This window comes from Solanum pennellii, chromosome 8 (genome assembly GCF_001406875.1).
Source record: "Solanum pennellii chromosome 8, SPENNV200".
NCBI classification, from domain to species: domain Eukaryota; kingdom Viridiplantae; phylum Streptophyta; class Magnoliopsida; order Solanales; family Solanaceae; genus Solanum; species Solanum pennellii.
Window position 1 is genome coordinate 19812212 of NC_028644.1, and position 72089 is coordinate 19884300.

At 33.7% G+C, this 72089-nt stretch overlaps 1 protein-coding gene and 1 long non-coding RNA gene across 2 annotated transcripts; one reads left to right on the top strand and one right to left on the bottom strand.

Moving 5' to 3' along the window:
* Window positions 1-7940: 7940 nt before the first annotated feature.
* Window positions 7941-8401, top strand: LOC114078251. Its single transcript, XR_003579743.1, has 2 exons — window positions 7941-8029; window positions 8097-8401. It is a non-coding gene; the product is annotated as an uncharacterized LOC114078251 (long non-coding RNA).
* Window positions 8402-31488: 23087 nt separating this feature from the next.
* LOC107028294 (F-box/FBD/LRR-repeat protein At1g13570-like) lies at window positions 31489-32901 on the bottom strand. Its single transcript, XM_015229322.2, has 3 exons — window positions 32122-32901; window positions 31867-32028; window positions 31489-31781 (listed from the first exon to the last, which is right to left on the bottom strand). The coding sequence occupies exons 1-3, from the start codon at window positions 32899-32901 to the stop codon at window positions 31500-31502; spliced, it is 1224 nt and encodes a 407-aa protein (XP_015084808.1). The 3' UTR covers window positions 31489-31499.
* Window positions 32902-72089: the final 39188 nt, after the last annotated feature.

Sequence of the window (72089 nt, forward strand, 5' to 3'; positions counted from 1 at the left end):
CTTTGTCTACCTGTTCCTCAGTGGTGTATACTTTGCCCAAGGATATTAACTCATTTACAACAGTGGTAAATCTGGTGATCATATCTTGAAGTGATTCTCCGGGTTTCATCTTGAAGGCTTCATATTCAGAACAAAGTCTGGCAATTCTGAATTTACGAACTTGAGTTGTACCTTCGTGAGTGTTTTTTAAAGTGTCCCATATTTGTTTTGCAGAGGTACAACTAGAGATGCGGTTAAACTCATCAGGTCCTAATCCACATACCAGAATGCACTTAGCTTTTGCATACTTTCCTAACATCTTGTAATCGGCTTCTCCATACTTTTCTATAGGTTTAGGTACCTTATTCCCTTCACTATCAGTAATAGTAGGAATTAATGGTCCATTAGTAATTCTAACCCATAGTTCGTAATCTTCAACTTGAATGAAATCTTCCATTCTTGTCTTCCACCAAGAGTAGTATTCTCCATTAAATAATGGTGGTCTGTTGATGTGTTGCCCTTGACCATGCCCAAGAGGAGGTGCAGAATTCATTATGATCTTATCTTGAGTTGTTAGACTCTTCAAAGATAACCTGCTTTGATACCAATTGTTGGAATTCTGACCCCCAAATCGCCTTAGGAACAGGTTTATTCTATATGTTCCTTTGAGAAATTACAGCAGTTACGTTTTGTGAAGTAAATAAAATAATGACACCATATTTTATCGCGGAAAACCCCAACTCAGAAGGGTAAAAACCACGACCTACACCTCTGTAGGATTTAACTCCACTTTATTAAATTTCACGTCTCAACAAAAGATTACAAAGCTATGTAACCTAAGGAATTATAAACTCTAATTCCTAGAGGAATTATAAACTCTAATTCCTAGCTAAGAAATTATAAACTCTAATTTCTAGCTACCCAAAGACACAAAACCCCCCTGTTTTATATCTTCCAATGTTCTTCAAGTTCTACAACTTGTCGAACAACTCCTACTCACAAAACTCAGATTGTAAACAAGACTCTTGAATACAATTTTACAATTTTTCCTCACAAATTGCTACACTCTCAATAAATCTCAAAACTCTTTCAAACTTCTTGATCGTGTTTTGATCTTCTCTCTATGTAAGTGCACAATTTTTTTTGATGCAAATAGCTCCCTATTTATAGATCAAAACTTCAACAAATCCTTGTATAATTCAACTTGTATTTGCCTTCTACAAATCCTTGTTGACTTCTACTTGGACTTCTTTTCTACAGAATTTCCTTAAATAAATAAGAAGGCACAATTTCCTTAAATAGATTTCCTTAAATAGGAATTAGTTTTCCTTCTTTCACTTGGCTTTGAACTCCTTTATAAAAGGAAACTTTTTGTACTTGTTGCTACTTGAAAAAAATAATAATTCTACAGCTTTATAACTTCTAATTCACGTTGTTGACGTTCTCCTTATCAAAGTCGGATTCGTTTTGTAAGGAACACGTCTGTACAACCTGTTTCTTTCATCTGTTTCTGTATTTGTCAATTATCAAAATCTTTATCATTCTAACAACATTGTTGTCTTCTTACTGTTGTTGCTACGTGAAATTTGTTTGCCTACCAGCTAGACGTCCACAGTTATTCCTTCACGACGACTTGAATGAAGAAGTGCATATGGAACCTCCACATGAAATTCACCGACATGGGGAGAACATTGTATGTTGTCTACACATATCCCTTTGTGGTCTCAAACAAGCATCAACAAATTAGTTTCTCACCTTTTTAGAAATGATTCAAAAGGCTGATTATGAACAATCAAAAGCTTACTATTCTTTTTTTACCAAAGGCCAAGGTACTTCATTTACTTGAAATATTAATTTATGTTGATGATGTACTTCTCATAGGAAATAATGTTAAAGAAATAGAGCATCTCAAAAGGTTCCTTCTGATATGGTTCTGCATTTAAGGTTTTGGAGGTTTAAAATGTTCTTTGGGTATTGAGTTTTCCAGATCTCATAAAAGTATTTCATGTCTCAAAGGTAATATGCATTATACATCTTAAAAGACTAAGGACTTCTAGGGGCATGCCTAGACAAATTTCTAATGGAACAAAATTTTAAACTTACTCCTACATATGGTGAATTATTTAATGATCCAACTAAGTATAGAAGATTAATTGGCAGGTTGGTTTATCTTATCGTTACTAGAACTGACATAGTCTATTCTGTACATATACTAAGTCATACATGCAACCTGAATGAGATGTCACTATACGGGTCCCTAAATATATCAAGGCTAATTATTACATTCTACCAATGGGATCTTACATTGAAGGTGTTTTCTGATTCAGATAGGTGAAGTTGGAGTGCCATAAGGAGATCACTTACAAGAAATTGTATTTTTCTTGGAAATTCTCTTGTCTCATGGAAGTCCAGGAAAAAATCAATTGTTTCAAGATTGTCAGCAAAATCACACATTCTTAGAGCTCACATGGTTACAGTATATTCTACAAGATCTGAAAGTCCCACAAGTAACTCCAACAAAATTATTTTTTGACAATGTATGTTTTGGATGATGGGTCGCCTATGTGGACAGACCCAACCCGACCTGATCTGTTTTATACCTTATCAAATTAATTAATTTTGGATAAATCTTTTTAAAAGGATCCTAGTGGGAGTATTTTTTGAATGTACATGAAACGTGAAATAGAGAAGAAATTGTGTGAAATAGAAAACCAAGAATAAGCGATCAGTCAAGAAATGAAGAAGTGAGTTTCTCATAAAAATTAATCAACATAAAACCAGACTTGTAATTTGTGAACACAAATCTTTGTTTCCTACTGATTTAAAGATGGACTTGAGAACCAACCTGTCAAAGAAGCAGATCGACGACTTCTGTTGTGAATTATAAGGAACACGTCTCATTGTTGATTTACCTTATTAATTCATCAATGGTATCAGAGCTATTGTTATTAATCTCATAATGTGTGGCAGTCTTGGATATTCACTTTATATTTTTATAAGAAATTAAATTGAGACTATTTCTTTTTAAAATTAGTGAATAGAAAGAATTTTTTTTTGGAAAAAGTTAATTTTTTTAACGTTTAATTATGGATTACTAATAATCAAATAGGATTCAGAATCCTATTTGATTGTGACTCATTAAATAGAACGGATTACTTGTCCTTCTAAGAAAATAATTCTACATTTTTAAAAGAAAAAACTGCTTCTGTATAATAGCAATTTGAAAATTGGTTGAAGGATATTTTTTGTCAAAACTTATTTTTTTGTATTTTTCTTGTGCATAGCTTTCCAAATATATATTATAATAGAATAACGAAATTAAAACGAGTAAGATATGAATTGTTGAAAATTTTGACTTTTTTTAGAGTTTTTCGAAAAACTACATCTGTTTGGATAAATCTAAAAATTTGATGTGCAGTTATTGGATCCCCTTGGTTGTTTAATAGGATTCCTCCAGATCTTTGTCGTAAAATTTGAAAAGCTTAATGAAAGTGACATTCAAGTTACAGAGAGGGAAGGGTACGATGTTTTGCATCATTCCTTCCCAGAATACTAGAAGAATAGGAGTTAAGTGGGTAAAAATTCACCTACAGTGTATCCACATATGCCCTTTTTTATCAAAATAATTTATTGTTTTTTATTTTATTTTTATTAAACTTTGAAGTGAAAATCTTTAATTGTGCTTTGATATGAATATTTGAGCTTTATTCTCTTTTATTTTTTTGATTAGTGAATTATTATTCTATTGCACAATATCATATGGTGTTTAATAATTAGACATTTAAATCTGTGTGATTATAGTCTGAAATAAATTAGTGTACACATTAAGAAGTTAATTTCAAATTTCGGTTAAATATTTAATTAGTAGATGATGAATGGATGCTTGTGTGTCTTTACGATTTTACTTTTAAATATGAAACCTTTATGAAAATTGATTTGCTTGAACGTGTATGTCACATGCATAATTATTAAAATTCTTACCTAATTATATGTCAATAACAAATATGACATGCTAAAATAGGTCACATATGATAAGATTAAATCAACAAGTTAGCAAAAGTAGGACATTTAGGTTCTTTCACCGAAATTAAAATGTCAACTTATGAAAATTGTCTTGCTGGAAAGATTACATGTAAACCATTTGGGAGGCTAAGAGAGTTGAATTCCCACTTCAATTAATTCATTATTGATATTTATGGTCCAAGGAGTGTAAAGACATGGTCTGGTGCTACATATTTCATTATATTTATTGATGATTTCACACGCTTTGATTATGTCTATTTGATTTTTAATGAATCTAAAGCACTTGAGTGCTTTAAAAAATATGAATGAAGTTGAAAAGCAATTAATAAAAGAATAAAAGCTTTAAGAACCAATCAAGGAAATGAATATTTGTCAAAAAATTTGAAGAATTATGTACTGAAAATGATATGATCACATAATTGACTACTCCTAATACACATCAACAAAATGGTATAGCTGAAAGAAGGAATAAGACATTATTAGACATGACAAGATCAATGATGACGCAAATAATTTTTTCTCTCTCTTTCTGGAGAAATGCATTATTGATTGCGGCTTATGTATTGAACAAAGCGCCTTCTAAATCATCGTCTTCCGTGCCTTATGAACTTTGGACTGGTCATAAAACAAACTTGAATGATCAACGACCATGGGGTTGTGCAACATACATTAAAGATCATTTTGGTGAGTTTGGTAAACTAAGTACAAAAGGAAAGAAATGTATCTTTATAAGGTATTCTGAACGCTCCAGAAGATATGTGTTTGTCAATGAATTGGCGGATGAAAGTATAACTGAAATTGTATCACGATATGTCAGATTTTTTGGAAGATGATTTTCCAAAAAAAGGTGAAATAGATGAAGCAGAACCTTTGTACGAAATGTTGAATTCAGAAGATTAGATGATGTTGTCAAACATGCTTGATAATTCAATGAATCAAGAAATGATTCCTGGTCCAACTGGGAGTTATGAATCCCGAAATCCTATAAAGGAATATGAAGTCCAAATTTGTAAGAGTACAAGAAAAGGTGATCCAAAATGATCTTATGAGATTAAGGATTATGTTTATTTGGTATCTCCTACAGAATAGGATGAACCTAATTTTATGATAGAGACCTTATCGAGCCCTGAAAGGGATGAATGGTTAAAACCAATGAGAGAAGAGTTAAAGTCTATGAAAATCAACAAAGTCTGGGATCTAGTTGACCTTCCTAAGTAACGTTAAGCCATTGGGAATAAATGAATCTTTAAAGTTAAATGTAAATTGAATGGGTTAATAGAAAGACATAAAGCACGATTTGTTGCAAAATGTTTTACTCAAGAATAGTTGGAATAGACTATGAGGAAAAATTTTCACCAGTTGTGAAGTTTACAACCTTATGATTACTGTTAACTATTATTGCATATTTAGATCAAGAATTACACCAACTGGATGTAAATAATATTTTTCTCAATGTAAAATTAAACAATGAAATCTACATGGAACAATCAGTAGGTTTCATTGTTAAAGGCCAAGAAAAAAAATAAAAATTGATAAGATCAATTTATGGCCTAAAGAAATCTTCAAAGACAGTGGTATCTAATATTTCATAAGGAGGTGATATCATTTTATTTGACCATGATCGATGAAGACCATTGTATCTATGTGAAAATGTCCAATGGAAATTTTGTAATTCTTTCTCTTTACGTAGATGATATTTTATTAGCTCGAAATAACTTGGAGTATATTAAAACTGTCAAGTCATGGCTAAATAAATCATTTGATATGAAAGATTTAGGTGAAATAGACTACATATTGGGTGTTAATATCCAAAGAAATCGCTCTAAGAAATTTTGGAGTTTATCTCAAGGAACTGATACAAAGAAAATATTGAAACGTTTTCGAATGTATTATTACAAACCCATGGATAATCCTGTAGCAAGGGGTGAAATTTTAAGCCTTGAAATATGTCCATAGACTGGAAAAGAAAAGAAAGACATGTCTCGAGTTCCTTATTCTAATTCGGTCGGGAGTTTGATGTATGTTATGATATGTACTCGCCCAGACATTTGTAATGCCATGAGTATAGTTAGCAGGTATCAATCCAATATTAGAAAAAATTACTTGAGAGCAGTAACGAGAATATTTTGATATTTGAAGAGAAATGCAGATCATACACTGTTATAGTGAATCTTATTTATTCATAAAAGGTTATACTACTGTTGATTGGGCTAGTGACCCGGATGATAGAAAATCAAATTCCAATTTTGCTTTCTTACTATATGGTGGTAATATTTTGTGAAAAAGTAAGAAGCAAACTTGAACAACTCTTTTAACCATGGAATCTGAATTTATGGCATGTGTGTCTGCATTACAAAAAGTTGTTTGGACAAAGAGATTCTTTGAACGTTTGAATATTCCAAAGAATTGTAAGGGTCTAATGATTCTATATTATGATAGTCAAGCAAATATACCGCATACATAAAAAATCCTAAATATCACAGCAAAACCAAACTCATTGACATCAACTACAACTTTGTGAGAGACGTAGTGACAAGTCGAGAATAACATTACAATACATTCATACATGTGAATGAAAGTTGATTATTTTTAGAAGGTAATCTCTAGACTTGTTCAAAAAACATGTTAAGACTCTAGGTTTGCATAGAGTATGATGATATTTCAATATTTTAAACTGGCTTGATTGATATGATATTCTCTTCAATATAAAACTATTGAATTTATATTCAAATATGGTAGGCATGTGATAACATGTAAGATATAAAATGTGTCGAATAAGTCGCGAGATTATCTCTCTCACACAAACAATCGCCTCCTACGTCAGGGAACGCAAAAGAGATAAATTTCACCATCATTTTATGACTTTCTTTATGATCCTAACAAAAGTTTCTACAAGAAATGAGCTTAAGGATCACTGAAGAGAGAAACTAGGGTTAAACATATGGAGATGTTTAGACCTTTACAATGCTGAATGATCAATAGAATGAGACACATACACCAATTTAAGGTGTAAATACCGTAGCACGTGTTTCATACCATGTGTGTCTAGAGATCAATGGGTCAATGAAAGAATATTCCCTGCTTCTCATTGTGTGAGACCAAGAGAAGTTAAATTAACCTTTCAATGAAATATCCTTTGACCTTTTGTTATTTCTTGAATTTTCAATCGGTGTTGCTACTTTAGCATGTTACTAATAGCCATGAGCGATTCAGCAACGCTATACATGTCTAGGGAAAAAGTTCATATGGAACAAATTGATTCGAGTAGAAATGGAAGATGATTAAATGAACAATACAACTTGTATACATAAGGCGACTACTACACTCAAGTGTGATTGTGTGTATAAAGTTAAACATGAACTCGAGTTCACCTCTTTAAGAAGTTGAGTGATCGAATAAGTAACTACTGAAGTATTGAATGACGTGTGGGGTATTGTGAGTAATATTATCCTTTAATAGTAGTGAATTCTTTTCACATGTGATTAAATTTTATATGTAGGGCTTGTAGAACCTTAAAGATAAACTCTTCATGCTCACATGTCGCACGAACTATTTGTCGTACGAATTGTGTCTCATTGATATAATGATTACTTGGGTCTTGTCCACCATGTACAAAGTGGGAGATGTAAGTTTTGGGTCGTGGGTCACCCATCTGGATTGACTCGATCTGTTTTATGTCTTATCCAATTAATTAATTAATTAATTAATTAATTTTGGATAAATCTTTTTAAAAGGATAAGGCAGAACAATTTGTAAACGTTCAACCTTTCTTTAAAAGACTCCTAGTGGGAGTATTTTTCGGATGTATGTGAAACGTGAAGTGGAGAGGAAATTGTGTGAAACAGAAAACCAAAAACAAGCGATTAGTCAAGAAACAAAAAAGTGAATTTCTCAGAAAAATTAATCAACACACAAAACAGACTTCTAGTTTGTGAACACAAATCTTTGTTTGCTAGTGATCCAAAGATGGACTTGAGCACCAACCTATCAAAGAAGCAGATCGACGATTTGTGCTGTGAATTACAAGGTACACACCTCGTTGTTGATTTATCTAAATAATCCATCAGATTATTAAGCTATTTTGCACATTGCAGTGAATCCTCTGTTCCATGAGTGTACATAACATATTGAAATAGCTTGTCACATAGTTCGATAAGCGTTGCAAGCTGGAATTATTAGTCCATCATATGTACCTACACACTTCCAGTTGACATGTTTATTTACAAAGGCATTGACAAGGGATCAGTTTGTGACACTATGGAACATGTTGGGACTTCATGACATTCACAGTCCATCTGGAGGGGGAGCTAGTGTTTACAATTATCATATTATCATATATTCACTTTCCTAATTAGTGTAAATTAAATCCCATATAATATGGATCTTAGATTTAGTGCCTTAGAGCTAAGTCTTAATTGATATTTTACATGCATTTATATATTGGTATTCAGTAAATGTAAATACACAACTTCAACCATTCATTTTCTCCTCTAGAATTCCTTATTCAAAAGATGCATAATGAATATAAAGAATATAGTCATATCAATGGTCCTGATCAATGTTAGACAATATTAATTTGATAGATCTAATTAGTCCTAACTGCTTTAAATTTAAAGTTTAATATATTTATATAAATTATGTTAACTACTTCCAAATCTAGAAAATAAGAAACAATGATTTTCATTCAAGTTGCAATCAAAAGACGAATATCAAAGTATAATTATGTTGAATAGCTCAAAACTCTTCGTCCACATTGTAATAAACAAAGTATGAAAGTAACGTAAACCATCATTTTTTAGAAGAAAAATAGGGAGAGGGAAATATTCTATCATAGAGACAATTTTTATTATTAAATTCTTATTAATGTCAGTATTTTTTATGATGTTGTGATCGAAAAATGTATAAAATATCAAAATGCATTAATAATAAAGATCGTATATACATCTTAAATATTTCAAACTAAAAGATTCAACTAGTAAACTAAAAATGTAATGAATAATAATAAAATATATGCTGGGAGTTGGGACAGAGCAACCAAAAAAGAATCAACACATTATAAACGAACAATTATTAGAATATATAGGAAAAATGCACAAATACCCCATAGACTATGATCGAAATCTTAGAGACACACCTTAATTAAATTAAGGTCGTATTACCCCCTAACTTTTTTATTTATAATTTTATGCACCTTTTTAGCGTACGTGGAATCCAAATATCTCCACGCGCCTCAATTGCATGGAGTCACGGAGTGTGCCACATAAAACAAAAGGTGTACAAAAAAAAATCAGGAAGTAATAACACCTTAATTTAGTTAAAGTGTCTATAAAATATTTTTACTATTCAAAATTAACTTATTAATATCAATGTAAGTTGTAAGTTATTAATATGCATTTTTAACTTATTGTTTCACTATTATCATTATTTTAAACATAAAAATATAAAGTTAAAAAATAAAATAATAAGCATCCGACGAACTCACTTATACAATCCAAAACTTTATTTTCAATGGTATTTAGCTTCCCTTTTGCACTAAAATTCAATTTTATTGCATCCTTTTATGCAACTAAATTCTCATAAAATAGTCTAAAATTTACTCTCTTTTTTTTTTTAAAAAATAATCATACTAAATTGCATCTTTACTATTGAAAATAATATAAAATACACAGTAGACTTTGAATATAGAATTCAACAAACTTAATAAAATATTTAAGAAAAGGTTGTAAATAATTAAAATTATTTCAAACTTCTCTAACTCTATTCAAACATATTTTTTTGAATAGAATACTTTCAAACTTTTCATAAGTTTCCTCTTCTAGTGAACTGTCATTTAGTAGAAAAATACACAACAATTAAGAACTTTACATATGAAGTATACATAGACTTCTCGTTTATCAACATAGTCAAATTCATCAACCTAGTCTATTATTGTCTCACACATAACCATCTATACAAGTACAAGATTTGAGATATAGCCTTCACACTATTAAAATATGTCTCATATAGACTTTAGAACAAAGCCTCAAAAGATTAGAAATGAATATTGTCTAAGACATAGTCAATAGCTTGTGCTAGTATAATGGGTTTCATCCTCGGACTTGAGGACTAACCAACTTGGAGATCTTATCCAAGCTTCTTGAAAGTGGACTTGAATCTCTTCTTAACATTAGACTATATCATAGTCTTTAGGAGACTAACCCCTTGTATAACATGATCATAGCACTTATGTTCTAAGATTAGAACTCCTTTCATCACAACCCAATCAATAAGTGAGAACATTACATCATAATCACATTAATAAGATGCACAAGAGAATTACTTTTAATCCTCCATAACCTTACCTTATCCTAATCTCACATTCATCATAATCATATACTAGTCATATATGCATAGCATCATCATTTACACTTCAATTGAATAACAACATCAATTATAGGCCAATATCAACATAATCGAGTAGTCATGATCTTTGAAATCTTACCTATGGCTTCCAAGAATTTCATCAAGGATATCACCATCAATTCCATCATATTTATCCCTTAAATCAAACATTATCATCACATAATGGTAAATTGACAAGAAAACATTCAATTCTAACCCTCCTCAATCATAATCAACCTAATTCATAAACTAGGGTTAGGGGAAGACAGATGTTTATGAACCTTTGTAGAGATTTAGCGAAAAGCTTTAAGAGATAATTCAATACACGCATAAACATATGAAGATCATCAAGAATAATCAAATTTAAACAATACAATTCAACATTAAAAGTAAATCCACTAAATTGGATGAAAACATGGAAATTGAAGACCATTGAAAACAAACTTTGAAGAGCCTCTTGCTGAAAAGAGTCCCAAGAGTGAATATCCTCCATAACATGACAGTTCTTGAAGAATGATGGAGGGAAAATTGAGCCTTGATTCCCTAGGATGAACTTTTCTTCTTCTTCAATGGTGTCTTAGAGTAGTGTGAGAAACTAGAGAGATATGAGAGCTGATTGGGTTTAGGGAACTATGAGGTGTTTAGGTTAGTTTAATGACTGATGGGGCTCATATAGTCCTAAAATAACTAATTAAAACCGTCCATAACCATTAATTAATTGACTAACTAATTATTTATCACCCCTAACTTAACCAAAATTGGGCAGTTAGTTGGGGTATCAAATGATGAGGCCCCGTCGACGAGCCGTTGATCCAACCACGGACCGTCCTGGTCAATCGTGGTTTGGATTAAAGTCTTGATTTTGGGAGCATTATGTGAGGTTTCTTAGTGTGGACCAACGAGGACCAACGAAAGAGCTTTGTTTTCCCTGGTGGTTACACTGTTTTTTCACAGCTTTTAGGGTCAATTGTTTGTGTCCTCCTCAAGTACCCTTAGGGTGGTCCTTGGGGAGTCTTACCCAGATGTTTCGTACCTAAACACACTCTAAGGTATATACCATTCTACCAAATTTGACCTTTATACCACTCCTAAAACCCTTTGATACACACAAAGGCACACTAGTTCACTTTCACTAGTCTCTGGACGTTTTGATTCTAACACTTCTTAATTAAGTTATTTATCTTTTTTTAAGATTAGAAACACTTTTATGGCATATTTCATCAAGTGAAGCCTAGACTAGGTCATTGAACTTTCCAGGTGTAACTACATTCCCCCTTGTGGAACATTCATCCTCGAAAGACACTTTAACATCCTTTTGGAATTATGACTCAAGACTGCAGCATAACCAACACATGATGCATAATAATGACTAGAAAATCAAAGGAGGAAACATTCACTCCATTCTCAACACAACAAAAACATCATAAGGAGGTAAGAACTTCATCAACTATCAAAATGCACATATTTGATGATTTCATGTTATGCAAGAAGGGATGTCATTCTCCATTTCATATAGTTCAATTCTTTCAACAAGAAGCACTACATGATTTCTGTCAAATCCCAAAACCACACCCTAAAATCTAGGGTCAATGTCAGATTGCAACCGGTGTACTTGACTTCTCAAAGGCCTTGTACAAGCCCTGACATATAATTCATCACTTATACATAATGAAAAGTAGTGCAGAATTAAAACTTTTCACAAAACATTTCACAGTCTTTAAAAACTCTTTCATATAAAGTCATAGAAAATACTAAGTCTTAATCTCATAAAACTTAAGATATGAGAATACCTGGGACACGACCCATACTTCAAAATATAAAAATACGTAGTCGATCACAATACTTCAAATGGAAACAGAAAAGACATCTATGCCCTCGAATCAAATGAGGACATACTTTGACTTCACTTGAATGATGCTACGTACAAAGTCTTGCTTCCCAAATGCTCCTCACCTACCAACAACTCTAGAGATAGATAAAAACATGGATTAGTACAACCACATGTACTAAGTATGGCATAATGCATGAAAATCATGAAAACAGACATTTATTAGAAATATGCATATTTTCATTTAAAGTCACATTATAATCATAAGAATAACATTTAACAACTTAGAAACACATAAGATAACATTTAAACGATTAATCACATTTTGTATCTAACATTACAGTAAGCTCAACTAACTGTACAGTGAAGAAATTCACTGTTACGGTGAAGTTGTCTACTTCTTCCTTAGGCACTTCTTAACGTGTAGTCTTCTCACTAAAAGCTATCCTCAGACCCACTTAAGCAACACAAAGAGAGACCACCCATACAACTCCCTAAGAATAACTAAATTACTCTCAAGAATACTTATAATAAGACAGATACACAATTACAAGACATCAAACACATAAATATGAGACTGACATTCCCTTACCAAAGGCTATTAAAAGACTTGCTTAAGTAAATCAAGAAGATAACGTCCATGATTGACCTCTTCAAGAATATCTAAATAATCCTTAAGACTATCTAAGTTTAGATCATGTCCACATAATCAATATCTTCCCTAACTAGAGTCATTCTTAAGACTCATCTAAGTAAAATACGAAGTGACCATTCATATGCCCCTTCACACCTTAACTAAACAATCCTTAACTACTGTAGATAAGTACTTATTAATTTAACATACTTTCTTAACTTAACTCATTACTTTCACTAGTTCATTTAGGACATTCAAGTAATGGTCTTGGAAAAGACCTAGGAACTCCAAGTAACACCTTCAAAGCCTATTGTGCAATGTCTAGATAGTGTCTCATACCACCACCTAAACCTCATAGAACTTATATAATGCTAATAGGTATTCCATATGATGAGAATAGGCAATAACCGACATAGACCATGATAGCAAAGCATGGAATCCGAAGTTCTAACCTACTCCGATGAGGGTGTTCTACTTGCCAATGGTAGAACTTAGACACATCCCATTTAGGCACATGGTTAAGGAATATGAAGGGCATGTTTTGTAATCTAGTCTCATTCTTTAACTAGAAATACTTCCCTTACCATACTTACTCGGTGCTAGCCTTCGTTCTTATAGAGTAATTCACACTTAAGGTTCACATAAAAGGGTTCCAAATCAAGTTCATGACCCAAACACATTTACGCTATAAAAGAAAGGTCCACTAGGGCTACCTCCAATGGCGACAAGAAGATCATGATGACTTTCGTAAGGATTAATATGACGCCGTTCCAGCCAATTAACCTTAAGTCTATCATCCCTTTACTTTGAAGGATACCATTAAGGCTTACGACTTCAACATTCATAACCTTACCACTAGGTTCAAGGTTTCACATAAAAGACTCTCTTAACTTCATTTAAGGTCACATATCATTCATAAATTCAAGACTAAGAGACTTTAGAATCCTATGTCAAGACATCACATATTCACATTCATACATACATCAAGCAAGGGACACAAGTCAACCAAGACAAAACACCACATAGTTAACTTTAATTCATAATACATTTCATTTTAGAAGCATATAGAAATAACCCTTATCATCTTCAATTCATCCAGCATAATATCATATCAACATAATTATGACCATCATAGACTCATATATTCAAGTAGGAATAATATACATCAACCTTAAGACTATACCCACAAAGCTACATTCATATTCTAACATGATCACCTACATAAAATTAATAGAACACATATACTTTCATATTGCTTAACATGTAGATAGATATCATCATACTTCACATAATCAACTATACAATTAGCCACATTAGTTCAAGTAGTTTTCCGACAAGGCCATGATCATTGCATTACTTAAAATAACGTCGATAAGGCCACATCAATTACAAGTAAAGCACATAACACCGCCACCATAAGTGGACCATACCAATGCCAATATAATTGAAGTCTAATAATCATAAAAATAAAGGAATTAGGGAATATTACCACCACATCATCCATAAAACCTCAATCCCATTCTAAATCACCACATTCGATATCACAAGGCCCTTACCCATGGCCATAACCAACAATTCAACATAATTATAACAATATTCATGAAAATAGGTCAAATTACTACATATTCATCAATCTGATGCAACCTAGATACAAATTTAATAAAATTATTACATCAACCAATAGCCTACATAAAACTACATTAGAATTCATCAACATTAGATCAATATCAAGTAACACATAACTTAGTCAAAACCTAGGGTTCATCCAATTCATGGGTTCATAGGTTATTTTAGTTTGAAATCATCAATACAATATTAATTCAATGATTGTTCAATGTTTAGAAATCATTAATTCAAGAACCCATGGAATAGATCATAAAATTGAACTATTCAACTTGAAAACTTTAGAATACATCTTTGAAAGTTGGGCTCCTTCATGAAGAGAGTTTCAATGATCAAAATCCATACCTGAATCTAATTCTTCAATTTGATTAAGAATCTTTACTCAATTTGTTGATCGAATCCCTTCATTGAGTTTTGACTCCAATGGGGTTCTAGAGAGAATTCAAAGGGATTTGGGTTTTTGATTTGGAAAAATGAAATATTCTTACTGTTTTAGACTTATAAACACATTTAAAATACCAAAAAGACCCTTAAGGAACCGCCAATAATCTTATTTTGAAGTGGGGTGAAATTACACTTTAACCCCTCACTTAACAGTAGCCTGCACAGGAACATAGACCCCAAATGACGGTTGCCCATTGACAGGGCATAAGTCCACACACGGACCGTCCTGTCCTCCATCGATGGATTCAGAGAGTGGAAACTGGAAGCTTATCTCCCCAGTCTAAATACAAGACGATGACCTCCACCAACGGGGTGTCGACCAGGCCACTGGCCGTCGTTTGCCATCCGTAGTTGGCACTGCTTTGGGCAGTTTTGGCCGTCAACATGGGTCCTTCCTCAAGGAACTTTGGTTGGTCCTTGCGGATGTTTGCCCGGACGTTTCCAACCCAAACATGATCGTATATGATTTTTGCACCTATCACATGAGTTTCATCCAAAAAGAACACGTAAAACTCAACAAAACATGCTTAGACACACAAGGTCATTTCAAGGCAACACGTTCGAACGTCATGGACGTTCTTAGATGTTTAACCTCCAAACTCCACGAAACTTGACGCACTGTCTATATATGATATAATAAATCAGTTAAGGACCTTATGACCTCATGAATCACACATAAACACATAAAACCACATAGGAGGCACATAGGTGACTTAGTCGTCGAACGTCTTAGTCTTTCCTTGACATTTACTTTCCAATGCACCTAAACTCTTAGACACTGCCTCTATCCCATATTTTAGACCTATTTAGGACCTTAAACCATCATGAACAACATTTTAGGATCTAGTTCACCTAAGTCATTTTTTGAGGTCTTACAATTTCATAATTTCACACTTGAACAATTTCACAAGAAATATCACATACCTCAATATAACAAAACATGTAATCAAGTTTCCTTTCAAGTATGAAGACACATAATTCAAAGCACATTGAAACATGGATCTTCACAAGAATATGCACATTAAAGAAAATCATAGAAGTTTATATACACTCAAGACCCTTCATAAACAAAAATTAGGAAAAGGTACTAATTTCGACCTTGACTAGAAGAGGAAGGAAAAAAAGGTGGGTATCGGGACATCATATCGTCCTTAGTCTCCCAAGTAGAATTCTTCATAAGTTTGTTTTTCTAAAGAACCTTTACAGCTAATTCTTTGTTCCTAAACTTCTTCACTTTCCGGTCTAGAATCTCAATCGGGACCTCTTCATAAGAAAGGTTAGTGTCAACCATTAAGCTTTCTACAGATAGGATAGACACCGGATCACTTATACACTTCTTGATCATGGACACATGAAATAACGGATGGACCGTAGCCAACTCAAAAGGGAGTTTCAACTCATAGGCAACACTTCTGATGTGTTTCACAACCTCATATGGTCCCACATACTGGGGACTAAGGTTCCCTTTCTTCCCAAACCTAATCACCGCTTTCATGGGTGATATCATCAAATAAACCATATTACCTCCCATAAACTCAAGGTCCCTTTTCCTATTGTCGGCATAATATTTTGTCGACTTTGATCCGTCTTCAAACGATCCCTTATAAGTCGGAGTTTCTCCAAGGCTTCATAGATTACTTCAGGACACAATAGAGAAAACTCACCTACCTCAAACCACCCAATTGGAGATCTACATCTCCTCCCATAAAGGGCTTTAATGGGTGCCATGGCAATACACAAATGGTAGCTATTATTGTAGTCGAATCCCATCAATCATAGATGGTCATCCCAATTACCCTTCAAGTCAATAACACATGCTCTCAACATGTCCTCCAAGGTTTGAATGGTTTGTTCCGCCAAACCATCCATTTTTGGATGCAATGCGGAACTAAGTTTTACCTTGGTACCTGATCCACTTTGGAATACTTTCCAAAACCTAGAAGTAAATTGAAGACCCCCTATACGAGATGATAGTTAATGGAACCCCATGACAACTCACAATTTCATCAAGATACTATTTAGCATAATCCTCCGCCGTATAAGTTGTTATGACGGGGATAAAATTGGCAGATTTTGTCAATCTATCCATAATAACCCATATTGAGTCATTTTGCTTCCGAGTTCGAGGCAACCCAACTACAAAATCTATATTGACATATTCCCACTTCCAAGTACGAATATCTATTGGTTGAGTTAACCCTCCCGGTCTTAAATGTTCGGCCTTGAATTTTTGATAATTAGGACATTTAGCCATAAAATCTGCTATAGCTTTCTTCAAATCGTTCCATCAATAGACATCTTGTAGATCACGATACATTTTGGTTGCACCCGGATGAATAGAATATCTAGAACCATGAGCTTTTCCCAAAATTTGTTTTCTTAAGTCATCAACATCCGGTACATACAAACTACCTTGGTACCTAAGTAGACCGTCCATACTTAGGAGAATGACTCATTGAGCTTGCTACGTATTGATTCTCTCAACTTCATCAATAGAGGATCAAGATGTTGCTTAGACTTCACCTCAACCACTAAAGATGACTCGGAGTTATGATGAACCATGAACTCCATGTTGGAGAATCTTCTAATCGAACACCTGATACGCTGAAATTACACTTCCATAAAGAAGTGTAAGCGGTCGTGATCAAGTCAAGAACCCAACCAGCAGGTTGAAGTCGATCCCACGAGGAAAATGATTTAGACTTAACTTCAATGTACAATTACGTCTATTTAGCCAAGGTTTTTCGGAAAACAAGTAATTAAAGGAGGCTTTTTGTGAAACAAGTTTCATTAATACTTCTAAGTTAACAAGTAAGCAAAAAATTACTTTTTATCAAGTTACGAGACTAACTAGGATATATGTGTTCCCCATAGGTTCATAGCGCTGTATCCCTAGAATATGCAATTCTTCCTAGTGGTTTGCATGTAAAGTGGTAAGTTATGTATCTCTAAATCCTTGGTCCGGCATCTGATACTTTCAACCCATACCTTGATGTGGCTACATGTGTATAATTTACTAACCCTTACCGTTACCTCATATTATACATTATAATCGATGTATGGCTTAGTTATTACTTCGCACCAATCGACACTAGCCTATTAGATAGTATTCCACTAATTCTATGTTGACAATTCTTTTCCTATGACTAACTCCTTGGTCTGGTAAGTAGCAACAAGGCTTGTTCTAATGCTGAACTTGTTAAAAAGACTTGTAACCAAAACAATTACCAATACATGCAAAAACCTAATTAAAAATTGCTTATTTGCTAGGTATATTTTGTTAATCACCCATGATTTCCACAACCCTAGTTATGGATTTAGTTTCCCATGCAATAAAAAATACAATTAATATTTTGTAAGTAAGAAATCATAAACTTACTTTATCAATAAGAAGAGTCCCAGAATATCAACTTGAAATTGCAAAAGAAACTTCAAACCAAATCCGAAAATTGATTGATTGCTAAAGTATTCAAAACCAATCTCCAAACAAAAGTAGAATAATACTAAGAGTTTCTAACCCCAAAAATCGAGGTTTTAATCCTCTATTTGTAGAAAATATTGTCCTAAATTAAAGGAATTGAAATAAGGAAATTTTGCTCAGTCACGCGGCTTCAATCTACTAACCAACTGACGGGCCGTCGATCAATCGATGGTCTATATACTCCTTCTGTCGTTCAGGACTTAGACTCATTTTCTCTCTCCTCCCATGGAACCCTCTCCGAATCAATTGATGAACCAACAGTACGGTTTGTTGATGTATTTATGGTCCGTCGATGCACTCCTTCGGTCCATCCTTAGAATTATTTCAACTTTAGATAGTGGAACCTTCTCTGATCAAAATAATGGTTTTGCAGTACGGACTTTTGACCAATCAACGAACCGTCGTTCCCTTTCGTGGTTTCACACTTAGTCTGATTTCTCTGAGTGGTCTCCAGTGTCCTTAATTGCTCATCTACGGTTCCCAACTACGGTCCTGTTCTTCATTTATTTCTTCAGTTGTTTCCTGATCTTGCAACCTGAACATCTTTCCTGTAAAACAAATACAAAATCATGTTAAAACAACTACAAAAAGGTTTTAGGCACACACAAATCTTAAGAAAAATGCACTGAAAGCACCGTGAAACCACGGTACGTCAACACCCAACGGGATAATCTATGGACATCTTTCACTAGCTCTTTCTCACCCTCTTCAACATGAGCCACACTACCCATAGTCATTCGACTCAAAACATCCGCAACAACATTTGTTTTTTTGGGGGTGGTAAAGGACACTCATGTCATAGTTCTTCAAAATCTCTAAGGACCTTGTTGTTGGATATTCAATTCCTTTTGAGTGAACACATATTGGAAACTCTTATGGTCGGTGAATACGTGTTCATGCACACCATATAGATAATGTCTCCATATTTTCAAAGCAATCACTACGACCTCTAATTCAAGATAATGATTTGGATAGTTCTTCTCATGCACCTTGAGTTGTCCAGAGGCATAAGTTATTACCTTAACATGTTGCATGAAGGCACAACCCAAACCTACTTGAGAAGAGTCACAATACACAACAAACCCTTTGGTATACTCCGGTAAGGTCAATACCAGAGCGGAGGTAAGCCTATCTTTCAACTTTTAGAAGCCTCTTAACAAGCTTCCAACCACTAAAACTTAACCTTCTTTTGAGTTAGTGTTGTCAAAGGAGAAGAAATAGATGCAAAAACATCAACAAAACTTCTATAGTACCCAGTTAGACCCAAGAAACTTCTTATGTCAGTGGGAGTTAGAGGTCTAGGCCAATTCTTGGCCGCTTCCTTTTTCTTCGGATCGACCTCAATACCTTTACTTGACACAATATGCCAAGAAATGCAACTGATCTCAACCAAAATTCATGCATACTAAATTTAGCAAAGAGCTGATGTTCCTTGCGAACTTGCAATACTAGTCTTAAATGACCCATATCTTCATCCTCACCCTCTTGGAATATATCAATATATCATCAATGAAGACAATTACAAAAGAATCATAATAATTCTGGAACACCCTATTCATAAGGTCCACAAAAGTCGTCGGGGCATTAGTAAACCCAAAAGACATAACTAGGAACTCATAATGACCATACCTTGTTCGAAAAACCATTTTAGGAATGTCAACACGTCTCACCCTAAGTTGATGATAACCCGACCTCCAATCAATTTTTGAAAAGTAACTTGCACCTTGGAGTTGATCAAATAAATCATTAATTCTAGGAAGAGAATACTTATTCTTTATATTGGCCTTGTTCAATTGTTGGTAATTGATACACATTCTAAGAGACCTATCTTTCTTTTCACAAATAATACCGGAGCTCCCTATGGAGATATGCTTTGTTGTATAAAACCCTTGTCAAGAAAATCCTTGACTTGAGCCTTAAATTCTTTCAACTCGTCCAGCACCATACGATAAGGAGGAATTGAAATGGGTTGAGTATCCTGCAAAAAATCTATGCCAAAATAATTTCGCGTTAGGCAGGAATTCCAGGTAAGTCATCGGGAATGACTTTCGAAAAATCCTCACTACGGGGACCGACTCTAAAGGAGTAATCTTAGAGTCTAGGTATTTTACCCTCACAACATGATAGATACATCACTTGCGTATTCATCTTACAAGCTCTTAGACACGAAATGATTTGACCTCTAGGGATTGAGTTTCCTCCCCCCCCCCCTTCAACTCCAAAATGGGTTCATTAGGAAATTGGAACTTAAATACCCTTGTTCTAAAATCAATTGAAGCAAAACAAGCATGCAACTAATCCATTCCTAAAATAACATCAAAGTCAAACATGTCAACTTCTACCAAATCCACCAAGGTAACTCTATTGGACAACAATATAGTACATTTCCTATAGACTCTTTTTCAACCATGGAGTCACCTACCAAGGTATAAACTAAAAAAGGTTCAACTAAGACATCGGGAAGCACATCAAACTTCATAGCCACCAAAGGAGTTACAAAAGATAATGTTTAACCGGGATCAAGAAATGCGTAAACATTAATTGAAAAGACTTGCAACATACCGGTAACAACATTGGGTGAACCCTCTTGATCACCTCTAGATTTAAGAGCATAGAAGCGGTTCCTCTTAGAAGCATCAGAACTTGGACCGCTTTCTTGTGCTTGATTATTCTCCCTACCTTGACTCTAGGTCATGGGACAATATCTAACAATATGACCATTCTTTCCACAACCAAAACAAGTATCCGCACCCACTAGACATTTACCCCCATGATTCTTGCCACATTTGGCACAAGTAGTTTTCTCACATGGTGATCCACCTCCTTTTCCTCCTTGAGGATTAGGGTTAGGCACCCTATTATCACTAGCCTTAGAAAAGTTAGAAGGAACTTTGTTAGAGAATCTCTTCTTAAACCTTGGCTTATCTTGGATTTCCAACCTACCCTTAGAGTTACATCCATTATAGGACCTTGCCCTCTTGGCCTTACTATTCTTCCTCTTAAGCCTACTCTCCTCAACTTGTTGAGAATGCACCAACAAACGAGAAATGTCCATGTTGTCAGAAGCATCATCGCACAAGGTTCTTCCACTAGATCATCGAACACTTCCGTCACAAAACGATTCATTTCATCCCTCGGATTTGACACCAAGGAAGAGGCATACTTAGAAAACTTAGTGAGTTTCAAAGAGTACTCTTTAACACTCATACCTCCTTGAAGAAGGTTGATGAACTCTCCTAAATTTTCCGTATTTTTATCCCTTGGGAAGAACCAATCAAAAAAGGCCCTCCCATGATGGGACCCGCTCTTAAAGACTTATTATTCTTCCATTTGGTGTACTATGTTTGAGCCATATCCTTGAGTTTATAAGTGTCTAGCTCGACCTTCTAATTTGAATTCACCCCCATAGCATGCAAGATCTTTTAGACCTCATCAAGAATGTATTGGGGGTCTTCATCAACCTTATACCCAAAGAACATGGGAGGATTCATCCTTGTGAAGTCCCCCAAGCGAGAAGCCATGGTACTACAATTTTTGTTCATACGGGGTGCAACTTCTCGGTTTTCTTGAACCGTCAGAGCTTAAACTTGATTATTTATGGCCTGATCTTGAGTATTCATGTCTTGAACCAAACTTATCTCTTTATCCATCATAGCCAGAGGATTGACCGGAGCTTGGTAACCCAAAGGAACTTGTTCTTGCGGAGGATCTTGATATCCTTATGGAGGAGCCTGGTTGTCTTGGGGATGAGCTCCAACATTAGTAATCTCCTCTTCAACTCTTCTTGCGGCTGCCCTTCTAGTAGTAATCGCCTATAACCACAAGAAAAGGATTAGATGAAAAAGGACACATAGAGTGAAAACTTTTGAGGAACGACCTAGGAATACCAAGAAAGTGAGAATTTCTTAAGCATCACGTAGCCTCTTATTCATAAGTGTGGCGCGCTTCACAGTTATGAACAAGACTCTACATAGACGTGGTTTAGTGAGACATCAATCCTAAAATTATTCAAGGTCATACTCTGATACGAAGTTTTTCACGACCGGAGAACACTCCCTAGTCGTAATCGGCGTCTTCGTCCTCTTAGAGGCCTTAAACAATCCCTTAGCATACATCATCACATTTCACAGGTAGAAAAATATAGAAAATTAAAAACTTTACGTATGAAGTATACATAGACTTCTCGTTTATCAACATAGTCTATTATTGTCACACATAACCTTCTATGATAGAAGTACAAGATTTGGGACATAGCCTTACACTATTACAATATGTCTCATATAGACTTAAAACAAAGTCTCAAAAGATTAGAAATGAACATTGTCTTAGACATAAATAGCTAGCACTAGAGTAATGGGCTTCATCCTCGACTTGAGGATTCATCAACTTGGAGATCTTATCCAAGCTTCTTGAAAGTAGTCTTGAATCTCTTCAATGGCCCGATCCTACATTTTTATAGAAATAGATAGAATATAGGCTATCCAAACCATTTGTTCTAATAATGAAGACATATGCAATCAAAACATTTAGAAACATACTAAAAATGACATTTTGTTCAAAACATGATAAGTCAATTTGAAAAGCCTTTATGCATATTCCTATCATACATATAAGTCCAACAACACATTAAAATGAAGTTATAATCATGAATTCATACTTAGAACATATTTCATCAACATATCATAATATCTTACTCACAATCCCAATCCAATCCAACTAGTGCAGTGCCTACGTAAAGCACCATAACCCCACATAGACTTAGTCAACTAGAAAAGAAACCATATGCATTATCCTTACATCATATAACTTCATGTCAAGTACCTACATTATCATGCATGGCAACCAAAACAAACAACATCTATATCAAGTGTATGTACATCACATGACACCAATATAATATAGAATCATCGTTAGTCATTTCAACCATAACATAAGTATATATAAATATCACCCTAGGAATTGAATTCCGTCAAGGTCTACATGTGCAATGTATAGGTAAAGTCTCATACTCTTACCTAGACTAGTATACCTATCAAGTAAACTTAGTTATTATGCATCATTAACTTTCATATATTCATCATTTTACTTTCGCAAAACTTACCCATAATCGACAATAGCCATGTGAGCTAAATATGGTATCTGGTGCAAACCCCTCACACCGAAGAAGGGGATCTTACTTGTCAAGGTAATACATAAACATAATAATAGTGTCTACATGGATCCAGTAGCTAGGTTTCCTATGGGGTACATAGTTAAGGAACTAGGAGGTTCTTGCAAGAAACCCTCTTTATGCATATGAGCATTGTAGTTTCCCTCTCATGAGACTTTATGTGAACCTACCTTTCTCATTAAAAGGGACACCTCTCACTATCTAGTTCACTTGGGGATAAGATATATTTTCCCTTTTTTGAAGTTATTTAGAGTCTTCCTTAACATTAGGTTATATTATAGATCATAGGAGACTAACCCCTTGCATAAAATAATCATAGATCTTAGGTTCTAAGATGAGAACTTCCTTTAACCACAACCCAATCAATAAGTGAGAACATTACATCATAATTACATCAATAAGATGCACAAGAGAATTCTTTTTAATCCTCCATAACCTAAGATTATTAAAATATCACATTCATCATAATCATGCACTAATCATAAATGCATAGAATCATCATTTACACTTTAATAGAATAGCAACATCAATTATAGGCCAACATCAACATAATGGAGTAGTCATGATCTTAGAAGTCTTACCTATGGCTTCCATGAATTTCATCAAGGATCTCACCCTCAACTCCATCATATTCATCCCTTGACTCAAACATTATCATCACATAATGGTAAATTAACAAGAACACATTCAATTCCATCCCCACCCCCCAATCATAATCAACCTAATTCATAAACTAGGCTTATGGGAAGATAGGTGTTCATGAACCTCTATAGAGATTTAGGGAAAATCTTTAAGAAATACTTCAATAGACACATAAACATATTTATATCATCAACAATAATCGAATTTTAACAATACAATTCAACATTTAAAGTAAACCCACGAATTTTGATGAGAACATGGAAATCGAAGATATTTGAAAACCAATTTTGAAGAGTCTCTTGGGGAAAAGAGTCCCAAGAGTGAATATCCTCCATACCTTGAGAGTTCTTTAAGAATTGTGGAGGAAAACATGATTCGTTATGGCCTAGTATGAACTTGTTGTTCTTTTTCAATGGTGTCTTAGAGTAGTGAGAGAAACTAGAGAGATATGAGAGCTAATTGGGTTTGGGAAACTATGAGGTGTTAGGTTAGTTTAATGACTTAGTGGGGATGATATAGTCCCACAATAACTAATTAAAACTTTCTATAACCATTAATAATTAACTAACTTATTAGATAACAACCCTAACTTAACAAAAATTGGGTAGTAAGTTGGGGTCTCAAACGACGAGACCCCGTCAACGGGCCATTAATCCGACAACGGACCATCCTGGTCAATAGTGGTTTGGATGAGAGGCTGGATTTTGGGAGAATTTTATGAGGTTTCTAAGTTTGGACTAACGAGACCCAACTGCAGAGCACCGCTTAAATGACGGCTCATCATTTCCCCCTCGTGATTGTACATTGTTTTTGATAGCTTTTAGGGTCAGTTGTTTGAGTCCTCCTCAAGGACCCTTAGGGTGGTCCTTGGGGAGTCGTACCCGGATGTTTCGACCCTAAACATAATCTAGGTATATTCTAAACCTTTACACCAAATTTGAACTTTAGACGACTCCTAAAACCCTTTGAAACACACAAAGGCACACTAGTTCACTTTCACTAGTCTTCGGACGTCGTGGTCGTTTCTTGAATTCTAACACTTGATAATTAGTTTCATTACTTTTTTTAAGCTTAGAAACATTGATTTAAGGCATATTTCATCGGATGAGGCTCTAGACTAGGTCATTGAACTTCCAGGTGTAACAACTAACCAAAATTATAAATCCATGCCTTGGTTGAGAGATTTTATTCCTAATGAATTCATCAATTATCATCTTACTCTGTACCCCTTAACAATGAGTCGTAGATTGCTCCTAATGAGTATTTCCCATTTTGTTGATAGGACATACATGCCTCGTGCATATCACTCCACTATTTCTTTCTTGAAGGCATTCAACTTTAATTTCTCTAGTACCAACTAGTATCTTGTGGATGTCTATGCTCCTAGATGTCCTAGTTCTCTTTCTTATACACCGATGTACCCATCTAACCCTTAATAAATCTTTTTTAACTTTTAATTGCCACAACAACTTACCCACTGATGCCACATTCCACAATCTTGCTTCCTTTGATATTTAGACCACCAAACTTCATATGGACACATATATACTTTGTCCCACACTACTAGCTTAATGTTCTTTTTATCCTCAAAGCTACCCCACAAGTACGCCTTGCATGCTTTGTCAATTTCTTTTTTCACGCTATGGGGTAGTATGAAAACAGATCCCCCAAACTATGAATAGAGAACATCACTGAGTTAATCACCTGCAAAAGATTTGCTCGACTCTAAATTTGTAAATTCAAGAATTACTTCAAAAACGTTCTATCCATTATCATATTAAAATACAAAAGATTTGTTCAAGATAAATTCATCGATAAGTGACCAAGGAAAACCTAATCAATTAATTGGATGGGCTTACTTAATGGATTTTCTCATAAAAGTATATTTTTTGAAGATTACAATTTAGTAAATCACATGAATTTAGTAAGCTTTAAAGGCTCATATTTTGTAAAAAGAAATGTAATAGTTAAATGATTTCTTATATTAAAAAAGCGACTTTGATAGATTATTTTCATTATTTAGATGATCATATAAGAAATTAACTTCATCGATTGATTTGGAAAGGAGAACTGATATCGAAGACAGACAAATCTACCTCAAATTCTATTGGTAGAAACGGGTTGGAATTTGGAATTGGATAAGGTCATTTCGCAAGCTCAAAAAGAAATTTAAACTACTAAATGAAGAGGAAAATATCAATCATAGGTAAATGTGTTTAAAATGGTGCCTCAAAACCTGGAGATTAGTTCGACCTTCTATTGAATCAATATAGAACTTAAAAGTAGGATTAAGTTCATATAAGTAATGCTGCAGTGTTGGAAAGAAACTGATTAGTTAGTTGCTATAATTTACGCTTTAGTTATTAGAAATAATGTTACCTTATTTTACTCCTTTTCTTTAAATTTTTAAGTTATGAATTTATGTATTTACATTTCTGTCATTATTTCAATATTGTAATGCAACTTAACCTTGTTATATTTTACGTTTCTTTCTCTTTCAATATATTATAATCTTGTACAAATTTGTATCAGAGCATTGACATCTTTAGGGACTTGTGATAAGAGAGTTAACCATATTATAAGTCATTCTTTGAACTATTATCTCAAGTAGTTTATAGAAAATGAATTTTGCAACAAGCTTCTTAATCCACTAGTCTGCAATGGTAACAATTATTAAGCTTGGGCAGTAAGAATAACGGTTCATCTGAAAGCATTGGATCTCTCAAGAGCAGTAGAAGAGGATTATCAAGTAAATCCTCTGTTTGATAATCCAACAATGAACTTGATGAAAAATAACAAGGAAAATAAGACAAGGAAAACCTTAGCCAAAGTTTGCCTTTACTTTGCAGTATCCCCTTTAATTCTTACAAGAATTATGTAAATGAAGTCTAATACAGAAATTTGGGAGTATCACAAAAAATAACACAAAGGAATTGAAAGAGTGTAGAATATGCAAGTGATGAATCTTATTCGAGAATTTGAAATGAAGAGAATGAAAGAATCATAAACTATAAAAGATTATGCAAACCAACGACTCTACTTGGCCAACAAGATAAGAATGTTTGGTAAGGATTTCAGTGATGAAAGAAATGTTCAAAATATTTTTTACTACACTTCCTGAGAAATATAAATCCATAGTTTCTTCTTTAGAGATTTCTAAACATATGTCAAGTGTTACTTTCGAAGAACTTGCTAGAGCTTTGCGGACATTAAAGCAAAGTAGAATAATGAGGAAAGAAGGTTTTGTTGAAGGTGATTTTCAAGATAATTCAAAGAACAATGAGCCAAACAAAGGAAGAAAAAAGATCAACAAGCAAAGGCATATAAATAATTACAAGAATCAGGGAGGAAGTCAACCTCCTTTCCCTTATTGCAAAAAGACAAACCACTCTCAACAAAAGTGTTAGTGAAGACCAGATGTCAAGTGAAAAAATGTGGTCAACTAATCCATGTGTAGAGGGTATGCAAGTCACAACCACAATAAGAAGAAGTTGAGGCTTCTGTAGATCAACATCAAGAAGAGAAACTATTGATCTTGATCAAAACCTCCCAAGTATTGGACAACTACTTAAAAATGGTTTGCAAGTATTTCTTGAAAAAAGCATGTGTCATCAAGGATGCTGATAATAAGGATATGTTCAAGGTCAAAACGACAGGAAAAACTTTTGCCTTAATCCTCTTGGACGAGGAGCAATCAACACCTATCCAGTTGGAAAATAACTCATAATTATGGCACAAAATTTTTATCATGATTCTATACTCTTCATGAAAGAAAATCAACTTGCAAAATGTCTTTCAAGACATGAAAAGGACCTTCCTGCTTGTAAAGCTTGTTAGTATGGAAAGAAAACAAGGTTGCATTTTTAGAATCCATCGTGGAGGGTAAAGCAGAGGTCTTCCAAGCCTTGAAAAGAACCTTCCTGCTTGTGAATCTTGTTAGTATGTGAAGAAAATAAGGATGCATTTTCAAGATCCACCGTGGAGGGCAAAGCAGAAGCTACAACCTATTCACACGGATGAAGGCAGACCTTATGAAACACCATCTTTAAAATGTAGTAAGTAAAATATTTTCTTTATTGATGATTGCATCAAATATTTTTAAATTTATTTTTTGAACTGTAAATCTATGGTCGGTGATGTGTTCAAGAAATGCAAGGATTTTGTGTAAAATCAGAGTGGTTGCATAATTCAGGTGATAAGAATAGATAATGGAACCTCAGACACGTGGAGATATGCAATGCAGGAGCATTTATGGAGGCTACTAAATATGAGAAATGGAGATATGCAATGCAGGAGGAGCTCAAGCTGATCCAAAAGAACAACACAGACCATTGCACAAGAAGGCTATTGGAGTTAAGTGGCTATATAGAACCAAGCTCAACAGTGGTTCCACAAACAAGTTGAAGGCTAGGATGGCTGAAAAAGGGTATGCAAAAATGTTTGGAGTAAATTTTTCAGATAGTTTTTCTCCCGCCTGTTTGGACAGATAACTATGTTGTTAGCTTTAGCAGGTCAATGGGGATGGAAGAGACACCACCTTGACGTGAAATGAGCTTTCTTGAATGTCTACCTCGAAGAAGAAATTTTTATAGAACAACTTGAAGGTTTTTCTATCGAAGACAAAGAAGGCAAAGTGTACCTTCTAAAGAAGGCATTGTATGGCTTAAATCAAGCTCCTCGATCTTTGTAATGTAGAACTGATGCTCATCTTCTGAGCTTCGGCTTCCAAAATGTTTCAGTGAGTGTACACTCTATATTAGAAAAGAAGATTCTGATTTAACCATTGTTCTTTCATATGTATATGACTTACTAGTTATTGGTTGGAATTTGGACTTGATCAAGTTGTTCAAGAATCAAATGATGGAAGTTTTTGAGATGACAGACCTTGGTATAATATTCTATTTTCTTGGGACAGAAATTCAGTAAAAAGGACACGAGATGTTCATATGCCAGCAGAATTAAGCTTAAGAAATTCCCATAGTGTTCAAAATGGAAGAATGCAAGTCTACAACAACTCATATGAATCAAAAGGAGAAGTTTTGCAAAGAAGATGGAGCTGAAAAAGTTGATGAAGGAATTTAAAGGATCCTAATAGGTTTGCTGATGTACTTGACTGCAACAAGAACAAATTTTCTTTATGTTGCGAGTTTACTTTCAAGATATATGCATTGCAGCTATTTGTGTGATTATATATGTTAAAGGTACTGCCAATGTTGGAATAATGTTCAAAAAAGCATCAGACTTTAAGTTTCTTGGATATTCTGATAGAGATAGGGCTTGGGCTGGTAGATCAGATGATATGAGAAACACTTCAGGTTACTATTTTTAGTTTTCGTTCTGCAATGTTCTGTTGATGTTAAAAGAAGCACTGTATTGTGTCTCAATCTACATATGAGGCACAGTACATTGCAGTTGCATCAGTTTTGAACAAGCCCTTTGGATTCAAGAGCTACTGACAGATTTGTACATGGAGCAAAAGGAGTATTGAAATCTTTGTTGATAATCAAGCTGAAATTTAAATTGAAAATAATCCCGTTTAAGGGAGGTGCAAAAGAATAGAGACATACACTTAGTGCACTGCAAAATAGATTTTCATTTGATATTTTAACTAAGGCCTTACCTAGAGTTTCTCATGAGTCAAGGAGGAGTGTTACAAGTGGTGCCCAAAAGCTGCAGATTAGTTCTACCTTCTATTGTATCAATATACAACTTATAAAAGTAGGGTTGAGTTTAGATAAATAAGGTTGTAGTGTTGGGCGGAATCTGATTAGTTAGTTGTAGTGCAGGCAAAATGAGCCCATATTTTGGTGAATCGCCAAACCCGCCCATATTTTAATGGATTGGGTGAGTGATCTTTCACATAGGTAATATATGGGCTGATATTCATATTTGGCCCATAAAAGGGTAAAATATGGGCAAATATGAATTAGCCAAATGAGTTAAGCTTCTAATTTTACTCACTCAATATTTTATTTATTTTATTTTATATTGGATAATCAATAATAGTGCAAAATAAGCAAATCATGTATTAGTATTGACATTGCTTAAAGTACATTAAGCATATTTTAGTCCTAAAATGCAAATATTTATTCACTTTAAAATTAAAAATATTTTCATCTTTTTATTACATAAATTTATTTTATATTGAAAAGTTATGAGATTTTTTTTTATTTTTATGATACAATAAAACTAAATGAAGCATGTTCAACATTTTTCATCTAAAAAAAGAATAAAACATCTTCTCCATATTGAATTCTTATGTAAAGTACTATTTATTCATGAAAATATGGGTAAAATATGGTAAACTAGTATTTTACCCAACCTGTTTATTAGCCATATCAAATATGGGCGGGTTGAATTATTATCTATTTTCAACCCGCCCACATTTGATCCAATCCACCCATTTTCCACCACTAGTTTGTTGCTATATTTTAGACATTAGTTGTTTGAGATAATATTATCTTATTTTACTCCTTTTCTTTAGTTTTTCAAGTTATGAATTCATGTATTTATATTGCAGTCATTATTTCAATAAAGTAATACAACTTAACCTTGTTATCTTTCTCTTTTCTATCTTTGTCGATATTTGTTAATTCCCTACAAAATGTGTTTCAAGAAAAGAGATGAGCTATGTTTGCTTTGATTGTTTTAGTCATGCAGAAGTTCTGCAGATACAACAGAATTTAGCAGCAACCAGGAGTTGCCAGGGAAGGCCAAAGCCCTCTTAAGAATGGATGAATTACATATCCGTAATCTCAGGTTCACATCTTTGTTTCATTAGAGGTAAGCAATAGAGATTCTTATGATATGAAGGATAAAGGAGTAAAGAAGCAGAAACCTAAACTCCGAGCTCTGCCGGCAAAGATGAGGAAGAAGATGGTCAAGCGGACTCTGTAACTTTCCTAAATGGAGACTTAGTGCCATTAATGTGGATCCTAAGTCTACATCTCTGTTTTTGTCTTTATTTTTCTAGTTATTTCAATAAGACCACTTCATTTTGTATCTTTTTCTCAATAAAGGGCTTGTTTGACACCTTTAAACCCCCCAAAATAATAGCAAACTGGAGGATGGAGAAAGCATACACAGACAGCTCCAAAGAGAGTATATAAAATAATCAAGTTTACCAACGCAATATATTGAGCACAATTTCTTTGAAGTCAACATTGAAATTTGTAGGATGAGCTACATATATAGGTTCAACCAACAAACAAAAATAAATAGTATTAATAATAATTGAGTGTGGCTATGGACCACCTAAAACCAATAAGCAAAGGCATGGCAGTTCCAGATCCGTTCACATTTCTTCGAATTTGAATCTAACGTTGGGTGATTTTCGATGGAATTGTTTCATCTCATCCATCATCTGTGTACCCCGATGAAATTGCCCACTACTCCAAATGAAAATTTCCTCAAGTCCTGGTGCAGATGCCAATATAAACTTCACGAATTCTATTTCCATCTCAAAACCAATAAAATAACGCATTTCCACACTTTTAAGCAGCTTCATAGCATTACAAGAGATTGCTTTGGTTCGTAAGAATTGTATAACAGGCTCCATTATAATTCCTACTGCTTCCTGCAAAAAAGTTGGTAACAGTTTGACGAATTCAGATGAAGAAACCATATCAATAAGTTTTATGAGAAAGTAGGAGGGTGCTTACACATTCAATTGCAAGTTCTTGTAATTTAGGGCAGCTTGTAATCAAGTAAACTGCACTTGAAACCTCCTCAACATTTCCGAAAGACATGTCTGATAGACATAGAGATTTGACATTGTTGAGAGCAGCAGGGGGATTCTCTGGTATACCTCCCATGGTCAAGTACTAGAAGCAAGTTAAAAAATTGGTTAAAGATACATCATATGGTTATGATAAGTAACAACTATCATAAGTAACACTATCACAAATGTACATTACCTCTAATGATAAACCACCTAGTTCAAGTTCCTCCAGGGAAGGCACGAAATGGAAGAACTTTGTAAGATTAGAAGAAAAAGTTGACGTATCCATAAAAATCCGATTGAGACATACAACAACGGTTCTAAGCATAGGGACATTCTTTAAGCAAATGGACTTCGATGTTCCAAGAAAGTCGAAGCATTTGAGATTAGGGGCATCAATTTCAAGAATGTCAAATGTGGTGCACCTAGTTAACATCAAACTTTCAAGCAATGGGCATTTGGTTATCAGATTCCTGAATATTGATGGATCAAAGATGACATGTTGAAGATTAATACTAATAAGGTTTGAAAACCCTTTAAAATTAGGTGGAGGTTGGAAGAAGCACATTTCAAGTCTAAGATGTCTTAGTTGTTTAAATGTGAAAAGATAAGAAGGTAAATGATATTCGCTGCCTGTGAATATTTGAAGGGTGAGTTCCTGGACATTTTTCTTTGACAAGAAGAGCATCCAATTATCAATATCACGATCGCATATCAAATCAGGACGTTCGAGAGCAAACTTTAGTATTGGTCCTTGATGCAGTCTTAGGACTTGGTAAATGATTTTCATGGCTTCTTGGTTTTCGTTGAAATATGTGTAAAACTCACTACGAAAATCAAGTTCTGCACGTGTTACCCATTTGTACCTCCAATCTTTTGACAAGATACTAGTCTTCACTGCATCTTTCAAAGGCAAACTCCCAAGAATTTTATCCAGGACATTACAGGGCAAATTGCTAATTGTAGTACTCGTCATAGTTATATACACATGATTGTAGACAACTCCAGAAAATCAGATCTGAAATAAGGGAAATATTCAAATTCTCATAAATACACATTTCAATAATGTATACATAGTCTTATATAACTACTAGTTCAACATTTTCAATCTCATAGAAATTTATCATTTTTCAAAGATCGAAGAGAAAAAATAAAGATGAATGAAGAGAATATGAGGAAAATGTTGATTGGATACAACAATGGTAGAAGCATGAATTTAAAAGGATATTTCACCCAAATACACCGTACAATTTTTTTGCAAGGGGGGGAATAAGGAAGCTACTACTGGTTATAGAAAAAAATCTTGTAAAAATTTGTTCTTGATATTAGAGCATTGGCTCATGATCTATCTTTGGTAAGTCAGACCAATTACTATATGAATTATGCATAAATCGTAATTAAGCAGTAATAGGCTCTAAAAAGTCTTTGGGAGTTCCGCCCCTAAGGCTTTTGTTTAATGGGAAGTGTGCTGCTTGTGTTGAGTGGACAAGGCGTACGTCTCGGGTTTGGGTTTACAACAAACAAAACCTACCATTTAAGTTAAGAAGAAAATGCATCAAGATTAGTTATTTATTGAATTGTGAGATTTTTTCTACCTTGGATATTTTTGTTACACATACGAAAAGAGAGTTACATAAGCAAAGTTGAGTTCAGAGGATACCTGTAGTAGAGCATCCTCTACTTCTCCGTCTCTCCGTTTCAGTTTTCTCTGGATGCTCGGTGTTTCATTCTTCTCTCTTATCAAACTTTAGAATTTGAAATCAATGATTTAATGTTATACATTCTGAAATAATAAATGATTAATGAAGGGTTGGAGTAAAAATCACTTGCCCAAAAGTATACTTTCAATAAGTCTCATGGAAATCATAAACCAAGTTCTTGGAGTTCATAAATAGAGGGATGAGGAAAGAAATAACAATTTTTGGATATAAGAATCTGTCAAGTTCAGTTACTTCACATGATTGCGAGTCAATTCATGTGACCGTAAAGTGAATAATAAGACAGCTCATTTTAACTTGTGCGACTACACCACGCTCTTCACATTTCAATGCCTAGTATGCTTATACCTGTACAATCCATGCACGCCTGACGTGAATGCAATGCACAACAAATAAAACTTACGCAATCATGGAAGAAGATCCCATGACTGCGATGAACAATTCACCAGACATCAGAAACAATACAAACAATAACACACTAAGGCAGAAAATTCTCTGAATGGATCCTCGAGATTCATTTGGGATCCCGTGTAAACAAACAAAATATACTACCCCACTAGATTCAATGTTCCATAATCAATGGAACAATCAAAATAGAGATTCGAGGTTTCCTTGACTCAAGACCCGTTAAACCCACAACTAACTAACTTTCATAACAAAGATTAAAATATCCTCAAAACCCTCAGAAATTCAACCAAGGCCTTACCTAGGCATAAAATTACCTCCTGAATCCAACGAAATTGATAAAAGACCAATTCGAGTGTTCGAACTCTGATGTTGACCAAATTCAAACCTTGGTTTAAATTCGTTCAATAACTCAACTCATGGATGTGAGTCGACATAAAGACCTAGGAACTAGAAAAGAAAACTCCCCTAGAGAAAATTCTTCATTCTAGAGCCAACTAGCATGAAAAAATTTCATTCATAGAATTGTACGCTAGATGTTAACTAAATCCCATGTATGAACTCCAAAACTTTCAAAGCTCCAAAATACTGAAAAATGTCAACTTTTTTATCCTGTGACAAACTCACCTCATAAACTAATAAAACTGGACTCGGGGTAACTACAAGGAGGGGTAGAACAATAATATTTTCTAAAATTTTAAAAAATGACCATTAGGGTTATTACATATACACCAATGAAAACCATGTTCTCCTTGAACATAAAATAAAGGAAAGTAACTGAAGCTTTGAACAATTATGGATATTTGACACACATATCAAACTCCATTTTTAAAGTATCCTCCTCGAGCGGGTGCTGCTTCGATTTAACTTTCATAGAAGAAATTTCCTTAGTCCTTATCTTTCAAACTTACCTATCAACAATAGATATAGGCTCCTCATGAATGTTAAGTCTGGATCTAAAATCGCCAAATCAAGTGAAATCACACAGGACTCATCTGGTACATACTTACAAAGCATAGAGACATGAAACAAGATAAACAACAAACAAGCTATGTGGAAAGGTCAGTTGATTGGGCAAGTCTCCTATCCACTCTAATATCTCAAACAGGCCAATGAACTTAGGATTAAGCTTCCCCTTCTTTCCAAACCTCATCACACCCTTCAAAAGTGATAACTTAAGCCATACATGATCACTATCTATAAACTCTTACGCTCAAACTCTCCTATTAGCATAAATCTTTTACCTACTCTAGGTTGTCAAAAGCTACTTTGAATTAGACAAACTTGATCCATAGCATCTGTAAGAAAATCAGTATCCAAGGTACTAACCTAAATGACATCGAACCGACTAATAGGAGATCTGCATACCTTACCATACAATGTCTGAAAAGGAGCCATTTGGATGCTAGAATTATACCTATTCATGTCAGCAGACTTTGCTTAGGGTAGATACTGATCCTAATGGTCACCAACGTCAATCACACTTTCTTGAAGCATGTGCTTTGTTACTTGAATCAGCTGCTTGGACTGTCCACGTGTCTGAAGGTGAAAAATTTTACTCATATCAAACAGAGTACCCTTCTCATGTTGTAATGCCCTCCAAAAGTATGTGAAGAGAGAACCTCAATCGAAAATAGTAGAAATAGGTACCCCATGTAAATAAACTATGTGATTAAGGTAGACTTCAGCCAATTCGTCGACTCTATACTTCACCTGGACCAGAATAATGTGTGAATCTATAGTCCATCTGTCAACAATCACACAAATGGAGTCATAATCACCCATGGTGGTAAACAAGCCCACCACGGAATCTAAATTGATACTCTCCCACTTCCATGTAGAAATGATCCTCTAAGACATACCACCAGGTCACTAATTCTAATTCTTGACCTGTTGGCAGGTGAAACACTTGGCCAAAAACTCAACTACGCCCTTCTTCATACCACACCACCAATAATGCTGACTCAAGACATTGTACATTTTCGATTCTCCAACATTAATGTAATTAAATCACCCACCTTAGGCACACAAATATTTCCTCATATTCTCAATGCACCCTCATAGTCAAGTATTGGTTCATTATCTTCCCCTGTCATCTACTTGTCTCAAATGATACACTTCTTTTCATTCTCAACTTCCCTCTCTCTAATTTTCTCAATAATAAGACCATGTCCAACTTAGCTCTATTTTACTCTCCATTTTCTATATTTGTAGAGTAAAATAAAGAATGTCCTCTCCAACCCCACCTCCAAATCACCCTCAATTCTTTATTTATAGAGAGGTGAATAGTAGATATCCTAATTTGGAGAACTACTATTCACAATCTCTATTTCACTTTTTTATTATTTTATTATTATTTATATTACTTTCTAATTAATATATTATTTTACATATAATTTAATTAATTAAATATCTAATATTCATAATTCTTTTATAAATATAATATAATATTTTAATCTTTTTTTTGGTAAGTGTAATCTTTATTTACCAGATAATCAATATGTAAAAAATGTTTTGGACTTCTATATATGGACATAGTCCCAAATCTCAGATTCCATTCTACTATCCTTACCACTCGACTACTAATCTATGGATAATGATTGAATCTACTAATGAAAACAGCCAGCTTCGGTTGCATATTACTTTTACAATGTATTTCTTTAATAATGTTCCTGGTGATTTCCTCAGTAGTTCTTTCTCTCTTTTGAATATTCTGTAATTCCTCTCTTGCCATACATAGTATATTGCTGCTAAAAGAGTCATTCTATATACTTCATCTTGCATTGCTTTTCCTGTAGCATGTGCAATAGCCCAGTCCAATTCTTCATTCAACCCTTGAGTGCTTCTGTTAATATAGCCATGGTAGGAGTTTACTCCATAACCTAGCAGCCAAAACACACGAAAAGAAAAGATGTTGGTGTGTTTCTAGCTCTTGCTTACACAATGAACATACTTTATCTGTTTGTATCCCTCACTTTTCCAACCTATCCTTGGTATATAGTTTCCTATGATTGGTCAGGTACAGTATGAATATCCATTTTTGATCCCTTTGTTATTACATGTCAATCTTCTCCAAGGCACCTTTGTGATCTCCCCCCTTAGCTTCTTATACATATCATTTATGGTGAACTCTTCTACATCCATAATCTATGTAAGTCGCATTCCAGCCTCAGATATCCAGTGGCCTTTTTGCATAATCTTCCTCACCATCCAAGAAGCTTGTTGCTCAGTTACTTCCCATGGTCACCTACCTTTAATATAGAACATATGGAACCAAACAATCCATAACTTATCCTTCTTTTTTGCAAGATTCCATAGCTGTTAAGTATGGATGATTTGTTCCATAGATACACATCAGTTACATTGAGTCCACCAGCAACCTTAGGCCAACATATTGTGTCCCATGCAATGAGTGATTTTCCTTTTCTTTATGCATCTCGTTCCATAAAAATCTCTTACTCATTGATTCAACTGTTTGTAAAATTTCCCGAGGAATGAGAAATATTTGTGTCCAAAAGGCATATATAGAATCTAGGACACTTTTTATCAACTGGAGCCTCCTTGCATATGATAGAAACTTGACTGTCCATCTGTTGATCTTTCCCACCATCTTGTCTAATAATGGTTGACATTGGCTGATAGATAAATTCTTTGAACTAAGTGGAACACCAAGATACTTGAAAGGAAGAGTTCCTTTAGTGAAACCTGTATACATTAATATCCTTTGCTGGATGGGTTCTGGAACTCCACCAAAGTACACAAAACTTTTGGCTAGGAGTCCTGATACTTTGGAGAATTGCTGGAAGCATTCAAACAACAGTGCAGTTGATGGTATGTCTCCTCTGCAAAATAACAAGAGATCTCTGCAAAGCTTAGTTGGAATATTTGTTGTTTTTTACATCTCAGATGGAACTTGAACTCACTCCTATTTCTTAGTGATTTCAATAGTCTTGTAAGATAATCCATAGCCAACACAAACAGGTAAGGAGAAAAAGGATCCCCTTGCCTCACCCCTCTCCTTGCATGAAATGGAACACTGGGGCTTCCATTGATCAAAATTGAGTAAGTGACTGTCCGAACACATTTCATAATCCAAATGATAAACTGTTCAGGTATCTGCATACTAACCAACACTTCCTCAAGAAAATGCATTCCAATGAGTCATTGGCCTTTTGCATGTCAATTTTGAACATACTCCTAGGTGAGATCCCTTTTCTCCCATACCCCTTGATCAACTCATGACTTAAAATAACATTGTCTGTTAACATTCTACTTGGTACAAATGCAGCTTGGTTTGGGTCCACTAGAAAATCCATAACTCCTTGGAGTCTATGTGTGAGCATTTCTGATATGATTTTATATAGAGTGGTGCAGCAGGAAATAAGTCTATATTCTTTGATGGAGCTAGGACTGTACTTTAGGAATGAGAGTAACTGAAGTCCTTGTTAATAGGAGCATACATCTGATTAGTCCTAAAAAAATTGAAGTACAACAGTAGTTACCTCATCCCCTATAATAGGCCAGGCTTGTTTGAAAAAATAAGAATTGAACCCATCTCCACCTGGAGCCTTAGTATCCTCAATATTTTAAGTGCAAGCGTAACATCCTCTTTTGTAGAAGGTTGAATCAATTTCAATTGATGATCTCTTGATAATACAGGTTCATCTTTTAAAACTGTAGGCTGGGTGGCTGGCATAGTAGGAGTTGTTTGTCCTAAAAGATTCTGGTAGGACTTCACTGCGTGTTTGGTTACCTCTTCTGGATCTCTGATGATTGTACCATCTTCCTTTGTAAGCATAGTTATTTGGTTCTGAGCCTTCCTGTTCTTCATACTAGCAAAGAACTATGATGTGTTTTCATCCCCTAGCTTAAGCCACTGTATTTTGGATTTCTGCTTATAGATTTCCTCTTCTATCATGCTCCATTTATCTAACTGTCTTCAACTCCTTTTCTTAATCTAACATACTAAAATAAATAAATAAACAAATAAAAATATATATAATACTTTAATTTCAAATTAATTGTATTTTTTTTCTAATTTTCATCAACAGTAAATTTTTATTTTATTATTAATTTTCATTATAAAGAATACACAAAATTAAAATGACAAGATGAAAATTTTAATTAAAATACAATACGTGATATGATAGTTTAAATAAAAGAAAACAATACAGTACATAACATAATAATTTGAATGCAAGATAACAATACAATATAATAAATCACATAATAATCTAAATACAAGATAAGATACGATACATAACATAATAATTAATTGATCGAAACAATAATTTAGTAATTCCACTTCTACATCTAGCCATATTCGAAAAAAAGTTAGGATATGATTCCAAAAATTGCTGCGATTGTGGTTGTGACTGTCGATTTCTTTTTTCAAATATTCGTTGTTGTTCTCGTTGCAGGTAATCACGAACATTTTGATCACTAATAGTTTTTAAATTGTTTATTACAATTTTAGTTTTGTTTCGAAATTCCTTGGCTTTGATATATCTATCTAGCCTTTCGACATGCTTATTTTGGTTTGCCTGGCACCAACAATGATATTAATGTTTTAGAGTCATCACATTTTGTTTTCGAATCTTGCTAGCGGTATTGGTTTCATGCTCATTATTTTTTTCAATAAAAAGAATACAATATGATTTATTACTTAGCTGATGGTATATATCCTAAATGGTCTACAATTGTTCAAACTATTCGTGATCCTCATTTTCAAAAGAAGAAATATTTCACGATGAAACAAGAATCATTCCAAAAAAATGTTGAACGTGCATTTGGAGTTTTGCAATCACGTTTTGCAATTATTGCAGGATCGTCACGTTTATGGAGAAAAGATTTGCTAAATGATATAATGACTACATGTATTATAATTTATAATGCTCAATGTTATAATTGAGGATGAACGTGATCTCAATGCACCAATTCAAGATGTCGTGGAGGCTTCAACTCCTACTATAGAAACTGTGGTAGATGAAAATCTCTTATTAGAACAATTTTTTAGCTAGACATAAAAAAATTAAGGTTAGAAATGCTCATTTTGAACACTATAATGCATTAATAGGGCATTTATGGGAGCAACATAATGATTTTGAAAATCGAGTGTTTATGTAATTATATGTCACTTTATTTGAATTTGTCTCCTAACTTATGTATTATATTATATTATCTTGCAATTTATGTAATTTAAAAACTTAGAATAAAATATGATTTTATATCACAATAAAAATTAAATAAAGTAATCATTTGGAAATAAAATAAAGGATCTATATTATGAAATAAAGAAAATAAGAATGAAATAGAAATAATAATATAATATTGAGGAGAGAGAAAAAGATTCTTTTTAGAGAGTGAAATAGAGAATTGGGTTGGTGTAACACCCCGTATCCAAAATAGACCAAAAATTATTTTTTTTCAGAAAAATCTGCAGGTGCAACTGAGGTGACCATTGACAAACCGTAGCCTGACCCAAGGTCCGTCTTGCACAACCGTAGATGGGATCATAAAGTCCCAAAAAAAATCAGCCGGAAAAAATTGGCTAAGTCTTGATCGACAGACGGACCTACGGTCCGTAGTCCGTGACTGTCGATCGAGACCCCCATTCACCCAATCTCTGACAAGAGCTACGGATGACCAGCACTGTCCGTATGTGGACCTACGGTTCGTAGGTCTGAACGTAGGTGGGAATTAGCAGACAGTTAAGGGGGAAATGTGGTTGAGTCAACTTCAAATGGTCATAACTCTTAGCACAAAATGAATTAGTTATCCCATGACCAACCCACAGATAGATAATTGACTTAACTTTCCATATCCACCGACCTTGATAAAATCGGACCACAGAGTAAAAGGTTATGACCGTTTTAGTAAAGGCCTGTCGAACAGGCCCAACCGACGGGGCGTCGGTCAATCGACGGACCGTCAGTCCTGGCCATCGATTGGTCCGACACCAACTTTCCCAGGGGTCTTTTGTACCTTTTCCACTTCGTTTAAACCTTAAGATACGTCATTTTGATCCTAAATCAATAGATTTTAGTCAATTTAAGCCTAGAAACATAACTAAAACATATATAAGTCAAATCACTAAAACAAAACTTAGAAACTAGAAGCAAGAGAGGAGAAAAAGCTCAAGAACTCTAGTTCAAGAACGCAACAAGCTCCAGCAGTCCCAGCCCTGAAACTTAGGTATTTTTTCGTGGATTTCATCACCAGGTATGTGGGATTTTACTAGTGGATTCCTTTCACCCATTGGGTCCCTAGTTTTCAGTCAGATTCTTTATTCTCTTGTCATGATTAAAACTAGGGTTTCTAGAACTTTGACAGAACTTCATGAATTTATTAAATATATGTTCCAAATCAGGTTATCATGTTATTACTCAGATTATCACCTGAATTTCAAAACCCTAGCTTTGTATTTCTTTAGTTCTTGAATTACACAAGCTAGGTCAAATATTTCAAACACTTCAGATATACATGCCTCAGTATAAATGCATAATTACTAGATTAATTGTTGCATTCTCAATTTGCATGTTCAGTTTTGAGTTATCCAGTATTTACAGAAAATTCAGACATAATCAGTTAACTATATAAATCCATGGGAGTAGCATAATACCGAGTTGGACTAGGGTTCAGCGTACCCAATTAGTCCCAGAACTACTAGACAAGTAGGTTGTAAGTCCCCTCTGTGGGCAATTAGTTTAGTGATCACACCAACATTCCTTTATACCTTTGGCAGGGTATATTGGGTCCTCCCGATGGGGCGTATACATCAGACTCCAGATTTAGCTCATGTGGTTCTATTATCGGTTATTAGTAGCTCCCACGGTTCAGTCAGACTCTTTGCATTGACCATTTATCAGTATATTCAGTATTCAGTTTCAGCATGTTATAAATTGGTCATTACATCCAGTTAGCTCAGAAATCAGCATATCATGTTCAGATTATTATACTTGCTTTTGTACTTGTTCAGTTATGTTTTATTTCAGCTTTACTCTATCCAACATGATTAGTACCTTTCAAGTAGTGACGCATACGTACGTTGCATCTTCTCGTGATGTAGGTTCAGGTTCTCAGCATCCAGATCACGCATAGATCGATTTTCGATCTTCAGTTCAACAGATTCAGTGGTGAGTCCTCATTCTCTGAGGACGATATTCATGAGTTTCTTTTCATTATGTAGTCTTTTTAGTTTTATTTTTTGCTAGATTTAGTTGGGGTTTGTCCCAATATTTGTAGTCCAGTTTAGAGGCTTATTTCAGACATAGTTAGATTCAGCTTATTATTAAGTTAATATTTCCTTTGTATTAAACTCATTATTTTCAAATATCTCAATTATAGAATATAGGTATTTCCCATCTTTTCAGATTTAATTATGATTTATCTTCCGCATCAGTTTATTATCTTTAGTATGCTCATGATCGTGCTAGCAGGGTTAGTTTGGGATCACTTGTGGTTAAGTTCCATGTCCGCGTCTCGGGGGTAGCTCGGGGCGTGACAGTTGGAGTTGGTTGTCTGAAAAAACAGAGAACTCTATATTTATAGAGTAAAATAGAGGATTGGGTTGGATATACCCTAACTCTTTTACTCTTATTTGGGAGAGTCTCTAAGTGGCAATCATCAGTATGATATATGGGATGATACACCGTCTCGCTCACTATGAAGGGGGGGGTAAGAGGGCAAGGTAGGAGGGGGTAGGGTAGGAAGGGGGTAGGGGAGATAGGGGTAGGGGTAGATACGGAGGGGGTAGGCGGAACTATCTTATACCTTACCAAAGTAAAATACATCATCTGCTAAGTGGATACGCTAAGCTATTGCAATAAGGAATCACTTGAAAAGTATGACCCTAACACAAATTTTAAGGAATTTTTTTAATTTGGAAGATCGTAGGGATTTGATGTAATGAACTCTTATGTGATTTATTTATAATTTCCGAATAACCCTAACACCTGGATTGTTATATAAAAGGAAAAATAACAATTTTTGGTCTTGAGTTACGATGTTATTCCAATTTTGATCCTCCAAATATTCAGATAAGTACATTTATCTTTTATTAATCTACAATCTATGTGTATATTTTATCGCTAAAAATAATGGAAGTTGAGTCCTTAACAAAAATATCAAAAGATTGAAAACTGACCAAAAAGAACGGTTGAACTATTGGAAATAGAAGAACAATATCCTCGTTTCTGTTTTTGGTCAACAATACCCTTGAAATTTTTGTTATTATTATTGAGATAGGATTTGGACCAACTCAATTATATAGAAAATGTATTATGAATCGATGAGTTTAACAACTCACAATTTTAGGATCTCTTGCTTTTTTTGGGATAACTATAGTGGTTGAGCCAACATGACACACCTTGACTAATTCCATCTCAGTTCACGCAGAAGTAGAGCATACAAAGATACTTGAAACAACAAGTTTTGATCTTTTCTCAACTGGTAGAATCAGTACTGCTCATGGAAGTAGCAACAATTCTACTCCATCAAGCTCATTCTCCACCTTCGGAGTCATCCAGTAAGACACCACCAACAAATTTTCGGTCACTGCAAGATGTTTATGCATCTTGTAGCTTTGCCCTGTTAGCTTCTGAACCGATATGGTATGAAGAAGCTGGAAAGCAACCATAGTGGCAGGATGCGATGATTGAAGAGATTCAAGCAATAGAAAAAAATCAATCTCGGGAGCCAGTTGATTTGCCAGAAGGGGTGAATTTTATCGGGCTAAAATGGATTTCTAAAAAAAAGTACAATTCTGATGGAAGTGTCAAAAGTCATAAAGCTCCACTTATTGCAAAAGGATACTTTCAACAACAAGTGATCAAATTTGATGAGAAGTTCTCACCAGTAGCTCGCTTCGAAACGGTTAGAACTACATAGCCTTGGCTGCTTAACTTGGTTGGCCTATGTACCAATTTGATGTTAAGTCTGCTTTCCTTAATGGCGACTTACAAGAAGAAGTTTATGTTTGCCAACCTGAAGGCTTCATTTCTAGTGAAGGGAAGAGAAAATTATACAGATTGAAGAAGGCGTTGTACGGTTAAAGCAAGCACCATGGGCATGGTATAGCAAAATTGACTCCTTTTTTTCCGAGAGCAACAGTTCAGAAAAAGTGGCAATGAACCTACACTTTATTTAAAGAAGCGAGGTAATAGTGATTTTCTGGTTGTTTGTCTATATATCGATGATATTATATATATTGGCTCTTGTGAATCTATTGTTTCCGAATTTAAGAGTTGCATGATGAGTAAATTTGAGATGTACGACTTGGGTATGTTACATTCTTTTCTTGGACTTGAGGTGAGACAATGTTCAGATGGAATATTTATTTCACAAAGGAAATATGCTACAAATCTTTTAAATAGGTTCAACATGATGAATTGTAATCCATCTCCCACGCCCATGAATATGAATTAGAAGTTGGTACTCGATGATGGTACAGGTGCAGCAAATGCTTCTTATTATAGAAGTTTGGTTGGTGGTCTAAACTACTTATTGCCCACAAGGGCTGATATAACATTCTTTGTCAGTATGATTTTGAGGTTTATGAGTAGTCCTTCAAAGCAACAGCTAGGTGAAGCCAAGAGGATCTTGCGATATGTTGCTGGCACAACAAGTCAGAGAATTTGGTACTCAAAAGTATCCGGTTTCAGATTAATTGGCTTTATTGATAATGATTGGGAAGGTACCTTGGATGATCGCAGGAGCACATCTGGGAACGTTTTCAGTCTTGACTCTGGAGCAGCCTCATGGAGTTCAAAGAAACAAGATACAATAGCTTTGTCATCTTCAGAAGAAGAATACATGGCCGCAACTTTAGCATGTTGTCAAGCTGTTTGGGTAAGGGAATTTTTAGCAGATCTTCAACAAGAGCAGATTGGTCCAACGGAAATATTGTGTGACAACAAGGCGAAAATTTCTATGACAAAAAAAACTATTTTTCACAGTAGAACAAAGCACATTAACACTCCCTATCACTTTATTTGCGATTTAGTGGATGGTGGAATAATCTCACTGGAAATTTGTGGTACAAATAAACAGACTGTTGATGTTCTTAGTAAGTTGCTACCCCGCAACAAGCATGACTTCTTCAAACGGCAAACGGGAGTTTGTGATTTTGAAGAAAGGGGGAGTGTTGACTAATTCTTCAAAATAGTTAGTTTGCAGAAATCAGTTTGTGGGTCTATTTTCTAGGATTAATGGATTTATGTTTCACTTAGTAAATGAAATTATCTTCTTATTATAGTGGACCATGTTTACCACTTTTTTCATGGTTTCCATTATTTGTGTGTTGCTTTATTTTAACTTTAGTAGTTAATTGTAGGCCTATAAAAGGTCAATAGGAGTTTTGGTTTTTAAGTAAAAAAGTTCCGCAGTAAAAGAAACCTTCTGTCTCTCAAAGTCTTTCATTTATTTTTGCCTTTTCATCCTATGGTATTATCATAGATTGACTTTCCTATTTAGTGTAAATTATATCACATATAATATGGATCATAGATTTAGTGCCTTTGAGATAAGACTTAATTGATTTTTAACATACATTTATATATTGGTATTCAGTAAATGTAAATACACAACTTCAACCATTCATTTTCTCCTCTAGAATTTCATATTCAAAAGATGCATAATGAATATAAAGAATATAGTCATAATCAATGGTCCTCGTCAATGTTAGACAATATTAGTTTTCTTAAACCAGTCATTTTCTCCGCTAGAATCTGCACTCTCTATTTCTTAAGTCAAGCTAACCTAAACTTGAGACACAAACAATACTAAGATCAACTTCTTGACATTAATTTTTTGGTAACAAATGTAAAAATTTGTCACAATCCGAGTCTACACCCTAGACATGATCAGCATTCAAGAACCATTGTTGCTCACCAAGCGAACCCTCATCCTGGCTGACTTCAAGCGGAAGACTAACTTAAGCATGCAAAAGATTAAAAATAAATAAAAATCGATCACTCAAATACAAAGTCTTAACTTTAAAGAAAACTCCAAATAATTATATATTCAACTCGCATAAAATAGGCAACTTAAGTCTTTAAAACAGTTAATAAATAAATAAATAATACAGACTTCTCAACTATATTGACTATCCATGAAGCCTTTAACTGACAAAGATGGAAGTCGAGACAAGACCCGTCACATCCTAAAAACTGACAAAATTGTAAGGTAAATAAAATCCTCTAGAAGCAAGGAGGCTCACCATAGCTAACTCGAACTCTCGTATGTATCAACTAAGCTCCTGATGAAGATCCTTGATACCTGTGTCTGCATCATGATAAGGTACAGGCCAAATGGCTTAGTACGTGGAATGTACGAGCATGTAAGGGGATTCTAAAATATAAGATAAGCTTGAACTTGATAAAAATTGACATACTTATCTCTTTTCAAAATTACTCAACTCAAGGAGTACTAAAAATTACTCAACTTACTCAACTCAGAAGTACTCAAGGATAAGATATTCAACTTAAAGACATACTCAACTCAAAAATACGATACACAATTTCAAAGATATGATACTCGGCTCAATGAAAGATTATTCAACTCAATATACCAACTTAAGATACTCAACTTGAAATACTCAACTCCTGATACTTAACTGAACTCATTTCGATGTAAAGCAGCTTAAAACAAGTGCAATATAAAGAAAAGTTGTTTAAAAGCTTGATGTCAACTCTGAGTATATAACAAGGATACAACATAACTCTGAAATGTATATGAAAATACAATTAACTGATGCATATAAAAATACAATAACTTCTGTGGGAGTTTATCTAACTGACAACCATCACATAAGAGCTATAGTGATGATACAACGATTTACCTCACACTGCCAGCGCATCCTATACCCGGAAAAAGCATAGCACCTCAACTATTAATGGATCCACTAGTCTATGTAAAGAATGGTTCATCTAAAAAGTACGAGTCTTCTCTACTCATGATGGCCACATGGTTTATGGGGTTTTTGAGTTGTATGGAACTTTTCCCATATTAGTACTCATTACTGCTCCCAAAATATAGTAGCTCTTATGTTTTAAAAACATACTTCTTTTGTGACATGTAATTTGATATTAGTGCTCAAAAACTTTGCTCAAATGCTATCTTGGAAATCTTAGTTCCCCTGCTTGTTTCATTTAGAAAGCTATTACTCTTCTAAAAACTAGCTCGAAGGCTGTTTGAAAATCTCAGCTTCCATCTTTATTTAAATGTATAAAACATTTGAGTACTTCCTTGGGAATACTTAGTTACCATATACTTATTTGAAGAGAAGACTTCACTTTACTCGACAATAAACTCAAACTTAAGTCTTAAAGATTTATGAAATTTGAAATGAATTTCTTCTTCTTATCTTTACTCTTTACTCAATTGAGTGCTCAAGTCTTTAGAACAAGTTATAAACAATATGTAAAAAGACTTCTTAAAAGAGTGTTCATGCGAAATTATTGACATGAATGAGTCAATTCAAGGTTTTCAATAACCATGCATAGAACTCAATACTTGGAACTCATAAACTGCAGAACTGAAGGAGTCAATGTTACTACTCATCTCAAGAATGCTCGACTCAGAGGGTTCATGCGGAATTGTAGCATGAACAGCTCAACTCAAATACTCAAAGTTACTTTTTCATTTAAATATTGCTGGACTTATAGGGTTCGTGCGTAATTATAAGCACGAACTAATAACCTCAAAGACTTCATGGGTAGAATGTAATAGTCCCATGACTATGAACATCAACTCAAAAGGGATTAGGAACTATATACTCAAGACTTAAAACTTGGAGATACTACTCCTCTAAATGATACTCAATTTATGGAGTTCATGCGCAAGTTATGGGCATGAACAACTCGAATCAAGGTCTACAAAACTACATGGAACTCATGTATACAACTCTTCTCATTGTCTTACTTCCTCAAATCTTAGCTTAAATCAATAGTTGATCTCAGAGGATTCACAATTGAACTCAAATGATTTCTTGAACTCTACTCTTCAACTCTCTCTTGATTCTGAATTATAAATTCAAGAGTTTGTTTCATGACATGGAGAATATCATGATGAACAGGTAGACTCATGGATACATTATCTTCACTCTCATATTTATTTTCTCTAGTCTTGAAACAGACTATTAGAAATTGTAGAAGACTCCTCAAAAGGACTCAAAGAAACTTTCTCAAAATAATCGGAAGGACTCTCAAAGTAATATGATTATAATAAGTACGAACTATAATGAGTAATATTATCACAAATGTACATCACCTCTAATGATGAACCTCCTAGTTCAAGTTCTCCGGGAAGGCATGAAATGGACATTATTGAAGCTAATAGACTTCAACGTTCCAAGAAAGTCGAAGCATTTAAGATTATGGGCATCGATTTCAAGAACATCAAATGTGGTGCACCTAGTCAACATCAAACTTTCAAGGAATGGGAATTTGGTTACGAGATTCCTAATATTGTTGGATCAAAAATGAATTGTCGAAGATTAATACTAATAAGCTTTGCAAACCCTTTGAAATTAGGTGGAGGGTGGAAGTAGCATATCTGAAGTTCCAGATGTCTTAGTTGGTAAAATGTTAAAAGATAAGAAAGTAAATGATATTTGTTCCCTGTGAATATTTGAAGGGTGAATTCCTGGACATTTTTCTTTGACAAGAAGAGCATCAAATTATCAATATCACGATCACATGTAAAATTAGGACGTTGGAGAGCAAACTTAAGTTTTGGTCCTTGATGTAGTCGTAGGACTTCATAAATGAATTTCTTGGCTTCTTGGTTGTCGTTGAAATATGTGAAAAAATCACAACAAAAATCAAGTATTGCACGCGTTACCTATTTGTACCTCCATTCTTTTGACAACATACTAGTTTTCAGTGTATCTTTCGAAAGGCAAGCTCCCAAGAATTTTATCCAGGACATTACAGGGCAAATTGCTAATTGTATAACTCTTCATGTTTAAATACACATGATTGTAGACAAGTCGAAAAAATCAGATATGAATTAATGAGAATATCAAAATTCTCATAAATACACATTTCAACAATGTATGCATAGTCTAATGTAACTACTAGTTTAAAATATGCAATCACATAGAATTTTATTTTTCAATATCGGAGGGAACAAATAAAGATGAATGAGAGAGTACCAGAAAAATGTTTATTGGAGACAACAGTGGTGAAAACCTGAATTTAAAAGGATACTTTACCCAAATACACCGTACATTTTTTTGGCAAGGTTGAACAAGCAAGCTACTTTCATTTACCGAAACAATTTTCGTAAAAGCTATTCTTGCAATCGGCAAAACCTATACTAGAGAAATTAGCTCATGCTCTATCTTTGTAATGTCAGACATCTATTTCCATTTCAAAAAAATGATTTTATTGAAACTAGTTTTTCAACACGTGTTTAGCACGTGTGTTCCATTTGAATTTTTATAGATACGTTAGAATGACTAAAATGCTATGAAAACATATATGTAAACAATAGGTAGTGAAAAATATAATACAAAAATAATAAATAAATCTTTAATACTATAACCAAAAAACACCAAATGAAGGGCATATTTCGATGTTTCAAATTAATTCTTTTTAAGCAACCTACTATAACTTTTGAACTTTGGTTAATAGTTAGAAAACTTTCAATAAAGTCACAAATGGTTAATTTGATCTCAAATAAGTATTTAGACTTACGACTATAAAGTATTCATAGAAAACTAAATGAAGAAGTCTAATAGAGAGAGGAAAAAAAAACACAAAATATAGAGAAGGAGAAAAATACAAGGTATACATGCTTCATAAGACTTTGACCAATAATAATATAAATGGAAAAATAAATACAAAAATTAGTACATAATATTCTGAGTTCTTATCGACTCTTTCTCCAATATCCTATCTAAATTCAAGAGTCTTCTTCATCTACTTAAACTATAGAATAAAAATGATAAACTTGTTAGAGGGTTTTGAAATGAAAAGGTTGAATTTATATAGTAAGAAATGAAGGAATACCAAAAGATATCTTAAAGTTTTAAAATAAATATTTAGAGGTTATAAATATGAAAAGATGAGAGTTATGAATATCAAGAATATAAAAATCGAATAGGTAATTAGATATGAGTTACGAATAGGAATATTTAAAGCAAATAATGTGTCTCTCTCTAATTTGCAGGTTTGCACCCTTTTAAATTATAAAATTTCTTTATTTATCATAAAAATAATACTTTATCAACATAAATTATATTATTTATAAGAGGAGTTACGGAAAAAGTTATGAGCGGAAGAAAAGTTGACTAATCATGTAGTGATTTGTTTTATTTTTAAAATTATTATTATCATTATTATTATTAGCTACTAAACATGTCCACGCTTCGCGCGGTTTGTAAAACACAATTAGATTCATGATCTTTAAAAATAATATTTTGATTTCAATCTTCAAATAAATTAGAGACTAATTTTAACACTTTTTAATAGTCTTATAGTATACACTTTATGAAATACAAATAAAATAAATGTTTATGACATGTCATTTTTTATGCAAATGCAATTAGTGATATTGCTGAAGAAAAATATAAAAAAGCATTTTAAAAAAATACACAATATTAGTCTAAGAACCTCTTCTTTAGTGAAACTATTAGAGAAACTACTACTACTACTACTACTAATTTTAGGTACTTTGGGGACTGAATCCATCCTACAAATCAAAATAAAATAAACAATAATTTCCAAACTCACTATGTCAAACATAGGCTTGGATCCGTCTATCATTACCACGTTGCACAAAACATGCTCGTAGATCGTTTGGTCGTGAAACCCGTCGACACAAGGGTAGACTTCTTAAATGGCGAATCAATACCCAGGATCGATGCACCTAAGGTATATGCATGCATGACTTAAATTGAGGGGTGGTGTAGCTCTACATTATTTTTTCTCTGATTTGACTTACTAGACACAAGGTTCCCGAGTGGGCAACTCAAGTGAGGAGGCTGTGTGTCTGCGCATATGCAAGGTCTCATAACTTTTGGATTTTTGAAAGAAATTTGCGGGCACGCAAAACATACCTCACGTGTACGTGTGATTGTGTGAATTTTCCAGAATTGGAGAAAGTATGAACGGAATGACACTTCGTATAGCAGTAACAAATACATAACTTATATAAAGCAGTAAAAAATAAACATTTTATATAAACAATAAAAAAATAAGCACTTTATATCACATAAGCATGAAAAATAAAGCATTAGGCATGTAAAATAAAGCAATCAACTAAGCATATGCTAAAAATCTTAATAATTAACTTAAATCTGTTATCGTTAGAACCTATTATTTACCCAGCAGAGTCTTCATTTTTGATATGCTATAATTTTATTATCTTTAGAAAAATAACTTTTTGGAATGCTCCAAGTATAAAACAATTTAAGAAACATACTTAGAAAAGAGTTCCACTTAATTTTTTTGAAGAAATTATTATAACTTAATTTAAAAAGACTCTAACAGATTAAGTCTTTAAAAATTAGAGAAAATGGGTAAGAGGTTCTTATTACTACTTTAAAATGTATAAGCACTTAATTACCCGTTAACACGCGGTTATCTTGCGACTTAGGTTAAATATTTGACTAACTTTTAGAAAAAATAATTAAGTGTACACAAGAAGGTTTTTTTTTTTTGGGTTTTTTAGGAAAATGAAACTAATTTAATTATTTGAAAGTGATCAAAACTTCTCTAAAAAAAGGTTAATATTAGCACTAAAAAATGACCTTAAGATTAAAATTTAAAGACGAGATAAAAATTAAAACTTTTTTTAAAAAAAATATATTATGTAAGAATTTATTTGAATCATTTTACAGATTAAATTAATTTGGTTAAGTAAATCATGATAAATTATTTTAAATTAATTGATGAATAAATAAGAGTTTTGACTAAAGATTATCAAATAAAGTATAAGAAATAAAAAAAAAATATTCAAATGAACTAACATAAAGAATCTAGCTCATCTTTTGGGGAGTTTAATTTAATTAAACCAAATCAAAAAAAGGGTTAGAGTTAAACCAATAAATCACAAATAACCAATAAGTATAAGTGAAATAACTAAGGAAATAATTGACTTAGACCTAAGTCTACTTGCTGTAACTGACTTGGGTTTCAGCCCAAATTAAACCTCAAAAACTGCTGCAATTGGGCCTTCTTGCTCAATTCCCATTTTTGTATACATCTGATATATACCAGTGTATGTTGGATGTATTTATGTCTTCCAAACCTTTTTAGGGCAGGAACTGGGACAACAATCTTAACCACGAAGAACTACCACCACTATGAGCCAATTTCGATAAGCTCCAAAAAAATAAAACAACTTCGAATTCAAATTGAAAAACTCTCTATTTCTATTTCTATTTTTATTTTTCAACCTTAAGACCTTTCAAATTCTCCAAACTTATCTTAATCCTATCTTTTTTTCATATATGTTTCTATACCTATTTTTTTCTTTTCTCTGTCTCTATTTTTTTTGTATGTAATGGTAGAAATTTCTCCTCTTGTCCCCTCTTCCAGTATATTTCTAAATGCCATCAATACCATGCATTTATATCAAAACAAAGGCTTGAATTCAAAAATCATTTTAGTGGGAGATGAAAGATTGATTGAAAAATAATGGAGGAGAAAATGAGTGAGAGGAAAACATACCCCTAAAAATCCGGATTCGATGTAATATCTTCCGATTCAGATTAGAGTATGATGAGATTTATCTAACCTTAAGTCAACAATTTGGGCTAGTGATTTGTAATCTTTGACTATGGAGGGGGGATTGTCAATGGTGGTGGGTAGTGTAGTTGAATGAATAAATTATGGTTATTTATTGTTGAATTTGGGTTTTGGAGGAATAAAAGTGAGAAAAGAAGCACACGTGAAGGCTGGAAATTTAGCCACTTTTATTATTGTTCTAATCAAATTAAAGATTATTATTTCAAATTGTTTGAAATTGAAGAAGCTTGATAGTTAACTCAAATTGCATAGGGTCAAAATTGGGTGTCAACAACTGCCCCCTTCTCTGGTTAGGGTCGATGAAAGAGAACCTGCACAAAGAAGATTGTCAAATCCAATTTTGACCAACTCATTTCATCTCTTTGAGAAAAGAAGCGATATGAGAATTTAGGCCACTTGTAGTTTGATCCGCTTGATTTGACGCATAATTATGAAAGAATTTAAAAGCTATTTTGATATCAAATTATGAAGATATTGGAATACCTGAGAAAAAGATTTTAGAGAGGATGTGGAACTACAGCCGAGCTTTCAACATTGTGTCTGCCTACATATCTTTAAACCTTAGGAATAAGGTTGTTTATTGTTTGACTCGATCGATTGAAAAGGAAATCTAGTATTTATGATAACCTTCGGGTTGGAAAGAGTGACAAATGAATCGAGTATGAAAAAGAAAATTGCAACCTCTTATCTATGAATGTGGTGCATTTCACACCCATAATCAAGAACTTACACAGCCATAATTTCCAAAGCTCTTGGTGCACTGTCACTCAAATTGAAATGTTGCTTCCGATAAGAGAGAGAAATTTTCGGATGCAAAATTGAACCTGATAAAATCACAAAAAAAACCACATGGATTTGATAGGAGTGTGGTTTGATTGAGGTGGAAGTTGTGCCTCAGCTCGCGTCCTAAGAGTTTGATACTCCCCTTTGGACTATGTTCTAGTTCGCTTCTACGAAAAAGTTCCACGTTGTACTGCATCCTTTTTTATGTCGTCCACATCTGTGGTTTGATTTGAGAATTCATTCTCTTGGATGATCTCGACAAAGGTTGAGATAAAACTCATTAGTGTAAAAATGTAATTCAAATGGAGAGATAGCGTACTTTACCCTGTTAGCACTTAATTTCTCTCCTTGAGCATTTGACGTCAACTTTTTTAGTTTGACGTAAGGCAAATAAAGTTTATGTCTCATTTTTGTGACATGATTCTTTACAGTACTCTTCTTTTACTATCGAAGCAGTAGAATAAACTAATGCAATATGTTGATGGTTCTCTTGATACTTTTAAAATAGTCTCTCTCAGCATTTTGAAGATGTAATGCCTCTCTTGGCAGTTTGAATATGCAATGGCTCTCTCTGTGGTTTGGATATGATGGCCTTCTCGACGGTTTGAATATGCAATGGCCTTCTCGGTAGTTTGAAGATGATGGCCCCCTTTGCGTTTGTAGATAATGGCCTTCTCGGCAGTTTGAAGATGATGGCCCCCTTTGCGTTTGTAGATTATGGCCTTCTCGACAATGGAATATGTAATGGCCCTCTTGGAATTTAAGGATGCAACGACCCTCTTGACATTTGTAGATGATGGCCTTCTTGGCGATGGAATATGTAATGGCTCTCTTGGCGTTTGTAGATGATATTCTTCTTGGTGATGGAATATGTAATGCCCTCTTGGCATTTGAATATGCATTGACCCTCTTGGCATTTTGAATATATAATGTCCCTCTTGGCATTTGAAGATGCAATGGCCCTCTTGACATTTTGAATATATAATGGCCCTCTCGGCATTTGTAGATGATGCCCCTCTCGGCAATGACATTACCATCTTTGATATGATATTACCACATTTGTTAATATAATGTTGATGACCCTCTCGACAATGATATTACCACCTTTGATAATATAATTTTGATGGACCTCTCGACAATGATATTATCACCTCTGATAATATAATATGGATGGCCCTCTCGGCAATGATATTATCACCTTTGATAAAATAATATGGATGACCTTTCGGCAATGCACATCACCGCATCTGGTATCGATGTGACTTACGAATATCCTTCAACGTTGGCCTCTTCCGACAATAACGTAATAATGTATATTTTGGCAAGTTGCACTTCAAATTCTCTTTGATATTTGATGTGTCTTCTTTATGCCCATCAGACGTTTTTGATGCAGGAAAATGCAATATGACGTTATTATAGTCATTTCTACATCTTAAAGTGTCATCCTCTCGATGCTTTCACCTACTTTTCTTGACCACTTGTATATTCTTTGTGGCTACTTTTTTTTTTTTTGAGAAATATGAACAAGAAAGTGTTATTCAAAATGCTAAGTTAACTACTTTCTATTGCAGGGATATCAATGTATTTTCCTGCATAAAGAAAACTTCAGTCTCGATTACTTTTGCTCTTCGAACCTTTCCATATATGTTGAATATGATGATCTCTTGATATCCTTGCAAACCCGTATCCACAGAAAATTTGTTAGTTTTAAATGAACTATTATGTGTTGACCTCTTTGATTGTTGGCTCTTCTTTTTGCTATGCTTGGTTGATTTCTTCTAGCTCCCCGCTTCTTGGTAGACATAAGATAGATCTTTATTTTATACAAAATATTTGATATATGTCTAAATTTTTAAGAAAAATAAATTTTTAAAAAGTAATTTGAAGAGGGTCACTGCCAAGTGTCATGTCACATTAAAGCTTAAGTGAACACTTAAGTTCAACTTTCGACATATCCATAAAGTCCGTTTAAATTGGGAAACATGAAGTTCGACTTTGAATTTCTGAGATATTGGGGTTCATTCACTCTGAAATTCTGACAGTTTTTAATAGAATTTTTGAGATTTTCTAAAAAAAAATTCCCTAGTGAAATGTCTTGGCATTTCTCAAGTTTTTGGTAGGAAGACTTGCGGAATTTTTGAGACCTTCTCAAAAATTCTGTCCAGTGAAATGTCTTGTCATTTCTCAATCCTTTGGCAAGAAAACTTGAGGAATTTTATAGATCATCTCAAAAATTCTGCCCCGTGCCTTTTCCCAATGCATGTCCAATCTTGTCTTGCTGACAAAGGATCTTTAGAATTTTTGAGCTCCTCTAAATAACTCTGCCCTAATTTCCATTATAAAGGTAAATTGAAATGTTATGGGGTGTATGATCGAGCCAGTGTGGTGCCTACGTATCCCATTGAGGCAGGAATTAGGTCAAAGGTAGTTCCCCTTTTGGGAATAAAAGAATAGGAAATTTTAATAAGAAATAACCGAGACCGACATAGGCAGCCTACGTATCTCATTTTTGTAAATTCATGTCAGACTTAGTTCAATACGATATAAAAGATTGACATAATAAATTACAAGCAAATAATACGATTAAAAGGAAAGTGATGAGAAAAACGGATCTTCAGACGTAATATCTCTTGACAGTATCTGAGTTGATTGGTTTTGGCCACTACTGGCCATCCATCTCTGATAGAATCAAGGCACCTCAAGATAACACTTTACGAAGCAGGTACGGCCCTTGCCAATTTGGTGCAAGTTTCCCCTTATACTCTTCTTGATGGGGGGAAGATGCGTTTGGGACCAATTGTCCTTTTTTAAATGTTCGAGATCTCACCTTTTTGTTGAAAGCACGAATCATTCTCTGTTGATGTAATTGTCCATGACAAATAGTAGTCATCCTCTTTTCATCAATTAAGGCTAAATTTTCAATTCGATTCAAACCCAATCAACATTGCTCAGTTCGGCTTCTTGAATGATCCTCAGTGAAGGTATTTCAACTTCAACATGTACCACTGCTTCTGTCCTATATACTAGCAAGTACAGATTTGCTCCGATTGATGTTCTAACGGTTGTTTTGTATCCCAACAAAGCATATGGTAACATCTCATGCAAACCTTTGTGATTATCAATAATCTTTCTTAAAATCTTTTTTATGTTCTTATTGGCAACTTCTACGGCTCCATTCATTTGAGGACGATAAGAAGTCTAGTTTCGATGAGTAATCTTGAATTAATCACATATCTCCCTCATCAACTAAATATTGAGGTTTTCACCATTGTTCGCAATAATGGAATAAGATAGTCCAAATCGACATATCTAGTTGTTAAGAACGAAATCGACCACTACCTTCTTCGTCACAAATTTATAAGAATTTACTTTCACCCACTAGGTGAAGTAATCAATGACAACCAAAATAAATCTATGTCCATTAGAGGCGACTGGCTCAATTGGGCCAATGACATCCATTCCCCATTGCCACGAATGACCAAGGTGATCCCACAAGATTAAGTTCGTGAGGAGGTACTCGAATTAAATCACCATGTATTTGACATTTATGACACTTTTGCACAAATCTACAACAATCGTGCTCCATAGTCATCAAAAAATAATTAGCTTGAAGAATTTTTTTGCCAAGGTAAGCCCATTCATATGAGGTCCAAGACTCCAGCATGTACTTCCTCAAGAATTCTTCTAGATTCCATGGAATCTACGTGTTAAATCTGGAGTCCTCCTACAAAGGATTTCCCCACTCGGAAATAAATTGTTGGACAATCAATGTATTGCCTTCTTTTGATTGGATGTTGCGTCTTCTAGATAAATTCCAGTCTCCAGGTACTTCTTTATATCATAATATCAAGTCTTTTCATCAGGTTTCGCTTCGACATGAGAGCAATGAGCAGGTTGTTCCTTTAAGTCTATCTCTAAAGGATTAATGTAATTTTGATGTAGATGATTGATCATAGAAGAAATTGTGGCAATAGAGTTGGCAAATTCATTTTGCAACCTTTGAGTGTGCATTATATCTATCTTTTGAAATTTTTTGCTCAATATTTGCACCAGTTGTACATATGGTACAATCTTTGGATTCTTCACGGCCCATTCCCCTTGAACTTGGTGAATTAATAAGTCTGAATCTACGATTACCATCAACTCTTAGACATTCATGTCAATAGCTAATATTAGGCCAAGAATGCAAGCCTAATACTCTGCCATATTATTGGTGCAATAAAATCGAAGTTTAGCCGCCACGGGGTAATATTTACCGGATTCCGATATCAGAACCACTCCAATTCCAGCTCCATTATAATTCACTGCTCTATCAAAGAGTACTCTCCAGCAAGGGTATGACTCAAGAATTCTTTCTCCTATGAGCAACACATCTTCGTTGGGGAAGTATGTTTTGAGCGGTTCGTATTCTTCATCGATTAGATTTTACGCAAGATGATCCACCAATGCTTGCTCTTTTACCGCTTTTTGAGTAACATACACAATGTAAAACTCGCTCAGAAGCATTTACCATTTTGCCAGTTTTCCAGTAGGCATAGGTTTATGGAAAATATACTTAAATGGATCCATCTTGGACATAAGATATGTAGTTTACCAAGACAAATAATGCCTCAGCTTTTGGGCGGTCCAAGTCAAAGCACAACATGTTCTTTCCAATAGAGTGTATCGAGTCTCATATGGAGTAAACTTCTTGCTAAAATAGTAGATGCGTGTTCCTTCTTCCCAGATTCATTATGTTGTTTTAATAAACACATGAATGCATTCGCTGAGACGCATAAGTATAGTAACAATGAACTTCATTCTCATGGATGTACCAATACTGGTGGATTTGTTAAATCATCTTTGATACTATCAAAAGATTTTTGACATTCTTCATTCTACACCGTCAGTGCATCTTTTTTTCTACAACTTAAAGATAGGCTCGCAAATCGCCATGGATTGAGCTGTGGATCGACTGATGTTGTTCAATCTTCAAAGGAAACTCATAACTTCTTTCTTAGTCTTCGGAGGAGGTAAATCCTGAATCACCTTAACTTTGGTAGGATAAACATCAATTCCTCTTCTATTGAATATAAAGCCCAATAATTTACCAACTGGTACTCCAAAAGCAAATTTACCGGGATTCAACTTCAAATTGTATTGGCGCAATCGATCAAAGAACTTTTTCAAATGGGTAAAGTGATCAAAAATCTCGCGAGACTTGATAATTACGTCATCCACATACACTTCACTCTCCTTATAAATCATGTCGTGAAAGATAGTTGTCATGTCTCTCATGTATGTAGGCTCAACATTTTAAAGACCGAATGGCATTACCCGGTAATGATAAACACCCCAAGGTGTAATGAAAGCTGTCTTTTCAGCATCTTTTCCATCTATCAAAATCTAATGATAACCCGCAAAGCAATCTACAAATGATTGCATTTCATGCTTAGCACAGTTGTCGACGAGAATGTGGATATTTGACAATGGAAAGTTGTCTTTTGGACTTGCTTTATTGAGATCTCTATAATCAACACATATGCTAATTTTACCATCTTTCTTAGGCACTGGAACAATATTGGCTAACCAAGTTGGATCTTAGTAACCTCCACAACTTTGGCTTGAATCTGTTTGGTGACTTCTTTTTTAATTCTCAAACTCAATTCTGGCTTGAACTTTTGAGTTTTCGTATTTTATCGGATTGAAATCTGGATTGATCGGCAACTTGTGAGAAACAATATATGTGCTTAATCCAGGAATATCATCATAGGACCAAGAAAATACGTCGATGTACTGCTTAAGCAAACTAACGAGACCTTCTTTTTTTAAGTTTCCTTGAGGTGGAAACTAATCCTAGTTTCTTTAATAATTTTTTTGTCTCCCAGGTTCACGGTATTAGTCTCCTCTATGTTTGGCTTCTCTTGATTCTCAAACTATTTCAATTCTCTGCGAGGTGTTTCGAAACCATGGTCTCTTCATCATATTCCTGGAACTCATTCTCTTCTACTCAGCTTATGACAGGACATGATATTGCTAGATTTTAAATTATTTTTAGTGAAATCATAAATAAGCCATGTCAGATAAAAATAATTTTGAAAGATTGAAAAGAAAAATTAGTAAGTTGTGAATAAATAAAGTTTAGCAATATAGGAGGCTTTCATTTATATTAAAAGAAAGTACAAACTTTGGTCATGACCATATGTCAAGCTGCCTTTTGAAACATCACGAAGGAAATTAAAACTTAAAGAGGTAAAACAACATAAAGGGTGGGTCTCAAGCCTCAATCAGACTACCACCAATTTCAGAAATAAGCAAAATAGATATGTCTTTACCTATCTAGACGAGCGAGGAGCCAGGAGCTTTGTGGATGTCCAATTGGGCACTCGTTCCTCTGGTTTGGCATCTCGAATGCCAGATATCTCGATCATCACCTCAAGTAAAGCATTAGATTCTTCATAAAGATTCCCGATTCCCTGTCGGAGACCGTCATCATTGTCATATTCTTGCACAGGAAAAGATTGGTACAAGAGAGGTGCGAGTTTTGTTAATTCTCAATCAACCATCTTTTTTCCCAAAGCTTCTATGTTATCATCTGCTATTGGGATGTATCCCAAGCCAAACCTTGAACCTTTTTTGAAAATTTGAATAGGATCAGTGATACCTTGCATCCTAAAACAAGGTTCAAATCCACTTCTCAACATCAATGTGGCTATCATATTGTAAACGGATGGTATAGAAGGATGCAAAGTTAAATCATCACCGGTAGCATTCACTATCTCTACTGTATAAAAGTTTGAACCTCTAGTCAAATTGTCGGCTATCGGGGCATAGTCATTTGAATGTTTTTTTTCACCATGAATCACCATGATCGTCCCACAAAAACTTCATCAACTGGTGGAGGGTAGAGGGCACGACCCCAGCCATATGTTTCAAGGTCTTCTGAGTAAAAGATTGTAGCTAGTGGTAATGTGCATGACCTCGAAATTGATTGTGAAATCTGCAAGTCCTCCTTTATTAACCAAACTAACAACGCCTAGTGTTTCTCTTTGACCCCCGTCAAAAGGTCTCACATTGACTTGGTTCTGACGAATCTTCCCAAGATTAAAATTCAGTTTCTTGAGAGTTGACAAGGGGCAAATATTAAGTCTAGATCCTTCATCTATTAGAAAATGATTCAAAATCTTGTACCGGCATTTGATTGTGATGTTCAAGGCTTTGTTATGCATCACTCCTTCATAAGGCAATTGTTCATAGTTAAAACTAACACGATGGCTTCGGATGACTTTGCTTACCATGGCTGCGAGATTATCACTATGTGTGCCTACCTGTACATGAGTCTCATTCAAAGACTTTTACAAAGCATGCCTATGTTGTTGTGAACTCATCACTAATGCCCACACAGAAATTTGAGAAGGCGTCTTCTCCAAATGTTTCACAATAGAATACTCATTAGATTGCATTCTTTGCCAAAATTCCTCCGCTTCAGCTTCACCGATTGGCCTTTTCTGGTAATCTTTCTAGTTGCCTCCTTGAGCCGATTCCTCTGGTGTGTAACATCTACGAGGTCTAGTAACACCATGGGCGGTAGCAATCTCGATCACAAACTCTTTCTTGGTAAGGCCTTCCTTTGTCATTAAGCTTGATGAGGTGCCATTATCACAAATTCTTTCTTAGTAAGGCCCTTCTTTTGTCCCAAAACAAAAGCTTGATGGGTTTTATTATCACACACTCGGGCTTCTTGCTTATGCTTAGCGAGTCTACAACCTTCTTAAGATTGTCAAGATTTGATGGTACAATCGTCTTAGATGCACCCAAATCATCTTATATTTCAATCATATTAATAGTATCTCCCCCATGATCTGGTAGAGGATTACTTTGCACATTAGGAGTAAGCAGCCTTAAGGGTTACCACCTAGTTATCAATTAAGCCTTGAATCTTATGATTCAGGTTGATGCAATCTCAATGGTATGTCCAACTCCATTGGAGTGGTACGTACATATCTGATGAGCTCTAAAGAATTTAGAGTTTGTGTTGATGGGTTTAGGTTCAATGAGATGAATCATGCTAGCAGGTTTCAATCTTTCGGACAACTTGGTTCGACTTTCAATAAGAGGAGTGAAAATTCTAGGAGGTTTCCTTTCAAAGTATGGACGAGGAAGGTCATAGTTATTTTGTTGAGGTGGAGGTACCTGGCGGTAATTGAAAAGATTTTGGCGGGGAGGTTTGGGTGTTTGGAATTTTGGGTATGGTTGAGTTTTAAAATTTGATTGTGGAGTTTGGTAGATTGGATGGGTATTTTGGTAATGTGGAGCTTGAAGATTTGAAGGATGAGTTTCATAATCTGGTTGGACATAGAATATTGGGTAGGGATTCTGTGGAGCTAGGGGATAGACTTTGGAGGGTGAAGATTTTCTAGAGCTAAATCCGAACGATATTTTTGTCCTTTTATCATGATGAGAAATAAAGGACACATCCTCTTTTTTCTTCCTCAATAGTCCCGAAAATCCAACTTGGGATGCCACACGGGCAATATTTCCGGTCCTAAGACCATCTTCAATAGTCTCATCTACTTTGACTATCTCAGCAAATTTTGCTCCAATGAGCAACATCATTCTATCATAGTATTTTGGCTCTTGGATACGCAAATATACTTTAGTGATCTCCTTTTCAGGCATGGGAGGTTGAACTGTGGCAGCCTCTTTTCTCCACCTGTATGCATATTCACGGTATCTTTTCCAAAGAGTATCAATCTGGAACAATCTCTACATTATAAGAAAATGTTTCGATAAAATCGTTAGCTAAAGCATTCCAACTAGACCATTGCTTTGCGTCTTGGGAGGCGAACCATTCCAAGGCCTCCACATTCAAACTTCTGCTAAAAACCGCATCAATAATGATTCATTTTTCCCAACTCCAATGAGCTGGTAACAATACTCCCTTAAGTTATCTAAGGGGTTCACAATTCCTCCAAAAGTGTCAAACTTTGGTACCTTAAACCCCTTGGGAAGGTCCATGTTTGGTTGGATACACAAGTCTTCTTAGTTCCATAACATCTGGGGTATAATGAAGTTCTTTCATAGCTTTCATAATTTCTTCCTTCATACTCTTCTCAGTCATCTCCTCTTTGACCCTCCACTCATTTTCCTTCTCCTCATAATGATCGGTTTTGGGATATGTCGTGTATGGAAGTTTTGGTATTGTAAGGATTGAAATATGGAAAGTGGCTTTTGGAGATAGGGGTTGAATAGTTGGTGGATTTGAAGTTTTTTGAGGAGGATTTTTGTACATGGAAGGAAATGCTTGAGATTTGTTAGAATTTAGGCTTTGAGAAGGATGATAAATTCGGTAGGAAGAGCTAGCATGATATTGGTTAGTTGTGTTTAATTCGATGGTTTGAAGCTAGTGGTTTGGAACAGTAGGTGGATTGTGTGGGAAATGCTCGGGTGTTGGATTAGGAGTATGGAAATGGAGTGGAGGTCTTTTGTTGTTTGGAGGAGGAGTGTTTACAGTGATAGCCAAATTTGCCAATTCCCGAGTTTTATGCATCTCGACCCTCATTTCAGCAATTTGTTGAGCTAGTTGAGCAATCAACTCATTCTTCTCAGCAATGATAGGGTTTGTTATTGTGATCTCATTCAAACCAATATCCTCACAATTTCTAGTCATCTTTTATTTTCCTTTCAATAGATTTTGGCCCAGGAAGGAATCTTTAGAGACTTTAGATCTGTGAAGTACGGATGCTCAGCCAGTTTCTCAACACAGATTAGTTCTCGTTACCTGATAAATGAAAAACAACTCAAAGGTAGCTATCTTAGTTATTATTTATAATGAGAAATACAAATAATTTGATACAAGAATAAACATTTAAGTGTCATTTTACTTTAAGCAGATTAATCCACGAATGTATTTTTGGTGGAAGGAAGGACTCAAACGGAATTTTTTTTTAGTTAGTTCATTTAAATGAATCAGGAAAGTCAACTTGTATAGAGTTTTGTTAATTTCTTCCACTTTTATCTTTTGTAAGTGAGATCTTCAAAATCTTTTATTAATAAGGGAGAATAAAAATATAAAAACTAGGGACCGAGCCTTAAATAGATTGCTATGTATCCTTTCAGGGAATTAAAACACAATGAAGTTTGACTTCTAGCAAATCAACCTTTATGAGACGGACAAATAAAAATTTAGAGTAGAGGATTTATTTATTTCTTAGAAACTTAGGCAACACATAGAAAGTAATTTGGATGGACTTTGTTGTTGTGAAATTAATATATGCATAGGGTGCTCTAAGAAACAAGAGTGGATTAATTCTGCCTTAGACAAAATGACATATCACAACACAAAGCAATTATATCAAGCAACACACATACAGTTTATATCGTACCCTAGATTCATGACCTTTTTATACAAGAGGTAGTCCTGAACGTCAACCATTATGATAGATTGATCTAACCCAATAATTTGTGACAACTCGAGTTTAGAAAATATAGACCCCAAGTTTTATTAAATACTAACAAAAGAGTACAACAAAGAGAGAATAACAAAACTAAGGCTTTGCCTAAATGTTTGTTGTTATCAATCATGCTGGTGGAAGAAGTGAAGAAGAAGCTCATACGTGCTAGGCCATGTTCCCGTATTTTCCAAATATTGCATTATTTTTTCTATTTGAGTCCACATTTTAGGAGTGACCACTTTGGTTCCAAGATGAGAATGTCTTAACCATATCATCATCCCAATATCCTCAAAACCATGTTCACCTTCTAGACTCATGTTGTATTGCGGTCTTTTCGAAGCCATACTTGATATTCTAGAATCTCTCTTTTTGGTCCATTTCCTATATCTATCGTGAGAATCTTTTTCCATTCATGACGAATCTCTCCGGATTTAAGGACTTCAAAGTTTAGTCTGAAGGAAATTTCAGAAATTCTTATGTTTGCTCGAAGAGAAATTTACTTGTGCTTGACCAAACTGTTGAAGCACACGCACCGGAGCATATGGCTTGAGACTTTTCAACCCAATAATCTCAATATAGTAAAACCTCCTACATCTTATATAGGTGGGGGAATGCGAGAGTAATGAATATTTCCATTGAATTTGGTTACTGATGCGGGAGGCTAGATATTCATTTCCATTGAATTTGGTTACTGATGCGGGAGGCTAGATATTCATACCTGTCATCAGTACCAACCGCAGACACAAACCTTCTCATCCTGTCGTAAAAATTGTCAATATGATTTGCATTACTAAAACATATGTCATCCATATTTTTACGCTAGTGAAAATGTTCCATTGCCCACATTTGTAAAAGAAAACTGCAAGCTTGAAAGAAGTTTTATTGCCCTCTCTTACATTTCCCAAGAGCTCAAAATATTTCTGCTAAAATCATGGGAACCAGAGTGAGTTCTTTGCTATTAACACCTTTAAAAACTACTCGAGCCACAGAACATATGCAGGTGCTAATATGACCATGTTCTTGTGGATACACTAAAGTCCCTAGTAAAGCCATAGAAAATACGATAGGGTATCTAGCTTGCCAATGAGCATAAGTGCAAGAGAATTATTTCCTGAACACTTTGTAACTATTCAAGCATCCATACTTTTCATATAAGTAATCCAAAAAACCCAATTATGTTTGAAGCATCGAAGTTTCTTTTAATTTTTCAATCCTAAGTAGCGAAGAAATTTCTTCCCTGATTGACCGTGGGAATAATTTGACATCTTTCTCGATACTTCAAACTGGTGAAACAGATTTCCTCCAATGTAGTCGTCATTTCAAAGTCTTTGAATGCGAACACAACATGATCTGGATCCCAAAACTGAATTAATGCTCTAATTACATGTTTGTCCAGGTTAACCTTGAATAGCATAGGGAGGCATCCCAACATTCTTGCAATACCTAGTTTTTCACTTGGATTAAAATTTTCACACCATGCCCTCATTTTGTGTGGAAAACCCTCGATCGTCCTAATTTTAGTCACTTTGGGGACTGAATCCATCCTACAAATCAAAATAAAATAAACACATAATTTCTAAGCTTACTATGTCAAAATTAGGCTTGGATCCGTCTATCATTATCATGTTGAACAAAACATGCTCGTTGGTCGTTTGGTTGTGAAAACCGTCGACACAAGAGTGGACTTCTAAAATGTGGTATCGATACCAAGGATCGATCCACCTAAGGTATATGTATGCATGACTTAAATTGAGGGGTGGTTTAGCTCTATCTTATGTTTTCTATGATTTGACTTACTAGACACAAGGTTCTCGAGTGGAAAACTCGAGTGAGGAGGCTACGCGGTCACACAGAAAATGATCCGGACACCCCGCGCATATGTCAACTCTCCTAACTTTTGAAATTTTGAAAGAAATTTGCAGGTGCGCAAAACACACATCACGTGTACATGTGATTGTGTGAATTTTCCAGAATTGGAGGAAGTATGAACGTAATGACAGTTTATAAAGCAGTAACAAATACATAATTTATAAAAAAACAGTAACAAATATAAAATTTTAGATAAAAAATAACAAATAAGCATTTTGTATCATATAAGCATAAAAAATAGAGCAGTGGGCATGTAAAATAAAGCAAGCAAAGTAAGCATATGCTAAAAATCTTAAATATTAATCTAAGTTTGTTATGGTTAGAATCTATTATTTTCCCAGCAGAGTCTCCCTTTTTGTTATGCCGCAATTTTACTATCTTTAGAAAAATCACTTTTTGGAATGCTCCAAGTATAAAACAATTTTAGAAAAATACTTAGAAACAGTCATCACTTAATTTTTTTAAAGAAATTATTAAAACTTAATTTAGAAAAGTCTCTAACACATTTAATCTTTACAAAATTAGATAAAATGGGTAAGAGGTTATTATCACTACTTTAAAAGGTATTAGCACTTAAAGTAGTCGTTAACACGCGGTTATCCTACGACTTAGGTTAAATATTTGACTAACTTTGAGAAGGAAATAAATAAATGTACACAAGAAGATTTTTTTTTTTGGGTTTTTTAGGAAAAGGAAACTAATTTAATTATTTGAAAGTGATCAAAACTTCTAAAAAACGGTATAGATTAGCACTAAAAAAATACCTTAAGATTAACATTTAAAGACGTGATAAAAATTAAAACATTTTTTTAAAAAAAAATTATATTATGAAAGAATTTATTTGAATCATTTTACAGATGAAAGTTTAAATTAATTTGGTTAGTTAAATCAGGATAAATTATTTTAAATAAATTGATGAATAAATAAAAGTTAGGGTAAATCACACAAATGTACCATAATAAAAAAATATTTACGATTTATGTCAATATAATTTTGCTAACTAAATATACCAATTTAAAGAATTGAAAAATTATACAGTTGATCTTCCTTCGCTGAGTCACTCTTTCTCTGTCCTTTTTCTCTTCCTCCTCTTTTTTTTTCTTTCTGTGTCAATCTCTTCCTTCTCTCTTTTTTATTCTTTTTTTTTTTGAAACTTTCATCTAAATGAATATTTTTAAATCAATTTTTTTTCACATTTAACTAGTTTTATTAAAAAAAACACGACAACAAAGGGAATAGAAAAAATAGAAAATTGTACAATATCATGCTCTCAAATAGAAATTTCAAAAATTTAAAATTATAAAAACAAGACTTCATCATCGATGGTAATTTTAAAGATTCAATTTTACAAATTTGTGATTAGTTTGGATAGGTTGTACCTACAAATAAGTGAAATGTCGTTTGTACTTTATATCCCTAATTTAAGAGGGTTTCGTTAAGTTTATAACTAATTTTAGGGAAAAAATAAGATTGAAACTCGAAAAAGGTGAAGTTTATGGAACGATATCGCAATCGTATTAAAGTTGTATTAGATATGTTTCATAATTTTATTAATATTATATTAAAATCACGAACAATACATTTATAATACATACTACAAATTTCACTCCTTTTTTAGTGATCTCAACCAAAATAAATTAAGTAACACACTTGTAATACATTTGTAATGTATATAGCAAACATCACTCATGTTTTTAGTGATACAAACTAAAATAATTTGTAAGACACATATACATGTTTTATTCATAAATAATACAAGTTTAGTTCAATCTATAGATTATTATATTATTTTCTTTAGTTACGTTTTCCATTTAATATTATTTTCCTCTTGTAATTCAATTTTAATATTGTGTAATACACTTTTAATGCAAATTTAATTCATTTTGTAGTTTATTATTTGTTATTGTTAGATTACTTGTTTAATTCATTATTGATATAAGTTTAATTCACTCTATAAATCATTGTCTGGTGTTTCATTAGTTACATATTTTTATATATACTTAACTCAACTTTAATATTTGTGTATGGACTTTTAATACAAGTTAATTCATTTTGCAGTTTATCGATTGATTTGTTATGATTGAACTACGTCTTTAATTCATTATTGATACAAGTTTTATTCAATTTAGAAATCACATAATGATCTTTCTTTGGCTGCATTTTGCATTCATATCTAATTCACTTCCATTTCAACTTTGATATTTGTGTAACACATTTTTTTATTAAAATTTAATTCATTTGACAGTTTATTATGTTTCTTCATTTATTACAATTAGATTACTTATCTAATTAATTGATTATCTTAGTGATAAAAGCAAAGATAATCTATAAGATACATGTGATATAAATTTTATTCATGGATACTATGAGTTTAATTCAGTTTATAGATCGTTGTCTTGTCTTTTGTTAGTTACATTTTTCATTCATTCTAAATTCTCTTCTAATTCAACTTTAATATTGTGTAATACAATTTAAATAAATTAAATTTATTTTGCAATCTTTTTATTTATTTATTACTATTGGATTACTTGTCTAATTCATTATTAAGACAAGTTTAATTTAATCTATAGATCATTGTGTGTAATACATTTTTAATTCAACTTTAATATGTGTGTAATATATTTTTATTTCAAGATTAATTCATTTTGTAATTTATGATGTCTCTTCATTTGTTACGATTAATTTATTTATTTAATTAGTTAATTATTGATAAAAAAATTTTTATTCATTCTACGAATCATTGAAACTCTATGAAAGAAAGTAAAGAGAGATATAAAAGAGAAAAAAAATAACAGAAAGAGAGAGAGAGAGAGAGAGAAAGTGCAGCAAAAAGAAAGCAAAATAGAAAAAAAAAAGGTAAGAGGAAGATCCACAAAAAGAAAAGAGCGAAAAAGAGAGAAAAAGTAAAAAGTTGACAGAGAAAAAAGAGAAAGAAGCCAGAGAGAAAAACTAATGATAAAATATTATTTTATATTGTTAGAAATGGTAATAATTAAAGAGTATATCTAAAATAAGTAATTATTTTTAAAAAAGGATTCACTTAATTAATTAATCGTAAAAGTTCTGACTAAAGATTATCAAATAAAGTGTAAGAAATAAAAAAAATAAAATTGTATTAATGAACTAACATGAAGAATCAAACACATCTTTTGGGAAATTTAATTTAATTAAACCAAACCAAATAAAGGGTTAGAGCTAAACAAACAAATCACAAATAAGCAATAAGTATAAGTCAAATAACTAAGGAAATAATTGACTTAGACCCAAGTCTAGTTGTTGTAAATGACTTGGAATTCAGCCCAAATTAAACCTCAAGAACTGCAGTACTTGGGCCTCTTTGCTCAATTCCCGTTTTTGTATACATATGATGTATACCAATGTATATTGGATGTATACAGGATCGTATTTGTTTTTTCCAAACCTTTTTTAAGGAAGGAACTGGGAGAGCTATCTTAACCACGAAGAAATGCGACCACTATGAGCCTATTTCGATGAGCTCCGAAAAAATAAAACAACTTTGAATTCAAATCGAAAAACACTCTGTTTTTATTTTTATTTTAATTTTTCGCCCATAAGACCTTTCGAATTCTCCAAACTTATCTTAATCCTATCTTTTTTGTCCGTCTTTTTATTTTATTTTATGTTTCTATACCTATTTTTTCTTTTCTTTGTCTCTATTTTGTTGTATCTAATGGTAGAAATCTCTCCTTGTGTCCCTCTTCCAGTATATTTCTTAATGGCATCAATAACATGTATTTATAGAAAAAACAAAGGCTTGAATTCAAAAATAATTTCAGCGGGAGATGAAAGATTGATTGAAAAATAATGGAGGAGAAAATGAGTGAGACGAAAATATACTCCTTAAAATCGGGATTCGATGTAATATCTTCCGATTCGGATTAGATTATGATGAGATTTATCTAACCTTAAGTCAACAATTTGTGCTATTGATTTATAATCTTTGACTATGGAGGGAGGGATTTTCAATGGTGGTGGATAGTGTAGTTGGATGAAGAACTTATGGTTCTTTGTGTTGTTTTTGGGTTTTGGAGGAAGAAAAGTGAGTGAAGAAGCACACATTTAGGCTGGAAATTTGGCCACTTTTATTATTGTTGTAACCAAATTAAACTTAATTATAGCAAAATTGAGTCCAATAATTAAATTGGCTAAAAAAAATTAAAAAAATAAGATGAATACTTATCGATTAATTGTTTGAGCTTCTTAATTCAAACAATACAAAATAATTATGAAGACATAAATTCATTAATTAAAATACAAAATTATAAAATTCAGTTATTTAAAGGAAATAAATACCTCTTATTACTAAATATTTATGTTTTAGCTATTTATTAAAAAATTATATTAAAAGATGAAAATTATACAAGACAATATATATAANTATAAGAAATATATATTTTGAAAAAACTATTACTCAACTAATATTTGAGTAAGTCTATCATAGAGAGATACGTTTACAAAAAAAAAAATGTACTTCTATAGTGAATGTCAACACAGTTATAAGTAGAATTTTGTAGAGACAAAAAATATAACCTCGAAAATTAGTTCTAAAGAAAATTAGGAGATTGTAGAAAAATGTTGTTATAACAAATTATATTCAAATAGAGGTTTGAATGTATGTCAAATATTTAGTTTGACAAATTCTTTGTTTTAGTAGCATAATTTAATTTTGATATATGAACAACATAACCTATTGTGAAAATATTACATATCTTTACTTTTCAACCTTATCTTTGCAAAATTGTAGTCTTCTTATTTTTTGTATCACATGCATATCATATAGGTTTTGTCTAATGAAGTATGAAGTATCTTAATTATAAATATTGTACGGTTATAAAAAAAGAATAAAAAATTTCAATAAAAAAACATATTAATAAACTTTTAAGTATTATTTATAGAATTTCTAATTTGATTTAAGATAATTTTATGACCAACCACATTTTTCTAAATTATTTTTATATGGCTAGCAAGGAGCGTATTGTAGGACATACCATTTTCTCAAGTTTTAAATGAACAAAAAATATAACAGGAAATGCATGCATAAAAAAATTCATACTTAATGTAAATACAAAAAGAACAAATATATTAAACAATTCATAGCCCAAGAAAAAGGAAGACGAAAATATATGTTCATGCTATGTTCACTCTAGTGATTCATTTTTGAAATCTCAATACTTTGCTTTCTCCGTTCATTTATACTTACATTTCTATCAAGAAAATAATTATTATCATGGCTATATTATCATATTACAATTAAAAGTTAAACTCTATTTTAGAAATAGTGGACTAAACAATAAAATTAATAATTAAATGGACTACGTTGATACACGTTACATTGTTTTAGCTAAATTAAGAAGAAATTCCTTCATTTGAGGGTGGAATCATAAAAAAAATACATATGAAATGTCTTACCACAATCATGTGCCCTTTTTGTATTTTTTATTACTATTTTCTCTCCGCAACTTGATCAATTACTTTTTTAGGAAAAATAATCCACGGTGTATGTATTCGTCAATTTTCACTGATTATGTGAACACAAATTATAAAGTTCTCTCTCGAATGAAAAAAAAAAGAAATTAATTGAAGAATCAAAAGAATAAAATTAAACGTAAATGCCCTTGCACTATTAAGAAAAGTTTTCTATGTAAAGCACATTTCATAGTTAATTGCACATTTCTGAGTTCTCTTCTTCTCTTCTCAAATAGAAAGCCAATACCCAAATTCCCATGAAAAGAGCATCAACGAATGTTGCCAATCTGTGTTAGAAAAAACCAGAATTACTGATTCTAATAAATTTTGCAGAAACACGAAGTAACCAAAATTTACTGAATCAGTAAGAAAGAAGAACAAAAATTTAATTCACAAAAACCTAAAATCTGTAAAACACGTACCAGAATCTGAAGAAAATTTAACAGGAAAAAGATCATGTCACTGAACTCATAGTGTCCCCTTAAGGAAATTATTTCCCTTTAGTATCCGAGGTTTGATTTGTAATATGACCTCCCAGGGTAAAATGATCTCAATGACCAGAGTTATAGATACCAAAAACTCTGGTGTTATTGAACCACTCAACAACAGTAAAATACACGAAGTAATTGTTGTGCAGAAGAAGAAGAAGAGATCAGAAAAATTCGTAAGGAAAAATTCTGAAGAGTGAATGACATTTATAGGCAAGAGGAGCAG

What these genes read in the sequence shown, in the direction of transcription:
- LOC107028294 (XM_015229322.2), bottom strand. Translation starts at nt 32,901, where the DNA reads ATGACGAGTACTACAATTAGCAATTTGCCCTGTAATGTCCTGGATAAA. An exon ending in TAGGTGGTTTATCATTAGAG is followed by an intron (nt 32,029 to 32,121) that starts GTAATGTACATT and finishes ACTTGCTTCTAG; the next exon opens with TACTTGACCATGGGAGGTAT. An exon ending in AAGAACTTGCAATTGAATGT is followed by an intron (nt 31,782 to 31,866) that starts GTAAGCACCCTC and finishes ACTTTTTTGCAG; the next exon opens with GAAGCAGTAGGAATTATAAT.